The sequence below is a fragment of the Argopecten irradians genome, chromosome 5, assembly GCF_041381155.1.
Source record: "Argopecten irradians isolate NY chromosome 5, Ai_NY, whole genome shotgun sequence".
NCBI classification, from domain to species: domain Eukaryota; kingdom Metazoa; phylum Mollusca; class Bivalvia; order Pectinida; family Pectinidae; genus Argopecten; species Argopecten irradians.
This window is the reverse complement of record NC_091138.1, coordinates 43973985-44035642: the sequence shown is the minus strand read 5'-3', so window position 1 is coordinate 44035642 and position 61658 is coordinate 43973985. Positions and strand designations below refer to the sequence as shown.

General features: G+C 34.9%; 1 protein-coding gene across 2 annotated transcripts; it reads left to right on the top strand.

Annotated features, from left to right (window-relative positions):
• Positions 1–6128: 6128 nt before the first annotated feature.
• LOC138323970 (ras-related protein Rap-2c-like) lies at positions 6129–57972 on the top strand. 2 transcript variants are annotated; one of them, XM_069268933.1, is made up of 3 exons: positions 6129–7129; positions 30232–30269; positions 54268–57972. In XM_069268933.1, the coding sequence occupies exon 3, from the start codon at positions 54577–54579 to the stop codon at positions 55297–55299; it is 723 nt and encodes a 240-aa protein (XP_069125034.1). In that variant the 5' UTR covers positions 6129–7129; positions 30232–30269; positions 54268–54576; the 3' UTR covers positions 55300–57972. The 2 variants fall into 2 exon arrangements, with proteins under 2 accessions (XP_069125034.1, XP_069125033.1); XM_069268932.1 differs by having other exon boundaries at positions 30232–30277.
• The last annotated feature ends 3686 nt before the right edge of the window (positions 57973–61658 follow it).

The following is a 61658-nucleotide window of genomic DNA, read 5'->3' as shown; positions in this document are numbered from 1 at the left end:
ATTGTGGGAACGATGTAATGATTAACCCTCTTTGTGGCGAGACAGAAGAATCTAGACCCAAAAGGAAAGATTCTGAGATTGTCAGACAAAATGCCTATCACGTGCACCACATTGTGGCTCTGATAATGACGTGTCAGCTATGATGACGTATAGTCTGAGTGAATTTCGTCATACCCGTTGCTCTGATGTCATTGTATTGTTATGTGGTATCATAATGTTTTGTCTGGACATTGAATATATACCTGTAAGATGAAAAAGGTAAGATTGCTGAACAACTATTTATGTTCATAAACATATTGCTTTATTTTTTAAAATCAATGTTTTAATGGTAAACTCTTACCGTGTTTGCATTTTCACCGACATTTAAACTAAATTGATTATTCGTTTTTTCAACGTTAGTTAACTTAAATAGTTAATTAAAATGTATTGTTTTTTTTATTATTAATTAATTCGAATAGTAAACTCGCGTTTGCTTTAAGCCGTTAGTAAACTCAAACTGTATTGTACAAAAATATACAGACATAAAATCAGTAATTATATATACAGATGACTGTTTTCTTTTCCACGTGACTTGTGTTTCTGGTAAATGATTCTAGATATGTGTCTATTGATATATCTAAAACCAAACTTTCTTCCCGAAGCCTCTAGCGATCCATTTGACAAGCATGATAGTTTACGATCACTACAGAGGCACAAACTAACATCAAGATAATTGTTTATCGACGTAGGATCATGTAGTAAATGATTGTTTGTGACCAATGACCATGAGCTTAGGACAAAGTGCATACGCCACTGGGGTTACAAGGTTGAGGAGCCAAAGGGTTAAGACGGACGTGGTAATATCGAGGTCGACTAAACGGCATCTATAGCTAATGATGAAAGCATTGCCTGGTTACTTCTAGGCCAAGAAATTCACCTAGGGCGACTGAACTAGCTCTGATCGTATTATGGTGTCATCACGTAGGAGCGATTTTCTGTAAATCAAAGAGAAATTACATTCTCCAATACTTTTACCGTCTAACACGTTCCATGGAAGACCAACGTCAACTTTCTTCGGAATGATAGAGCATAGAACTAACATAAAATAGAGTCGACGTTGGTAAAGAGATATTATTCAAATACGCTGTTTATTATCCCATAAACAATGAAAAAAGATTTTAGTATCAAAGAAGTTTGAATTTGTTTATTACGAAGTAAGTTTTAAAATAAAACATTATTAATTCTACTATTTAAGAGACAGAAAAGATTAAAGGGACAAATATGTAATGTCTTTATCATATGGTCATACTGTGCTAGGCATGACGATGTCTCCATTTTTGCAATATTATTCATGCCGCTATTTATTACTTATTAGAATATATGTGGAACATCAGAATGATTCCTATTTTGATATTTTTGTTATCTCAGTGAAAACACAGCATTAAGCAAGTTCCAATTTTCAGTCATAACTTTGATCATACATGCATAAAACATTTAAAAATTCTATTGTGCCGCGATGTTAAACAAAATAAAAAGAAACAAAGAAAAAATCAAATCAACTCAAAAATCCAGTAACAGAATTACCAAAATATTCAGAATTCAATCATATGGTGGTTATGAAAGCATGGCAGCCATGGATATTTTAAATATGATAAATAATCAGCACCAATATGGGGCTATTTAACAAGTATAGTTTTCCTCTCTGAGAAACGCTAATACAAAGTAAGAACTTTTGTTTTGACAGGTCTTTATTGCTATTAAATGGACATGTTTTGAGTCAAAAATCGCCAAAAACTTGAACCCTCAAAAATACTGATTATACAGTAACTATATCAAACAATATCAACCTATTATATGTTTTCTTTCTCGTTAAATTTGTTGAAAGATCAATTAAATAAAGCCAAAGCGAAAACAGTATCACAATGAAATAAAAGAAAAATATCACGTGCCTATTCACTAGACATATATAAGATTGTCGTTTCCAAGATTTTAAGGTGTGAGATTTGTAAATTCGTGGTGTTGCTATTGATATATATGAGATATGAAGATGTCAGTCTGAACCCTTAACATTGTCGGTACAGTGGCTGATAGGATCACTACATGTCTTATAAAGCCTTTTAATAGGATAACAGGAAACATCAGGAGATGATCAATACCAAAGAGTAAGAGAGTCATTATTGATACCTTGGTATTTGGGTCAAAGTGGTGTGGAAGCCGGCATTAGATACCCATTGAACTATTAATATTTGTAGAAAGGAACATCTGCGTGCCTGATAGAGTACACAGATGAAATTCTCTAACCTAAAATTGACCAGAAATTGACCTTCTGGTTTCTTGTCAATTTCAGGTCAAGATTATTTCAGGTCAAGACATTTTGATCTGAAATTGACATGAAATTGAAATTCGAGTCAATTTCAGGTGAATTTCCGGTTAAGATTTCTAAAATTCAGGTTAGGAAATATTTTCTGTGTGTAACACGGTTATAATGAAGCTAGGGAACAACAAAACCGAATTCATTATAAGCATAGTTCGTTATACACTTCATTCAGGTATCTTATAATAAATATGACGAGAATGAAAATTACGATGTTATATTCTCGAATGCGTTGTTAGCGTGGATGTAATAAATATGTTTGACTGTACTGCTGCATATGCATTCGCTAAACTCTCTATTGTTTCCATAAGCGGCCATACATCTTGTAAACAGTTGTGAGTAATGTACAAAGCGTGTCACCACAAACCGGTCTCCGTATGTGCTTTATATAGAAAAAAACTGTTGGTTTAATGTTGATATTTTGATTTTGAAGTCAAATAAAAAAAACAGTTGCAGTACGTGATAATGTGATAATGTTTTCAAAATCTGTTTAAATATATGTACTCATTAAAGCAGACCAAACAGCAGATGTTTCGTTGGTCGATCATGCTCAGGATGATATATAGTTGTTAGCATGGGACAAGTACAATCACAGAAAAACCTCATACTGGAAGTAGTAGAGTATGTATGTAATACACCTTTGATATATTATTTCCATTTCGTTTGAATTCATGAACAGTTAACGAATTTCAAATCTAGTTTTATGAAGAAACAGATAATATTTCAGCTCAGCTTATAGAGACTATCCTTCGAAACCTTGTAAGACAATACCATATTCAAACTACTATACTGCTGGTTAGTTTCGCGTTTACGCTTTTCTGCGGGCATCGTCATGGTCGCAAAAATTTGATCCGTGAAATATTCAGAAATGGCTTAATCATATATACCTTGGAAGCCAAATTGCAAAATTTTGATTCATCAGTTTAAGGTCCAAATCGCTGAACCTTTTTATCCAAAAATATAACCGGTCATATAGTATCTACGTCAATTTTCTGTGGATTTCTATGAAACAAAAGACACCAAAACGTCTCTGTATGCTATGTTTGAAATATTTTGTGTTTTCAACCAACAAGCACCATATCGGCATCCATCTTCGGGTAATATAATAAAGTTTCGTGGGGTCAAACATTTCGCGGTATGTTTAACCTCGACGATGTCTTTTTTTAACGGAACTTATTTTACAGACCCTTTTATGCCCACAAAATCACAGAAACAATATCCCCACAAAAATAACCGGATATACAGTATGACAATGCCTGGGATGAGGGGATAAATTATATGATGTCTAAATTTGATTGTATTCCCTGAACTCCAATTCAATCATGTTGGTAGTTTGTAGTAAAATCTTAAACATTCGTTTATGCTCCGTCTTTGGCAGACAAATGGTTGTCATTTTGAAATATTCCACCATCACACCTAGCTAAACTACCTGTAACTCTAGCCCCTGCCATCACTAGATCGCCACCGGCGTTACCAGCGCACGTGATCAATTACTATGTATCACTATCCAGGAAACATCCTTTATGTTTTCCAGTGAATAGTATAATGAGCAACAGCTGTTGGCGGTTAAATATTCACACTCCCGTATAACGTTCTCATGTATTCTGTCTAAATATGGATTTATAATCAGTGTTTTTGAACAATACAAAATTACATATTTCAGTGGTTGTCTTATTTCAACACATATCGCTTTGAAAACGTTCTGTGTTATCGAATTTAATTAAGCTTCACAGATAAACGTGTAAGACAACTTCCATTTGTGAATCATTATATTCGCTCGCTAGTATTTTTATTAATATATTTGAGGAGTTGGGAGATAAAATTTGGGTACGCTTTTTAGGTAGAGCGTACTCTCGCCCTATTGTTTTCCTTGTCGGGTGTGGAGTTTGTGTACATCCGCTATGCGCAGGTTCCAACTGCGCACTTGATACCGGAAGTCACTGTCGTATACCGTTTAATAGATTTCGACGTGATTTAGAGACACCAAACTTTCAAAAATAAGATAAACCTATCGGCGATGTTCTTCTATAAATTAACAGCTAAATAAACAGTGCTAAACACATTCGTTTTGTGTAAACTTCAAGCGGCGTATCATACACACTTTTGCATCGGTCACGATATTCTATAAGCATCTGATCGAATTTGGAAACCTCCGGAGCAATACAATACTATTCAGGTTTATGGAGTCAATAAAAGAAAGTGACGAAACGGATAACCTTTAGTACCGGCCAAAGACATTTACAGTGTTACTAAACAGATTATATTTAATTTATTTCACATCATCCTTGGTCCTAGGTATACATATACGTTGTACTATCGCTTACTAACGCCAGTGACCATAGACCGTGGTTGCTACGGTTCTAATAAATATTTATAAAATCACTTAGCCTTGCGTAAGAAAAACAGAATAGAAAAAACAAACATTATACAATATTAGTCAAGGTGCCTGAGCTCTAGATCGATGTAGTACCCAGAAAGACATTCAAGCATGACGCAGGTAAGTCACCACGTGCACAGAGACTGGACAGTGCTGTAGCGGACGACATTTTGAACACCGAAACAAGTCTATCGTATCAATATCAATAAGATAACAAATAAACTTCTATGTAACAAAAGAACACAATTAGCAAAGTTCAGAGTAATTTCACATTTATAGTTCTGATGACGTAATTTAAAGGAAATTATTTATTACAATACATTAAGGACATTAACCATCTCCCAAGGATAATGAGCGTACATAGTGCTACGTATGTACACCTGTTGCCGAGGATGATTTCATATAGACTTATAAGTATATATGTATATAAATTAGGGGTTACAGTTTTGTACGTGCAAAATATCTCACCGCAGAAGCCTTATACATGAAGATGCATATCGTTCTGGAAATTAAGGTTTTTGGAAGTAGTTAGCGAGCACTTAATGTATATCAGATATATTTCTAGTTTTTCTTTCTTTTTAGTATTTCATTTCACCTAATTGTATTTTTCAATTAACTTTATTCCATCTTCTCTCTTCTCTTAAAGTCTTTATTCTTCTTTACTTTCGTTCATATATGCCAGCCGGTTACCTTTTTCTAGTGCGTCATTGGTCAATCACCTATGCATTGAAAGTAGCTATGGATTTCTTTTGTTTTTTATTGTGTGATCATTTCTTTGAAATAATTGAAATCGGCACAATGTGCATTTCACACACTAACATCAAACCGTTACTTTATTTGTTTAATATGTACATGTTTTGCATGCTGTAGAGATACTAACTGGCTAAGAGAATTGCTCGCATCTTGACAATCTCTGATAGTAATACACTATTCAGCTTATCTTTCTTGTCACTCGTTTTACTAGCTTTGCGGATATTCAATTTCGTGGAAACTTTATCGCACATATACCGCAAATAAATCCTCCCTCCGCGAAAATAGGCAACTAATGTAAACCAACTTTCTTTTGCGTGTGATTTATTTTCGCGAATTTCACGATCAAGTCAAATTCGCGAAATTCATCTCCGTCAAAGAAACATTCAATTCAAACCTCTCTCCATTCAATTTTAAAATCCGCGAAACTTAATCTCATCGAAAATATGCTGATACGGAAATCGCGGAAATAAGTAGCCGCGAAAGAAAGTTGCTTTACAGTATTTATTTCAATAGCCTATGATTGAAATCTAAATCAATGCCACTGTATGTGCGTGTCGATATCCGATCTATTAGATCACTCGTGCTCTCTCTAATCGCAACAGCCAGTCACCACCAGGGCCTTGTCCTAACACTGTGTATCATTACTGCCCATCGTCTGTGATATCTCATCAGTTGGTCAGTTGGATTATTACGCAAAGTTACTTCACCGAGAAGAAAATCGAAACCTGGAAGACGACAAAGCAACTGCAAAGAGGATAATCAATACTTTTATCGCTGTTAGACTTTCTTTGCATACAGATGAAGTATAAAATGGGCGTGTCTGTCTTAAATTGTCATCAGATCTATCTCAACTCATAGCAACAGCGATCTGTTCGTCAAAAGGTGATACGCAGCTACTCAAAGCCTCCGCGTTTGAAGTTGTCATGGGGATGCGCCGGCTCCCACTAGTGGACAGCTGGCGGTGTTTGTCCAGTCGTATCGATAAGTATGTGTTGTGCAGGTTGTAGTGTGCCTCTAGTTGGGTATCGCTGGTGATTAATTTCACGCTAGAAACATAGACACAGTCGTCTAATGGATCAATGACTACACAAGGACAATTCTGTTCCGTCCCGACCGACTCTGTTTCTAAACTTAGTCACTACGGTACCGGGTGCTTGGCCTAGCACTTCCATCAAGTTACACTCATTCGTATAGTGCTTAAAGGGAAATCTGTATCGAAGTAGCACGGTAACAGTTGTATGATCTAACTATTAATATTATACCAACTTCTTAACCTTTTTACGCCTATTTATGATTTAATTGTGAGGAAATATTAACACAGAACTAGTACAGTGATTTAAAGGAAGCAGAGTCTAGTATTCAGCCGCACTAACGGGATATATATAATATCTCTAGTAGGTTTACGTGGATAGACACAGGATATGAGATATCACAACGCTCTAATAGCCAGCCTATTGCACAGCTAATAGTGAGACATTAAGAGAGTATATGTCTTCTAAAGAGACAGTTGCATCCCCTTCTCGTTGTAAATACACTATATATGGACCTAGCTTTAATTCGTTAATATAATTTTCGGTGATAAGAAGCATCTTAAGATCTCTTAATGAACCATTCATTGGATCTTCAGCTACCTACAACAAATTAAGGTAAGACATTGTTATTCTCCATTCGTTTCCAACGTACGTTCACCTTGCAATTTGCTATTACATGTTCATACCGAATATATTATTTTTCAGATATATTGATATTTAATTTATTTTTAATTCGCAACATTTTATCGCCATTATGCATTTCAACGGCATGAAGCTTGGTTACCAGTGTACTACATCTGTATAAATAATTCAAACAGGTTATTTTATCACACTGATACACGTTATAGTCGGTATCAGATGTTGCAGGAAGTAATTCGAATATTACAGCACGAAAACGATACTTAACATTAAAATGAACTGTATCTTATAACTAACATGTTATGAATATATTTCATAACAAAAGGATTCCCAACGGAAATACATTATGTCATAGGCACTATTGCAACCGAGGAAATTTTAAACCACTATTCCACGAAAACTACCATATACTGCAAAAGTATCATTATTTAGTGACCTAAATACATATGGCGTAGGTATTACGTAACTGGGGAACTAAGCACACGACCATTTATCCTAAACAAACTAGCACTAAATGACCTGTTCATTAATTTTGTTAACTTACAACAGTGGTTGGCATACAAAGGTTTGCGGGAAAATGGACACTGTTTATAAGATTAAGTTCAAATCGATATTTGACTAATTCTGAGCCGGTCAATAGAATCCTGCGTAGAAAGGTCATGATCAGTGAAGTGACTAAATGGTTGTGTTGGCTGCAACATGATTCTGCACTTAGTCGACAAGTTTAAGATATACAAATATACACAATGAATGATTAACATTAGTTCTTAGCTTTTCCCTGCGTGCACCAGTTACGTCTTCAAGAACTGTTTTATGGGCACTTTTTTCTACACAAAATTGGTAGTCCATCATCCCAATATGCTTGGAACTATTTGCCCTAAAAATATCTAGTTTTTAATAGTTCGTGTTATTTTTTGTCTTTCAGATCCCTCCGACCCAAATATTACTTGTTCAAATGTTATTTTCTGTCTTTTAGAACCCCTCCAACTCTAGACAATGCAATAAGTTATTTACCAACAGTGTGCGTCACTAGCTATTGTTCTCTCCAACCATATGTAAATTGTTAAAGCTATTTGATTAAGACAGAAGTGGAACACTAGTTCTGTTGCTTCTTTATAAACAAGCAGGGTTTTATCCAAATTTGTAGCGCCGATGAAGGCAGTACAGAGTATAAAAATTGCTTTTATAGCATTTTAAATCTTTAAATTTTTAAACTTGGTGAAACGAATCAATTACAATAAGCCTCCCACTTCACATACAACATTTCAGGATTTCGCCTATAAAATACTTTGAAAATGCTTTCGGGATTTTCGGTCAAGATAGCATTTGAGTTGTTTTAGTTTCAAATAATTTACAGACAAATACTGTCGATTAAATTTACAATTAATTTAAAATGTGATACAGTGGATTTGCAGTGCGTAAAGACCGACATTGATCTTGGGTTGGTATTTTCCCAGCATTCCGTGTATCTCTCGCCATTAAAGCCAGCATTCTGTAAAATATCAAAGCTGTAATTTAGACTCCTGTTTACAATTATTACACACCGTAGCAAAAGCAGTAATGTTTAATGCACTATACAACAACCTTCAATTCTCTTAGATTTTCAGATAGACTGGAGTTGTTAAATTAATTAATTGATAAATAATTGACTCTTACATCTAAACATACTAATTACTTACATTAGCTTCCTCGACAATATCTAAGTACGAATCTGAAGAAAGCAAAAGTTAGTAAATTGTACCGGGTAAATCAGAGAAAATGTTAAATAAACAGTTAACCAGACGATTGCAGAAGAATTTTCACTTTGTAGTTTTTAAATTCTTTTGATCACGTTAACGAGTTTAATTAAGTAATTTAACGATAGCTAATTATCGCGGAGTCAAATCAGTGAGTTAATTGTTAATTAATCTGCTGTAAAGGGATTGGAAGTTAATACCAACTGATTCTAAAGGGTCCTATTTGTGCCTGGGAGATCCATCTATCAAGCAGTGGCAGTTGAAGGTCTTCTCGCTCCAATTTTCTCATATCGAGTCGACACTCCACTGATGAATATGAAAGAGAATATTGAATTTCCTAGGTTGTATGGTTTACGAGTGATATATGGGCCTAACACGTCTGTTCTGTAATTTTAGTGATTTTGAGCTCCTGATATGATTAATCAATTTAAATATACAGCTGTCTTCAGCTCTGCGTAAAAGGCTTCCTTTGAAAGTAGTGTCGACAGATTTTGCTTTGCCTACCAAGACGTGCTTTCATCAGGACTACACATTTTATTATTAAAGATACCGATATTTATTTTAATAGTTATTATAATTACATGGGTTAATTAGTAAAGGTTTTAATATTTAAAAAAAAACAATTCTTGATATCAGCCGTTTTCAGAAATACCTTTGGTCTTGAATTTCCAAAAGTAGTATGTCCGATAATTCATAATAGAAAATACCTTTCTAAAATTGCATTCAAAAACTCCAAATGGTTTTATTTTTACTATGGATATCTGCTTTTAATGTGAACAAAATGTTGATAAACTGTTCATAATCTTGAATAAGAAGGAGTAAATAAAAAAAATGCTTATCAATTTTATAATAGTGTATGTGGAAAGCTAACATAGTCATATCGTTTTTGTTGTTTTCGAGTCTTCATACAAATGGTTGGTTGGTTACTGATTGTCTACTCCCTTACATCTCCCTGCCCTAATCATGAATACTTAGTAGTCTATATAAGTGGTAGATTCTGATCCTGCTTAACGTTCAGCCTTAAGGGATTGGATGGCTGATGTACGTCCTCGTGGTCGGTATATTGTGACCGGGTGTGCTGTTCGGTATCTCTGGTGGTGTGTTTCAATGCGATTGCACTTTGGTTGCGACCTATTTATGAGTATCAGATATGAATAAAAGAAAACAAACACCAAGATTACAACACAAACGCATATACATTGTACACCACACAGCTGTTTATAGGACATAAATTAACCAATACACCACCCTACTTTAGGCACTGGGTGAAACATCTGCCACCATAATCAGACTTTCCATTTTATTTTATCTTAAAATAAGTCCTTATGACAGTTTTTTTTATTTTTTTATTTTTCAAACATTATTTGTGATTGCTACTGATCCTTGCAGTATTCCCAGGTGACCATGTGCAACTGTAACGCACTCCGTCTAATACTACTGTTGTATGCGCTTTAAGCGCCCCTCCGAGGCTCCTTTCAAACGTATGTTTGAAACAGTTTTGTTTGTCAAGCGTATGATTGATAATTTTTTGTTTATCAAGCGTATGTTTGATAGAGATTCGTTTGTAAAGCGTATGTTTGAAATAGTTTTGTTTGCCAAGCGTTTGTTTGATGTAGTTTTGTTTGCAAAGCGTACATATGTTTGATATAGTTTTGATTGTCAAGCGTATGTTTGATTTTTTTTCCAAGCTTATGTTTGATATACAATGTAGTTTTGTTTTCAAGCAAATGTTGATAAAGGTTTGTCAAGCTTATCCTTGATATAGTTCTTTCATTGGTTTGTTTAAAATGAAAAGTGGCAGTAAATTATCGGATGTTATAAAACACGGTCTAAGAATCCTTACGAAGAGCGAGAACTCCTGGAGTACTAAAGTATAATTAAAGAGAAGTTATAATTAGGAAAAAGCATTTTAACGACAATGGTTTTTCTGTCGAGTCTCAGTTGATCCAATATCTAAGTTGTAAGTTGTAAAGTATGTCGTTGTTGTCACATCTGGAAAACAACAACATACTTTACAACTTACAATACGGCTTCAGATTATCCAGATCATGCGAGACACAATTTGCTACATTCATACACGACATCGCAAGCAATAACAACAAACAGACAGACATCATAATCATGGACTTTGCCAAAGCCTTTGACAAAGTCCCACACAGACGCCTACAATACAAATAAAAATACTACGGCATAACAGGCAACACTCACAAATGGATCACAGACTTTCTCTCACAACGCACCCAAACAGTAGTACTTGAGGGAAAACAATAAAATAAAATACAAGTAACTTCAGGAGTCCCTCAAGGAACATGTTTGGGCCCAATTCTGTTTCTCATATACATTAACGATTTCCATCAATACATGCAGCACTGCATACTAAGATTATTCACAGACGACAGAATAATATACAAAACAATAAACAACAAAGACGACACAATAAAACTACAGAAAGATCTGGACGCAGCCGCACAATGGGAAACACACTGGCTAATGAAATTTCACCCAGATAAATGCAACATCATCAGTGTTACACCAAAACGCAACAAAATACATCACAACTACACACTCCACAATCACACACTCGAGCAAGTAAACTCAAGCAAATATTTAGGACTAACACTACAAAAAACCTAAAATGGGACATGCACATAAATAACATTACCGCAAATGCAAACAGATCACTAGGGTTTTTTAAGCGCAACTTAAAAATTAATCCACCACATATAAAATCACACGCATACAAAGCACTAGTCCGACCCAAACTGGAATACTGCTCTTCCATATGGGATCCCCACAACACACACCAAATTCAACAGATAGAAAAATACAACGCATAGCAGCAAGATATGTTCACAACAAATATCACGACATCAGTTCAGTTACAAACATGATACATCAACTCAACTGGCCAACATTACAGACACGACGGCTGCACACAAGATTGATCCTTTTCTACAAAATAATACACAATATAGTTGCCGTCGAACACCAGACCATACTCATACAAATAGACCACAGAACCAGACACTCCAATCCACACTCCTTCAAACAAATCTCTGCTACAAAGGACACATACAAATATTCATTTTTCCCACAAACAATAACACAATGGAATCTCCTCCCTGTAGCAGCAGTACAATGCACTACACTCGAGGACTTCAAGGCACATATTTCCAACGTAGCCCTTGAAGCCCTCACGCATTTGTTCTGCACACACCTTTTATCTATATACTAAAAAAAAATCAAAAATCACACATTTAATCCCTTCACACCCTTGCACCCCTACAGATCACCGTGACATATTTTGACGGCGTCATGTAAATAGAAGAAGAAGAAGATTTATTGAGATAATCCAGCTATTGATGATAATATCCTTGTTGTGTCAATGAAGACAATATTGAAATATAGATTCATGAAATATCTAATTCATTTCATAGATTATTATGGAATAGTCACATTGTTAATTCTTGGAAACTCTACATTTGTACGTGGTATTGTTGTGCTCGTTATTCAGCTTCGGGCAACAAATCCCTAGATCTTCCTTACAAACCCTGGTCAATGATTGACTGTTCCCTCAATTCATAGGATGTTGTTTTATTATTACTATAAAAAAACTCATCATTGGATTAGGGTTTTAATATTCTAATATAGTCAAAAATGGAACAAAAATCGTTTTAATGAGATATACAACAGTATGATTTCTGACATTCTATAGGTTATTTTGCAACCTCCATGAATTTCCTTTACAATCGCTATTGAATCAAATCTGACAGTTGTGCTAACGAAACATAAGGCGCATGCTCGTTTGAAGTCCATAGTCTAATTATATTCAAAAGAGCTTTCATAATAACCAATATTCCTGCTTTAATTTTGTACAGGTTTGAAAGATTTTAACTTTGGTGGGGACACTTAATTCTATTATTTCAGTATTTTGAATAACTATCGACTATCATTAGGTGTTTGTTGTTCATATTCTAATGCGTCTGTATTTCAAATAGCTATTTCAAATGCAACAATTACAGGACTTGTAAAACCACAATTTCGTAATTTACTCCAACCGTGCACTGTGTTATGGCAGATCTTTGTCTAGTCCCCGTAGAGCCGCAAAGCTTCGTGAGACTTGTTCAGATTTACAAATAGGATAATTCTGGATGATTTAAACGTTTGATTTGAATGTAAAGCGTCTTTATAACCATGATTAATTCTAATTCTAAGCCAGACATCATCGATCCTAAATCAACGGCGTATTCGGCGATTAGGGAAACTGCTCCATTTGAAATCAACCAGGACATCTGTGTTTTACAACAGCGGTCGTTAACAGGAATGTGCCTGATTTACAATCGCAGTATCGGTGTTTAGATGATCATAGAGATGAAGATGTAACGTCATATTGTCTCCAAAGTTCATAGAAAAATGCGACTTTATATGTCTCATGTACTTTAGGTTAGATAAATATGACGAATTCAAGATCCTGTATGTTATCAATATGATCAATAGATAATGCTAAGTAACAGCTTTTTAAAGACGAAAAGATGTAAATAAATAAATTTAGTCTAATCTGTATATGCTTAAAACTATCAACAATCACATCGTTATCAACCCTATGGTATACAATATGCACTTCGAGCGTGTCTCGAGCATTGTTTCAATAGTAAATAAACAGTGAAGTTAATCATACCTGTTTTGCCATAAAATTCGAAGTATCTGTCAAAATGCCGTTCATACACCACCGAATAATTAAAGATAGCAATAAGTTTTAATCAAGATTATTGTCTAATATAAAGCGAACATGTTACATAGAATTGCATTATAATAATTTCTTCAGAAAATGCGAACGCCGAGATGTTAAAAGGAACAAATATTAATTCATTTTCTTCTTTTTGCTTTGTTTGCGTTTAAGAAGTGTTTCATACGGTTATGATTGAAATCCTAGGCTTTAAGAAAATGTATTAAATCTGCCAGCCTTCTACCATTTTATACCCGCTGAACTTTTTATCTGTTATAATGGAAATTGGATAGAACAAAGAATGACGCTCGTCTGAAAATGATAGATAATTATTACCCCCGCGTCTTAGCCATGCAGGAAGCAAAGAAAAATGGGGGTATAACAATGATTTGTAATGACATTAAATCTACAAAAGAGACTTATCTGTATAGATGTAACCCTACAATTGCATTCTGATTTCTATACAGTTGCAAAGGTATCCAATCGTTTGATCTTATCGACTTGTCATGAGGGATTAGCAATTACAAATTATACATACAGAGCTTACAAAATGAAATATGTTCAGGCAACAATTGTCCGTGTGGTCAACATGACAGTGACATAGGTGTAAAGATCATCTGTGGTTCATTTCAAAGCATCCAAGCCATAATCTTCCTACATACATAAAGGGTTTATTACAATTCACGTGTAAGCTTTTTATAGTACACAATAAACAAAACCAAATAAGTCGTTCATCATATCTTAAATATCGCGTGTAGGCGGTTAATGAAGAAATCGTTTGGAAGGTTCGTTCCAGATACGGGGGTTATTAGATTGTGAATTATCATTTGATAGAGTTGATGGTTCTATGTTTTGGTCGAGACTCACCAAAAAAACAACATCAATATTTGACTTTTCTGATTGCAGATGAAATGCTTAACATAATCTTAAATGCTTACCCTGGCATATAGAGTATCCTATCAATGATGGTATGGTATTAAGAAACGGCAAACACGCTACTAAAATCTACTTTTGTAAACCTATATTTTTTTCTTGTTTACTTGTCAATACACTCAGAATGTTTATGCATTGATGTGTACATGTACGTCATCAGATGGTATCTTCGAATATAAAACATCATCTTTGGTGGCCGGGAAAGATAAGTAGATAAAGCTACGTTACATACATGTTGTATTCCTTATTCATGTGTCGTGAAGCGAATAATTGCAATATGTAAATCTAATTTCGTGTATCCTTGATGTTGACGAGACTCTCGGAGAGTACAATGGCAACCACAAGGACACTTAGTTCATTGAGCGGAATAGCCAGCGGTCAATGGTCAATGATCAGTGAACCAGGTATGGTAGAATCGTTAAGATATATTGCGTTATAAGTACACTGTACCTCTAGATCTAGTCTAACATTTTATGCATTTGTATTTCAACATCATATTCTTCATTTGCGATACTTTATCAAATAAAGCAAAATGTTAGATATGCTCTGATTTTCAACTATTCTCATTGGCTAATACATGGTCATGTGACGTTTAATATATAGTACAATTTACATTGACTCGGTGTTATATTTTTAGAAACATCGAGTCCATATACCTTCAGTTACGTCATTGCCCAAATGTTGAGTTCTTCATGGTGATATCGCTCGAATAATTCTTTTGAAATTTGTCAAAGGAACTACACATCTAACATAGAACTTGAGGACTTTTGATTCAGTTCAAATGGTGTTATAACGCCCTGGTAGAATCTAAAACAATGACCTCTGACCTCGGTCATTATTCAATTCTACCAAGACGTCATAACACCATATGGACAGTAACATAGGTCCATAATTGATAAATGTTACTTTTACTGTTTTCATTATATGTTACATGGTTATTATAGCATATAATATTATAGCATATACTGTCAATCATTTATTTCACATTTTATATATACTTTACATAGCATACGAAACATACTATTTGACTTTTATCATGGATATCGCGCTCCTTTAACGATTCCATATTTGGAATCATACTGATACGATACGCTGTGACTTAATCCGTCCTAATACTCAGTTGATGAGATGAGTGGCACTGGATATCGAGTGCCACTGGATATCGAGTGGCACTGGGTATCCGCTTTCATTGTGTACATCTGTTGTATCGTCTGCTCCGTGGTCATGGCGGGATCTGTACAGGTTTGCTCAGGGCCGTAGAATATCTCCAAACTGTGTTGACACAATCTGATACTGGTATCAGATAGGTTGCTATTTCTGTATCTAATTGGATCACATTGTTGACATTGTTATCAAACGCCATTCAGTGTTGATTATTGTTCTTATTTTGTGATACGACTCTTTAAGAATTAGCTGAACATTGTGTGAATATTTTTCTATGGCAGTACTATGTATTATTCACAATATATGAATGATGAAATGGAAGGAAATTGATTCATAAATAAATTGATATATCATGTTTTTTGATGTAATTATAAGTGTAATTATATTGTAAAGTAACCTTGATAAAGGGGTAATTTAAGTTTAGCAATATATCAACTTAGTGTAATAAATGCTGTGACTATCACTGTGTATGAATAAGAAATTAACATGTTAAAGTTTGATAGCGGTCCTTAACAGTAGCAAACCTTTTATAAGACAATATAAAATGCAAATATAACCTAAATATTTTTGGCAACGGAAATGAATGTAATAAATGAAATTAAAGTACGTGTATATATAAAAAACCGTATATTTTATTATTTTCTAGTTCTAATATGAAATACGTTAAACACACGTAACATTTCATTTTTATTTTGCAAGCAATCTAGAATTAAAAATTAAAACTCCATTTAAAGTAGTACATTTTTATATTGTTTCACGACTGAATCTGATGCGCTAGACTGTTGTGGTCGTATGGTTTAGCAAGGGGTCAATCCACTGTTGTTATAACAAACCCCTCCCTCTAGTCAATTTCAAAGGCTTCTCTAAATATCCTCATTCATCATTCATCAAATAACCTGAAACATCGTTTAATGATTCTAAATATTAATAGGGCCTTGATAAAATCCAAAACTACATTGTTTTCATGAAGTTACACCCACACTTTCGGTGTCACTGGTTTTTTGTTCCAAATAAATAACTTGTTATCTTGTCCATCTTTTGAGCTATGAGTATTCTTTCTTTAAAGTGCAAAAAGGCATGCTTTTTACTTCCGGGTTTTTAGTCTGATTGTAAAGTTGATCCCGTCTTTACGTCAGAAAGTGCTAGCAAATTATTGTTTATGCTTCATTAGCATTGTTGTGAACCTAGATTCAAAATATACTAATCAAAAGATCGGAAGAGTTCTGTTTCAAATAATATCCTGTTTCAAATAATATGCGTTGAATTTTGTAATTTTCTTTCTGAACTTTCGTTGACCTTTACGTACGTATCATTACATTATCTACTTCCTGGATTCCCGTGTTACGGAGTTATCGATACTATTCAGTGAATCACGCGATACAAATCGCCATGGTGATCTCTATGTGAACGAGATTTACGCAGGTATGTTATATATTTAGTTCTGTCGAGTAACCAGATCCTAACATTTTGCCGCATCATCCGGGATAAGTTATGATAGGACAAAATGTCCATCCATAACATCGCCTTCGGCAAGAGATGAGTAATTATGCCATTAAAATGATAATTATTCTTATTTTGAGATAAAACCGGTATTAAATTTAGTGGTTAATTACAGCAGCATGATTGTTGTAAATCGATATCAGTATCATCTAACTCCCTGATAAATAACCACTTGACAAGAGATGTCGCCTACGGCTGTCAAACTTCATATCAAAACATTGTGGAAACGCTGCAGACTTTTATATCATCTTAAAATATTGTTTGTTTTGTGGGGTCGTTTCGCATTCATTTATATGAAATTTAACCGGAATATCAACATTTTAATTATGCATCTGTTTTCTCCCGATGGATATGTTTGCCTCGTTTTGTTGCGTATGATGTAACAAACACATTGATGTTTTATACGATTGTTGACTGACCGTTGAGTAACATTAAAGCAACATTACTTCTTTTTTTATTTTTTCGGCTCCTGATCGCGGTTTGGGTGCAACAACACGCGATGTTAACTTTAAAAATGAATATTTCAATAATGTATTAGATCAATTACCCCTGTGCGGGCTTTGAATGCAACACTTTTAGCTAATACCTCGGAGAAAACATTTAGAATAATTCATCACAAGAGACCAACTCGATGTCGGTGAAGGTAGCTCTGAATGATGCATTAAGTTTCTGGCTTTATCTTATTAACAAAAACACTTAACTATTGAAAAACGAAGATTATTTTTTCCTTTTTGGTTCTGTTGGCTTTTTTTTTTGCTTTTTTTTCTTTTCTTTTTTTAAAATTTTATTATCATATGGTTTTTTTTTAGCAAATTTTTAAATTTACCATATACATGTATTATGCATTGGAAAATATGCAAAACATGTGAATGCAGTTTTGAACTTGTAGAATGTGAAAACAACAATTAAACAAACAAAAAATAAAAAGGTAAAGATGACAAAGCAAACTGTTACGCGTACATCGTTTTTGATGAGAACGTTCTTTACACAGGTATGAATATAATGAAGCATAAACAACAATTTGAAATCGGAATCGCTCATCCACACGGGATAAAACTAAAGGGAAATATTACATTACTTCAGATATGGTTATATAATGTACAGCAGTATGCCGATTAGTATACCATGTAATATGATGTAGGGATTACGATTGATTCAGAGCGAACAAAACGATATATTATGACCGACTGTGGAATGTTCTTGTTGATATGTGAAAAAATCAGCGGATTATTAGGCCAAATCGCTCTGATAAATAGCGCTACCAAACAACTGTGTATTGATTAAACTGTAGTCTAATGTCGTTTGGTCACCAATACGCGATGTCGGCAATCACCTAGAAAAGGTGGTTGTCCTTATTCTTTTTGTATATCGCGTTCTACGGTAATACATGTGCTAGATGGTCCATTATTCTCGCCATTTCCAGATTAACACACCAACTGGTGTATTGTTTATGTCTTTATATATCTCTTTTCGTGCACTTTCTCGCATGGATCAGACGAATACTTACGATATGACCAAAAAATAGGATTAGCAGGCAACTACACAGTTCTGAAAGGAACTAATGTAATACTGTGTAAACTGAGATTTTTTCTGTGTAGAAATTAACATTGTTTTTGTTGTTGACATGAAACCACGAAAATAATAACAATGAATGACATCTTGTGCATCATAAGTATCATTTTTACATTGGCTAAACACAAATATTTATGGATTAAGAAGCACCTTACCACTCAATGAAAGCGACATACGAATAATTCGTGATATTATATATTTATCCTCTATGAACCAAATCCAATATTGGTAATATTTTTATGATTTTGAATTGAAACTGGATTTAAATCTTAATTCTTAATTACTAAGTAAGCGCCCTAAACTATTGTAAATTCTAGTGGTATTATATGTTCTTTGCCTCTTAAAGTAATGAGTAGATTTTGAGGGCTTATATTTTCATGAAGTATGCGCTTAAGATACCATACGCATCGCACATGCGTACTCCATGATTGCCACATGAAAATTACAACCTTTGATGTGATTTTGGTCATTGATAGCACTAAGATCTAAATGTGACTTCTGATACTCTGCATATTTAATGTAACATTCTCCAACTCTCGGTCAATACTGTAATATCAGAAGCGAGACCTATATTACAGTATTTGATCAACGTCTAGAAACTGAAACTGACGATACGATATATATCGCAATATCGTTAAACTTTTCAGATTTTGCATTATATAGAAATTCCATTCTAAATGCCAATTATTATATTGTTAACAAAATTTCTTTCGTTTGCGATGTAAATTGGCGAAAGTGTATCTCCGCGAACTGATAACTTTCCCAAGTCTTGCACATTTAAGTCCAAAGATATATCTCCATTCACTTTTAAATCGCGAAACTCAATCTCCACGAAACTGTCTTGAAACAGAAATCGCGAGATGAAGAAGCCACGAAAAAAGGTGATTAACAGTAATTTTTGATTGTTTTGGAAAAAACTTTTATTTAGTCTCTTGACCGATCCTGCGTGTTATTTAAAAAAGGGTTTTATTTACGGCGTGATGCAATTTACAAAACAAAACCAAATTGCCATAAAACTGTACCATTTTGTGCATTTTGTAACAGAAATAAACTTTTATTTATTTTATATCTATTAAGCCAGTTCTAATGTGATTGTATAACAGCAAACCCATGTTAGAAAATAGTCTGCTTTGTATAGTGGTGTTGCCTTGGTAGGTCTTGTCCATGATGCCAAACCCTAACGTGTCGATAATTGCATGATAAACCAAGTAAGGTATCCTATACAAATACATTTTGTTTTTTAAGTGATAGTTTTCTATTTTAACAACCGTTCAATAAATAAAACTGTGTTAAGAGGAAGGTAAAAGAGGACTCCACCATTGTTTTTGTAGAAACTCATCGATTCCGAAAGTTCGCTCTGACTCAGAGATATAGGCAGGCATCCATTGGTTTTGTGATAGAAAATTCTGTCGTAATATTTGGCCCGTCAGCAGTTTTGCGTTTTTAGTATGTGTTGTATATCACCCTCATGCGAGAAAGGAAATCAGCATCGTCGATTTCACGTCAAATAAAGCCTGGCGAGGCCACGCCATCGCTTGTCAGCACGAGACCTCCGTTCTACAAGTACTGTTGGCAATGTTATAAAACAGACTACTGTTACTTTAGTAACGGTTTGGCTCCGACATCAAAGTCGTGTGTCTTCTTGATCTCGTTAAAGGCAGAACAACACGAGAGGGTGTGCTGTTATCAAAAGATTTAGCTCTTGTGGGAATTTTCTTAGTCGTTGCGAACGTTCGTGTTAAATTCGTGCAAAAGGGAAAACTTTTAAACTATTCCACTGAAAATTTAAAAATAAATTCTCAATCTCGTCTAAATTATATCCGCCTTCTTTTGATCTTCTTTCGGATTATTTGATTTAGAAATATTTGCTGAGCAATTTTCACGCATCCATTTTCAAAACGTGAATATTAGATATGCTATGCTTTTCCAATATTCTCTTGGGCTAATGTATACATGGTCACGCGAGTTTCGATATATAGCATTTCGACTTTTTTTTTTTTATAACATTAAGTTTATATTCCTTTATTGACATCACAATCCAGTTGCCTTTGCGCTTATGAACTCTATTGTTCAAACGTCGACTTCGTAAGGGTGTCGATCTATGGCCATTGTTCTTCTTGTAGTTCACATGCTAAATAATTCTTAAACATGGTCACGCGAGTTTCGATACAATAGCATTTCGACTTTTTTTATAACATTAAGTTTATATTCCTTTATTGACATCACAATCCAGTTGCCTTTGCGCTTATGAACTCTATTGTTCAAACGTCGACTTCGTAAGGGTGTCGATCTATGGCCATTGTTTTCTTGTAGTTCACATGCTAAATAATTCTTAAACACTTGTCAAAAGAAAATATATATTTAGTATAAAATTATTGATTTGGTCCATATAGTGTTATACGACCGTGCTATATAATGTGACCATATGAACCTCAATAAAGGTCCTTTTATAATATTTATATTCATGGTATATTAAACGAGCTACTATATACATGAACAAACCTACATATGGAAGGTTTCACATCATGTAGTTATCATTAGCTTTTTGCTCTACTCGTAATTTATGAAAAAGCCAAAAAAATTGCACCTTGTATCTACTTAACGCCTAAGTGAATTTAAAAGACGATTTCTTTTCTTTTTTCTGAACAACTTTCTTCTTCTAATTATTTCTGTTGCCATCGACTTTTTATATTTATTAGAACATCCGCCCCTGTTGAACCGCTCTGATTTTTGTCCCCAGGTACAGACAAACGATACCTGGTAGTTGTCTTAATGCCCAGGTGTAACATGCAAATCGTTCTCTGTAAGATGTATGCCATGCTGGAGCTAAAATTACGTAGCTCTAGAAATGATTAAGAAAAGTTTGGAACTATTAGGTTTATTTCGATGTACTTCCTATCAATGGTCATGCCAATTTATCGAGGTGACAAGATACAATGTAAATAAATTGAGATATCCGCCCGAATTACATACATATGTAGAAGTTAGTGTATAACAACTGTCAACGACTACTCAGAAATAAAGATATAATCCTGACACCTTAACCACGCGTCAACTAAAATATAAAAAATATGAGTATGAAATTTAAAATATATATGTCATCATACGAAGACATCGTATGAAAATGAATAGATTAAACTTGGATATATGTATTTCGATATTTCAAAAAAAAAACATATAATTTGTATGGCAAAGATTTTCGAGAGAAAGCGTCTCTGTATTAAATTGTCAAACAATCGTCCTCTAAAGCGAAGAAAGAAAATATCTAATAAAAATAACTTATATTTAAATAGAACAAATGTCTCTTTTACAAATTGTCGGTACCTGAGGATGGCCAAGAGACTGGCAGTTCGTAGAAGAAGAGACTTTTGAGATGTTTAAATAGTTTATTAGCTTATTAATTATTTATTCAGTACAAACATAAAACCTTAGTAATACCTAAAACAATTTGTGCCACTCGAACTGTATTACTGAAATTTCAACTAATGGGTTAAGAGGTTGTTCGACTCATTCATTTCTACAATAATCTAGCAAATGTCGATCAGTAAAAGATATTCCATACATTGAGAACAAATTGGCGTTTGTCTGTTAGAAACCTCGTGTCCCTACACGTGACGAACTCACAAACTTTTCGCGCCTATTCCTGAAATCCAATAAGATCTCTCCAAAGGAAATGCTGACAAAATACCGAGATGCCGACATTACGTCGTGTGAAGAATGGAATCAATTTCCATACAAAAGTACAATAAATATGAAAACATTGGAATCAGTTTAAACCTATCACCATGGCGACCTTGCTTTCCAAATCTAATTACAATTTCTCTGATTAGCTGTCTTAGCGTAGTCGTGCCCAACCCTGCTGACGCCATGCTACGATGTATTGACCTAAGCTGTTTAAGTACATTTTGAAGAATGATACAGCGGATTTTGTTGCACAAATATGTGTTAAAATGAGTTATGACGCCTTTTTATTTCCATACAACCATAAATGGCGCTGTGGAATGTGTGAGGTAGATTTATATGATCATGGTAATTAAAATTAATGACGACGACACTACCGCTAATTACATCTGCGCGTGATATTTTTTCGTCGCGTAGTCCAGTACATTGGTTGGCATGATAACATGTTGGTTTTGATTTGATTGACAGTTGGTGTCTGTATGAGTAACATTCCATGTCGTTAATGAGTATACAGATCCTGACTGATTTATATCATCTGTACATGTTGATCCATGGCTTCTTCTTAATAACAGTATGATGTGAATATGCCTTGTAATGTATAACTCGCGTGTTTCATCTCTGACAAAATTCGACTCGTTACTTGTTTATTAATTACCCGCTGTTTCCCGTTTTCAGAGCATAAACCTTCCGTTGTAAATTTTTTCATAACATTTTCATCAGATTTGTCACACGTTTGACTAATCAGTACACAATGGCATATTTCTAATAGTGACATCTTGTTTATCGTTCTAACCGTAGTTACCAGCGCCAGTTAAAATCTATACCGACTTCATTGGCGCCAAAGCAATGAATTTGCTATTACATAATATAAGCTGTGCAATTGCAATCAGAATGCTTGTAGTAAAACCATTGACACTAATGTTGTTTCATCTTGCGAATTAATTATCCGCTAATTGTTTGTTTAATTAAAACAATAATAGCTATCTCCCGAAACAGCAGTAAATTGAATCAATGTAAAATCTTTTGGCTTTCTATATTTGATGTAGAGTAATACACAAACAAAACCAATCTTATCTGATCCTCACTTGTGCCATTTGGTCTTCACCTCTACCTGATGTTTTGTTGATGGAACATTCAACAGTCATCGAACAGTTACAAATACAACGTACATTGTACTGTAAATGTTTTTATTTCAGGGGGATTTTAATTTTAACACCTTTTCGCACTGTCTTTTAGATGCTAGTTCATGTTCAACTCTAATTTTTATTGAACAAATGACAAATTCGCATGTAAACAAAACGTTTATAGTCGTAATGGTAAACCGTTAACTGATACGGAAGGTTTTGCAACTTCTTCAAAAGGGGACAAATATTACAAACACAAATGATGTTATACCCTTTCACACTTATGAGACCGCCCTGCAGACGAAAGGCCATGGTACATGACAGCTTATTTATATAATGATTATTAACGCATTTTAACTAATACTGTTCAAAATGAAAAAAAAAATAATCCAAGCGTGTAAATTATATACTTAAAGCAATATTATTTTGCTTGATTTTGATTTTAAACAATTTGACCTTTTAACATTTGAAAACCTTTACAATACGTACATTTGACTAACGGTCATATAACTGATAAAAAACACTTTCATCTTTGAATGATAACATAGGCGTCATCGTTAATCATACATTTTATTATTACATTCATAATGGAATCAATAAAATATACTTTATCAGCATATAAATGTGTGTAAATAAAGTGCCGTTTGTAACGTCACATTTGATTGGTTGGTACAACGGCGTAGTGATTTCTTACGAAAAGAGTTCCTTAATATTAGCATATAATTTTGAAATAGATAATATACATGTCCGGTAGATTGAATTCTATGTGATGTTTTTAATCTATTTTTATGTTATGGATATAAATATATTTAACACAAAATTCCGAGTTTACTCAGATTTTTTTCAATAGTATCTCGATAACATTCAAAAATCAACCCTATTAATTAAAAAAAAAAGTATGCGTGGGCTGGCCTGGCATGTATCAATATTAAAAACAGTTTCATATGTCTAATATATTGTTAATCGATTCTTGTTTTTTTTAATTATTGGTTGGAAACCTAAGAAAATTTTGTGAATACTTCAGCCCCAGGGTCATAGTGTTTTAAGATTGCAAGGTTTATGTCAGCACGACTATGTTTCTAGGCCCATATATCAAGTATATGACTCCTCGGAGAGAGGTAAAACACTAATTCAAAGTCGGTTTTCTGCGTGTATTAAAGCTTCAATTGATTTATGTCTGAAATCGAAATAACTTGAATTCTTTTCCCCTTGTGACAATATAATTTTGTAGCACAATAAACTGGTAACGTACAGGTTATAGCATCATGGTGGAAATAAAACAGGAATAAGGAAGATCAAAATAAGCAAAATAAGTTATTATTATCAGTCATATTAAAAAGTCAAATTTTAGAATTGATGTGAAACAGCTCATCCTCAATATTCCAGGGGTTTCAATCACTGTCGTTATATCCACCCCTGAACGATGCCATAGCAAAACTGAAGACTATGTGTGCGACAGCAAAGGAGACAGGTAATTTGGTCCTTTCATGAACATCAAACGAATCATATAACAGTACATTGTATGACTTTGAAGTTTCAGGTCGATCTCTGCAAATTCCCAAAAAGTGAATCTGCTGGCATGTGATTGGTCAGTTGTTTTCTCCTGAAATGCCTTTAAATTCTATTGTGAAGGTTTGACAGCCTAAACGGAAGGTTGTTGTCTCAATAAATGCAAAATGTCAAGAACATGACCGGGGCGTCTAAGAGAGTTATATCATCTCATAGACATCGCCTTCTGTTTAAATGTTAAGCGGTTATAAAAGACATAGTGCTATGTACTCTCTTAAGACTCCGTATCGTGTTCCCGTAATGAAATCATGATGCCGACTGTAAAAGAAATAACTGACTCATGAAGGTTTTATTTGGTTCAAATCCTCTGTGGTAAATACAGTGCTCATGAACTGATAAAAGCTATTTCATTGTCAATAATGATAACGTCATTGCCACGATTTAGCCATGCTGCCTTGTTTACGCTAGGGGAGATCACTCGAATGTGAGAGGACAGTGGACAATCCAAACGCAAAGAACTAAAATCATTGCAATGAATTATTTTACGTTGCCAAATAAGTGGTTTGTATATAAATGCTAAGCTGACAGTAGGAAGTAACCATTCGTATTGTTTAGAATTAATGCCCAATAGATATTGATGTCGTTAGGTTTCGATAATCATAAGCCACAATGTTTGCTTTTCAAAATGTCGATCTTAACACTAACGTAAGAGAATTACAGGGTCTTGACGGGATCATGTCTTTCTTCTTAATTGTAACTTCGGTCGTCTGTACTTTAAAACCTGCCAATTAGGCTTAACATTGTTGCAAATCGATAAAATACTAAATGGTCTATAACGCTTTTCTTCTTTTTCATTATACGTACATGTATGTACCGTAGTTTTGTTGTTCCCTTGTTTACCTATTTTGTTAGGGTTTTTTTTCTATAAAGAGGGTATTACAATATTTATCGTTGGTAGCATACGGGTTTTATGAGATTTTGAACTGATCTGAACGTTTTTTCCCATCCCATTGCTTATTGCTCTACATTCACATTGTACATTAACCCCATTCGTTGATGGATATGGAAGATGTTATCAGCCATATACGTATTTTGATGCCATATATTTTCTACAGTAAAACGTTTCCTCCTTCAGTGTAATCGTTGCTATACACTAACAGAAAGTACACACCCAAATCGTTGATTTGGTCGACGATCTCCTATTTCGTTGTTTTATGTCTATCCTCTTACAGCCAGATCGCTGATGAACGTCTCTCTTTTCTGCCAGTTTCAAACCGCTGCCAACATTATTGGAACTATACTAATGACACTCGGTCGCATTCCGTAGTGCGGGTCTGGTAGACAAGATTTATGTCCATAATGGGGCTTTCTAAAGTGCGAACTAAACAAGCAGTGGTAAACAAAAACGGGAGGAAATTGAAATTTACTCCTGTGTTTTCAAACTTCTTGTCGTGTGAAGTCAGCATTTGGTGGCACGACCTCCGAGGGGTACATAGCCTAATTAGATTTAATGCCAGTCCCCGACACTGTGAACACGTACAGTGGCTGATGGAATTCTAGTGTCTCCGTGACGCCAGACCTTTTCAACAGTGTCACTTTCCGTATAATCTCTAGATTTACGGTCAGGTAAAAGCACATTTGAGCAATTTCCCATGAGATAAGGATGTATACGGATCAACATAGACTTCAAAACGAAAATATTAACGCCAAAATTCCTTTAACTTTAATGTTTCGTATTTCATATATTTTACGTTTTGAAGTAAATATACTCATTACTTGGACTTATCTTTTAGCAGAAAATGATGAATTAATATATGTTGTCACAGTAACGCGTCTTTTACTATCAGTAACTTTCATAGCGAAATATACTCTGGTAACTATGACAACTGGTATTTACCTCAGCCAATTCATTCACCCCTGAAACCGCATTAAGGCTCTTCTAAATCAAAGACAAGACCAATCCATTATGAAATTCATGTGGTAAATGAGCTAAGCATAGCAAGAATGTATATTGCATACATTTAAAAAGCAGGAAAGTAAAAACCAGACATCTACTTGACGTATGAAAAACGTGAGTTGAATTTGCATAACAAGCAGTAAACAACTGCACTCCGATATCATTGATCAAAGAATTGTATTTACATTAATAGAACAAGACTTCCTATTTCGTTTCTATATAAAACAAGCAAATACGACTCGGATGGCTACTGTTCCGTCATATACTGATATAATTACACTTTATGTTGCCGTAATAATGTTCTTGCGCGTGTCATGCTATTATGACAGCTGACCCCAGTTATGTTATAAAGATTATTGCCTTATGCCCTGTCACTAACCCCAGGTTAGAAGCACCCATCTGGTACATAGCCTTATCGACATCTGATGACGCTAATCTTCAAGCCTTACGTGCACCTTGTATTAATCAGATTAGGTGCTTCAATGTAATAGATCAGAACTAAAATATAAAGTACACTGTATATTCCCAAAGGATTTCGATTTCCTAAAATCCCTCAAACATGTTTAATGTGTATCTCACCTCACGTTATATGATTTTGAAGGATTTAGGAAAAATTTGTCCGTTTAGGATGTAACATAACCAGAATTTCCAAGTATGGCACTTATATTAATGTAAAGGTACAATAATTTGAAGCAGTCTAATATTTTAATATAACACAATGTGTATTTTTACAGTATTAACAGCCGTACTTGATAATTAAAACGTGGAAAAGAAATTCTGTGACGAACCCATATTTGCGGAATTTTAATTTCGCATTTAATATCAAGCAATCTTTGAACGACAATTTATTTCCTCGATACAGTCGGATCAATTTCCCGACAAAAGGAGCGAAAGTTAGTGGCACGCAAAAATAAAATGGAAATTGACAAATGACTGTTGCAGTTGAAATCATTAGGCAAAAAAAGAATACCAATTGTGATAAAATAATTACGATCATGGCGCATATCAGGATTTTCAAAACGAGCAAACGTTTTGTTTTTACGTTTTAAAGATTGTTTTAACTTAGTTTGGTTTAAACAGTATTTTATCATATATTGATATATAAATAAACATACAATATATAGACTATTTGGGAATAGGAAAACAAGCTTAAAGATTATATACATTCCCCGTTTTAAAAATCAATTTCAACTTCGTTGGTTTGACAATGGTTGATGCCCAAACACTAGTTCGCATAAACACCTATTATCATTGGCAACAACATGTTGTTGTAAAATTCCTATTTCACTTAAGTGTGTTAGGGTTTAACAAGTTCCAGACATATGTATCTCTCTCACGAGACATTATCGTTTATATCACAACTCCGACAAGGGTCTCGGTCTTTTTGTGTCTGATATTAGTCTCAGAGTCTTCCTTCCGACCGCCCTACTACCCATGCTCATACTGCCAGCTTCCCATTGTCTTTGCAGTTCTATGCGAACGACCGTGTACTGCTTGACAGCGAGACAATATGATGGAATGATGCCAAAATCCACACGTAGATCGTGCTTTCCAATATTCCGTCAGTTTTAGCAACCGATAAAAAATGTGAGACATCCTCTAATATATGATACATTTTATCTGTTTTTATTTTAAAAATGAAGCAGAAGTACCGCGTTACATGGACATATATATATTTTTTTATTATTCTCTGAGAGCATGTTGTGTTAGTTTTGACTCATAAGTTTTCTTTTAAAGGCTCCATCAGAACATCCATCATAAAATATTAGCTATCTCTAGACGTAAAATCGCTAGGAAAAGAAACTTTGATAAAATCTATAATGTTGCATCATAGTTAGTAATATATCTTAGTCTATCCGTTGCCATCACGGCATCACTGCGTCCCTGCTAGTCGTTAAATATATAAGTAGAAGTTATTACGTCTGTAGTGTAAAATATAACAACAAAACCTCCTATCCTATTTTGTATATTATGTAATCGCTATTGCTGTCGAATATACCACTGCATCGCGTACCAATGGACATGCTACAAAATATAAGCTTTAAGGATTTGGTAGCTTCGCTTTCCATCTTGACTTTACACAGAAATTTGTAATACTCACTATTTGCCCATAGTCCACACATTATCTTTCAGTAATAAATATATAAAGCTATCTTGTTGAACATTAAAACAGTGCAGTTTTTCAGCAAGGTAAAACAATTAATGTCATCCTTGAAATACTTTCTAATATTTAAGCAGCTGATTAATATACTCTGTTAAATGATCCATTTGTATCTATAAATAATTAAGTCATCCTTTTTAAGTCATCAGTAAACATATAAACATCAAAATGTGAAAGGCTTGTTCAATCTTCCTGAATTGACAAACCAGAAGTCATTTGATTTTTTTTTATATACAAATCGCTTTTTCGTACTTATTAATAAGTCCAAGTCAATTCACAAGTACCCCGAATTTGAATTAAAGGAGGTAAGAAATGCCTCTGTTTGCTTTTATCTGCTAGAAAATCATGTTGTTGAAATAGATTGAACTTAGAGTTTTGTTTTTATACATTCTATACATTGAAGAAGGTAAGAAATAGTTCATGTTGCATATATCTTTTCTTTTGTTACTCAGTTTCAACTATGGGCTTTTTACACTAGTTTTGCTTACATATATCCTCGATTTATTTATTATGAGTTAGACTATTTCTAGTCATTTAAATGAAAACTAAATGTGAATTACGCAAATAGTGGTAAACAAGCTCATCAACACAAATGAAATAAATTACAAACAACCCATGCTTCAACTAAAATCAACTAGAAGAATGTTATACTTGAAATTGAAAAGCGAGTGGGACGACTAGTTCCCCGTTGTCAGTATTAGTGACCGTATAGAGTACACTTGATATGTGTGTATGTCTAGCAGCATGCTTCGGTGATATAGCACTATAATACGGGCAAGATTTCCGCATACTGTAGTCCCCCAAAATACGCACCACACACTTCATACACGCAACACACCGCATACACTGGAGGCCGTCGTTAAGTAAATCTAGTTGTTCATATAATTAAACAATCAACCAACTAATTAATAAAACGCTATCAAGATTTATATGCTGCTAATTTTAACATTGAATAGCATAATGACTTAGCTTCATTATTGTTTTTTTATTATCATATTTTTTTTCATCTTTGCAGTTTGGCATGGATAGATGTGTCTACTACAATCAAGCAAGGTAAGATCGTGAGTATGTTTTTTTCATCACAAAACATCTAAATTTTCCGACCACATTGGTTGCCAAAAGTTACTTAATACTGGTTTCTTAATACTTTGCGTTAATTGAATACGAATATTTTTAATCCCATATCTTTAGGCAGAATACGTGACATTCATACTCTGTAGATGTAAACATTCATTGTGTGTTTATTTGTTCGGGCGGTTGTTTGCTATGATCATCAAATATATCCCCTTGGTATTTAACAGTCGATACGTTCACACATCTTACGTGTTTGTATTGCGCATAAAGCGGAAATTGTTACTATTTACTTCCTGTCACGATACACCCTCAAAGGAAACTGACGACATTAAAAAATGAAATACTAACAATTATTTCGATGGCTTTGGTGGTGAAATCACTGCTGTAAAGTCTTTGTTGTATTGAACTTTATAACACAAAAGACAAGACAAATCCAAAATAAATGCAATTTCCACGGTGGAAAATGTCAAAGCAGAATATTCCCTTTGAGCGTTTGTGACATAAGACATCTACCGGATCTGCATCCGACTTTCTCTTATAGCCATAACATCCATCACGATCTTTAACAGGTTCTTGGATAAGGCTGATAAAGTGAATTTTAGTGTAATGTATTGCTTCGCATTAGGCAGTTTCTACCAAGTGCTGGCCTTGTCCGAGCGGGACTATCTTGTTACGACGGAGATCGAGACGGTGAACAGTCACGCATAGAAATGGCGGGCCAGTGATCTTGCTATTGTTAGATTTTACTTTCGTTATAAATGGTATAGAGTCTGCATCAGACAAATGGGGGAAATCGCCGACAAATTTCCATTTTACTAGATCTAGGGGCGTTTAAGAATTGCTTGTATCCTTTTAACCTTTCGAAGGAGAAGTCACAGTCCTTGGGTAAAACTGTTTTATACGGATAGAGGAGTAAGGCCGAATAATAAAAAAAACATTCCCATTATAAAATTATAAGTAGCAGACTAGTTTTTTTTTCTATAAGTTCTGTGTAAATGCGGTCGTTATCTGAAAACAATAGACTTTAAAGGTTAATTAGCCATAATCCCATATCAAGCATCCTCTTAGATATAATGGATAATTCCCGTCTGGGAAGAAAAGACATTTGCTAGGCTGACTTTGTGAAGGAAATGCAATTAAGATGTATTGTTGATCAAATTTGTCGACCGTCGTGTTTAATGCGATGCGTTGGTGGTATTCTTGTATTGGTATCATAAGTTTCTTTCATGAGCTTTCGACGCCAAGAAATAAACGTTTTGTTCTCTTAGATGTCAAAAAGGACGTATTCATATGCACTCGGATAAACATGTTTAAGAACAATAGAAACGTATTTGGTTACTGTATATCATACGCTTCACTAACTGGTTTATTCAACGAATCGAAAATGAGTTGAAATCAAATTTAAAAAAACTTGATAAAGATTATATAAAAATCAAGACAAATATCAATACCTTATCATATCATGCTTGTATTTCTAGTGTTTCTTAATATTCGTCAGATCTGATGAAACGACACCTAGATTTTAACAAAAAAAAATATTGTGATAATGTTTGTTGACAACATGAAGAGGAATATTAATACAGATGTTCCATCTGATCAATGTAAGTTTGCAATATTTTGTCAAAACTTTTCAAACCTCGGAAGAAAGAAAAATAGAATTACAATAGTATTTGTTCATTTATATTACAAAGTTCTTAAAGAACTCCTCATGAATGTTTTTTTATATATATATTTTCCACACTACTAAGAAAGCAATCGATCCATCACTTAGTATATGGCATTTGGTTAATATTTCTTTGTTGGATTAGACAAATGTTTTTTTTGTGTCATTTGACGAACATTCCATCGGCTTGAAAATATATATGATCATCTAACAATGTAAAATATGACGTCGTCGTTTGTAACATTGCCTCTGATTGGCTGATAGAACTGCGTAATGATTTAATGGAGAAAATAGTCCCACGAGAAACGAGGATTTTTATGTGATAGAATTATCAGGAGTAGAGTCTGATTTGTGCGTTAAATCTGCAAAACATTCTATTCAAGTTAATCCTTTAATGGGAATGCTTTTAACAAAAAGAGGGATATAATCTCAATGATTTCTCTTAAAACTTAAAATTGATATTTAAAAGCAATTTGACAAGTTAATAGGAAACTCTGCATTAAATGAGAAAAAAGAGGTCCCCTTATGTATTTACAGTACAAAGTCGAATTTCTTAACATGATTCTTCTTCGATTCAAAGCATATTTATTTTCACCTAGAATCATCATATAACATATTTAGTAATTTCAGACTTTTTAAATATTTTGTAAAATATCAAAATCATATCTTAAAAAAACAACAAACAAACCTAACAAAATTATGCAGTTGAAATTATCAAAATATCAAATTATGCTATTAACTTTAACGCAACTTTCAAATTTGTCTGTACTTAGCATGTGTACGAAAGATAATTTTATGGTAACAAAAACTTAAATTAGCTACAAATTAGTACTTATTTTTGCGAATGATTAGAAAACTAACCGCAACGAACAGAAGTGTTAATGTGTGACTGTAAGTTTGTTTGTTTGTTTGATTATTTTAACGTCCTATTAACAGCCAGGGTCATGTAAGGACGGCCTTCCATGTATGCAGTGTGTAGTGCGAGGTGTGTGTTTTGGGAGACTGCTGTATGTTCATTTTGTGTCTTCTTGTATTGTGGAACTGTTGCTCTTTTTATAGTGCTATATCACTGAAGCATGCCGCCGAAGACACCAAGTAACACATCCCACCCGGTCACATTATACTGACAACGGGCGAACCAGTCGTCCCACTCCCGTTATGCTGAGCGCTAAGCAGGAGCAGAAACTACCGCTTTTATAGACTTTGGTGTGTCTCGGCCAGGGGACAGAACCCAGAGCCTACCTCGCAGGGGCGAACGCTCAACTCAAGGCCAAAAGTGAGGCGGTGCCAAGGGAATCATTAGGAAAGATAGAAGAGAAAAAATAATATCCTAAATTTCGTCGATCATGTAATAGGGACAGCAGGTACAATTCTAACGCCCGACCTGCAGGGCCAGGTTGTAAGACGAAAAATAAAAATCGTCGTGAAAAAAAATAAAGGTCATAAAAAAGGCGAAGTTATGTTGTTGTGAAAAGTAACGTTCCCACGCACAATTTAAAGATGCTGCACCGTTAACGAATGGTACTTTTTCTTTATCAAAAACAGGAACAGACGAATTACTATTTTTTTCTTCACTTACAAAAGTTATTTTCTTTACATTATTGCAACCATTAAAAAATTTGAGGAACTTATCTTACTTTAAGAAAAAACAATTCCGAAAAATGCAATGGCACTATGCCCTATATGGAATAAAATACTGATTGGGTACGTACCAAAAGCAAACTAAATTATTTTATATGCATTTTAGTGTTATTTAGACCCATAGTTACGCGATTAATTATCACTTATTGTTCAAATGATGAGAAACCATTATGCTCTGTCGGCGGTGGAGCATTTCTTTAATTTGAACTTTTATGTTGAAAAGAAAAAAAAAGAAGAAAAAAATGGCGCCGATTTGAAAAATTACTCTCGGCTTCACTCCTGTAAATCAATGACCATGGCACTATAATATTACCATATTTCCATCCCATATTTCGTTGGATCACCATTTTTCAAGAGGTTTGCAATGATTCACTCGGTTATAGAGTTACGTAATAGATTGGTATCACTTTTAATCACTCAAGCCATCATGCGCTGTGATGAAAGTGAGTCATGAATAATGATATCTTCTTCACCAATTTAACTAATATTTCGTTTAAAAACAATAGCCATTAATCTTCTGATGGAATAATATCATTTGTACCATTTTATTTTTATTGGTCAGACGATCCGTTGTGTCGTGTTAGTGACTAGAAGCCAATGCGATCGCTGCACGTGGATTCTCTTTCATCTTGATATACCCATGGTATCTGTTTTCTCCATCTTTCTATTATTGTTCAGCCTGTCAAGCCCTTTTCTGTAGTCGCCTATCGCGCTATCACCTTCGTTAAATGCGGTCCATCGAGGATGATACAAATCTAACTGATCGTTTTCGCAATCGTCCTATTTCGGTCGATATCGGGTCTGATGTTCCGAGCACAAATAGATCCCTTGATGTATCTGATGTCACGACACCAATCGCCCTTATGACTTCTCAATCCACAGCCACGGTATGCCTGCATCCATACTTAAAGTGTCCTTCCCCATTCTGTGAAGTCTCTGATACCATAAGCGTCACACTGACAGAGATATCACAACGGCGCTTTGAACTGACCTCTCTCAGCGAGACGCTTTAAACGAAAATAGGGCGATGTGGATTTACCGCCTGAAGTCAAACGCACGACTAACTACTGTAATTACTGAGGCCGGTAGGGCGTTATTAGGGCCTCTGTGATACATGACGCAGCCCGCTTGTTCATTTTACTGTTGACATGCGAGGTAATCAGAAATGGCAGACGAAAGGTCATCAGTCGAGGCATGAGTGAGGTCGACTGAAATACCGGTGGTTCGTACATGTACCAAAAGGTTAAAAGTCTACCGGCAAATTTATAACGATCAATTTAATATTAAAAAACACACGCATCACATTTATTCGCATAGTCAACGTTGGTAAGATGTTGAAAATATAAAATGAGATATGGATTCTCCAACTTAAATATTGTATAAACATATAAGTCGAATTACTACACAGCAATAATTTATTGAATCGTTAATCAAATTAATTCTGCTGTCCATTTAAATAGTTACATATATAACAAAAATTTTCTCGTTTCAGACGAGAATTGTTACCTATAAAAACACTGCTTATATTTGGGTTAAAATTCCCATTGGAACGAGAACCCAATTATATTCTTTCAAATAGGACTAAAACTAACTAGCGGCGTTGAGAGGTTGTGAGTCGATATGTTTAATTGACATTTTAGCTTAGTCAGTGGTAGGGTCACTAATACGTATGAATTATGTATTTGTGCCGGAGAAACTGCAAGAAGAGTAATGACCCTTTCGTGACTCGAAGATCAAGGTCGTTTAGTTCAAATCCTGATTGCCTCTTGGCATGGTGTATAATTGTACAAATGGTTGTCAAACTAGTTTGAACACAAGCTTGAGCTGCAAATTGGATTTGGTTCTGATGAGATAATGCAATTATGGATAGACAATATTGAATGGTTGTACCTGTGTCTTATTTGGGTCACGCTTTTCATCTTTGGTCTTTTTTTGTGTGTGTGTGGGGTGTTTTTTTGTAATAAGCAGAATTCCTCTATTGTGTAACTTACTCTTCCCGTCTCAATCACAATTGTCTTTCATTGTCTTTCTCATATTCAAGTTACGGTTATTCAATTGACTTGATGGAGTGGGTAAGGGATTATACTGTAAATTAAAAATCAATTTTGAGAAGCTTAACTTAAGTAATATGTGACGTAACTGGACGAAAATTTTAGTATGCTATTTTTTCAATAATCTATTGAAAACCATAAGGTTTGATGAATTAAGCTGTGAAAATCATACTAATGGCTTCATGTGTCTTATAAATGGTATTTACATCACAGCAATTTTGTACTGCAATATTGTTGTTTTTCATGCTTTTGAATTTTCATTTAGATGGAAACATACAAACAAAAATCAAATTACAATTACTAATTTCACTGTAAAAGATATTAATTGAAATTGTAGACCACAATTTGACTTCATGGTCTGGCTTATGTACTCATTTCACTGCGATGTAGATGTAAATATAATGGGTTTTTTATTATTTGTACTTGTAAAATTAAAACTTATACATTGAAAGTACTGTTATATCCAGAACGTTGGAGTTTTTAGGCGTTGAATTGCATATCAAAATATCTTCCTAGTTCTTGCGTATGAAAAATACGAGACATATAACTTTAATGAGCGGAATTCGAAAAGCGCTTAAATAAGTTCACCGGTAAAATACAGACGGTTCAAGTAGTTTCCGAGGAAAAAGCATCGACAAACTGACAAACTATGACTTTAAGATCGTGAGCTTTAAATCGTTTGCTTATAGTAGAAATTTAAACAGATTTTAATTTCGGTTATTTAGATTATGCATTTTATAATGACAATGTGTTTGCTATCTTCAGCTTTATCAACCATTTCAATCCCAGTTGTCGATAGGAATTAATTACCCTAATGAAGAACGTAATGATCTAAATTTAGTTCCCTGACCTTTCTAAATGATACAACAGCAACACACGAGGACTGGGAAATATGCAGTATACACAGACATTATGGAAGTGAAGTTATATACAAAAAATTTCGAAACATTTCCAATGCGTCTCCATCATAGTAACGTCGCAATGTGTCAAAATAAATGACGCTGCCGCATGTAATGATGACGTCATGTCATTGTCTAGCGTGTGTGAGTTGTCTTTTCCATAGCCCTGTAAAAAACATTTTTTTCTAGCAACCGCGCGATAACATTGTAAAGTATGGGAGAAAACCCTGTTAAGCATGGGAGAAGGCTTCTTCACACATGAGTGGCCTAGTCATTTCGTTACCATATATTACATTGAAATAATGTCTAATATCGATACGAATTATACAGCTATACCTGCTTTAGTGTACACCTCTGAATAACGAGCACCTGCTTAGAACGACAACTTTGCCTTCAATAAAGAAAACAAAAACATTTTTTTCTGTTGTGCAACTTATCAATCTGAGCTAAACATGGACCAATGAATAATATGTGTAGACACTTTCTTTGTTTTCTGGACTATTATTGAATTGTGACACTGAGGTTCCAAAATCCATCCATGAATTCCCAAAACTCACTATATAATTTGACCGCTCATACCCATGAAACAAAATACCCTCGGAGGTCTCGTGTTATATTACATTGCTACGTATAGTACGTTGCCATTGTTGACCACATTGGTCAGTGATATTTTCTTCTCCAAGAAGATATAAACACGGCCAATGGTCACTGGATAATCCCGACACACATGCTGGCGTAATTGATAAATGATGTTGTATATTTCTGTTTCAACAACAAGCCATTCTAGAAGTAAATGGCGAATTGAATCGATGGTCAGTGACATTGATGGAAGCCTAGCCTAAAATGCATCGTCATGTATATTAGGGCAGGTTGCTGTCCTTTCAAAGGAGACAATTTTGTCTAAGTGTGTGTTTGTATCGGAAATTAACCGGCTCTGAAAGTTGAAGAATTTGGTATCACTGTACATTATGGTAATTTTGTAATGCTCGCTCTCCGCAATAGACATCCGTCTTGTAGCCTAAACCAGAATATGCATCAATGGAGGAAAGCAATTTTCGTCTAGTCGAAAACTACTCAAATACATTAGTGTATCTTCTATTCACGTTATTGTCTGAAAGGACCTTACTCTAATCAAAGATAACTCCCAGGTGACATCACAAAGTACCTCCCAAAAGATACAGACATTCACACACGTAACGCATTGCATACATGGTAGCATTGCATACATGGGGGCATTGCATACATGGGAGATGGTCCTTAACTTATCTTAACTGTTAGACCCAATCAGCCAACCAACCAACTAGCTCTCCCAATCTGAGATTTGCAAGCTAAGCTAGATGGCCAGGTTGGCGTTTTGCCAGGCCCTGATCGGTATACCGTGTATTTCGTGAGGGACCTGTGTTTTTCTCTATGATTGTATAGTTCGTGAGGAACCCTAGTTTTTCTCCCGGACCGTGTATTTGGTAAGAAACCAGTATTTCCCTACAAGACCATGCATTTCGTGAGAAAACCGTGTTTCCTGTACTACCTTGTATTTCATGAGAAACACATGTTTTCTTCACAATATTTGTGTCCTAAGATCGCCGTAGGACGTAAACAATTAGTGAGGAGGCTGTCTGACAGTTAAACTATATAGAAGACCGACTGGTCGTGTATCTTTTTTTACTGTAGCTGTTATCTGTTTTCCCATAAAGATCTTATGATTTTATCTACAAACAAAAACAAATTACAAGTATTGACCGTCGACATTGATTCGGCTGGCTGTCTGGGCAACTGATATATAGGTATACTATTGGATGAACTAAGTAAGCAAAGCGCATTTATATATCGCTAATATAACAAGATGCTCGGCCAATTAATTATGTGATGTAATTCTAAGAAGTAACCGTATATCATTGTCGGCCTAAACAGTAATCGTATAGCTATATTTCACGTACTGCATGCTATAATGTATCAAAATTAAGCATCGGCCGAATGCGTTTCTATATTGACCCACGTAGACAGACTAGACGAGATCATGTCAGGTTATAACGGGGATCGATGCTAAGGATAGGTAAAGATAGGTATGTTTACAAATCGATAATCATTACGACTATTTCCTATTGATTCCGAGCACTAGTCGTGGCTTCTAATGCGATTTACAGTGTATATTGGCTATTTATTAGCTAATGAACGCTGTAAAATGCATAGAGTATAGATACTGATTCGTATCCAACGTTTAATCATTTATACAGTGATTATGGTTTGATTAATTTTTGTGTACCAAGAGAGGAGTAAATGTAGCGGCAAGACCGGGATTTGAACCCGGGACCCTCCGAACACTAGCCGAGTGCTCTCCCGACTGAGCTATCTGGTCACCGATGATCGACCCTGACCAAGTTTAGTCAAGTCTTCTATATTTTTACTTCAAACTAATTGCAAAAGAACTCGTTTTCGTTTTTATTTCTGTAAGCGTTTGATATATTCATCAACAGATAAGAAGTTTACAAAAAATTCAAATTTTTTCCAAGCGATTTTTCAGCTCTTGAAAAAAATATGGGGTGGAATTTGCTTTACTGATTTTAAAGTCAATTATCAATCTACATTATAACATTGGAGAAGAAATATAATTCACATTTGTAGGTACAACACCGAATTTTGAAATAGTAAGCTTGAACCACAAAAAGAACATTATGACTATTGGCCATTTAAACTTATTTGAGCAGCTAGGTTTTTTAGGGACATGACAGGGTTTTAATGTGGAGGAAGTCAACAACTCGGTAGCCTCGCTTTGGAATAAACTGATTTGCATATTCAGCACGTGCCATAGGAGCGTAAAGCACGTGGATATGTCTGTATATACTACCTGCCGTTACTGTACAAATGAACTTGTCTTATTCAATAGAAACCCAATTGCCAGTCACATATCAAACTGCAATGAAAGATATTTCAATTAAGCCTGTTGATTTGCAAAGGGCATGCCATTCACTTTTGCCTTCGCTCACAAACACCGCTTATTAAGAAAGACGGAAGCCTGGGTAGTTCTATAATCATTTTGCAAATATAATAATTGAACTGTGTTGATCCACATACTCCGTACAAAATCCCATCAATTCACCATTCCGAGGAAATCTACTAGAATATATACAACAGTGTTATTACATATTATCTACATCAAACCATTAACTACTGGTTTTAATTCCTTGCTGTTATTTACTGGAAAAATAAAAAGGTGATTTTCACATCATTAATCTATAGCTATTGAAATACTTATTTTCAACGCGCACGTTAACTGTTCGGTTGCTGACACTGAAATGTTGTGAAAAGCAGTTACAGGTAGGATATATTGAGTTCATATCATACAATATTTAATAATTTCTTTGGATATTGTAATTGACGTCAGCAATCAATATATTATCACGATACTGAATTTATCGTTTAGAATGAATTTGAAATTGGTTGCCGATAAGATTACACGGCGTAAATAAATGTCTAGAGTGGAGGTATTAAACAAGGATATAAAGACAAAGAATTTGGTCACGGAATGAAAAATTTGTTTGAAAAGTTGTCTAAAAATGAAATAAGGTTTCAAAATATCGGTTGGGGTATTAACGACTTAAACGACTTAAGAAGTTTCATTATAAGGGGGTTTGTCAAAATGTAGTTTCCGAGGCCTAGTTGCACTGTTTTACAAAGATATAGAGGATATATCATTGACTCGCATTAGTTACAAGAATTTCAACATTAAAGTTACTTCCAAGTCTAAATAAATGAAGTTGGCATGTTTATGGCTATGTCCTGACCAGAAACACTAACAGATAAAAATAACTCAAAAAATATCATCTTACTCAAAACACCCTATCAGACTTTCCAATCAATGAGGGTATTCTTTACGTACTAAAGGGTACAACAGTCCCACTCTTACAAGGAGTAGCAACATGAACATACCACAGTCTCCAAATAGACGCGCACACGTCACATATTCGACACACCGCATACATAGGAGGCTGTCCTTCAATGATCATGCCTTTTAATAGGACGTTAAACTAATCGACTAACATACTAACTAAGATTTCAAGGAAACAATGAAAATTGTTTTCCATTGTTTTCTTGTACATTTCTTATTTGCATGCAAATAAGGATGCAATAGTAAAAATACGAATACATGCTTTTCCAGAGGCAGCAGTGATCCAAAGCTTAACGGGAGTATTTAATTTTTAATCCTTGTTGGTATCTGTTTTCAAAACCACATGCAGAGAAGTAAGAATATAACAGAAATTCAGTCTGCAAGGGATAGCTGATGACATACTGCAATTATTTAATTTGTCATTGAAGGGGAAAAGGAAAATTACATTCTCTTGCAGCCTGCTTTTATTAACATTGTTCCAACCGCCATGTCTTGAGACTGTGAAAATTCTCACTTTTCAGGTCAGGCATCAAACTAAAATTGTAATGTCGTTTCCTTGCTTCTGCGGCGGTTTAAGATTTGCGATACTAAGTTCTAGATAACTCTTTCTAAGGTTTACAAGTCAAAGATTATAAGCACTTTGAAGGAATAATGAAATTCTCTGTTCCGGACATTTGTGCATCACTGTAATTGGGGATCGTTACTGGATACCTTCTTCTGACATTTTGGCCTGACAATCAATACGATTGAGTAGGCATTTGTAGTGATTTGTCCCGATCTGTTCAAACACTTGAATGACTTAATGAAGCTTTTTGGTGACGTTGATTGATTAAGCCTTTTGAAGGGTTTAGTCATGGACAGAGTACCTGTTAAGTGGGTGTTTGTGTGACGGATGTATGTTATAGGATTACAAGTTGCATTTTTGTATGGAGAGAAAAAGCTACGCAGCCGTATAGAGAAATCACTATTAGACTGCTCTAACGCATTTTCTTAAAATGACCTGCATATAGTGAAATTTCACTCAATGCAGAGATCCACACGCTTTATTTACTGTTCATCTCGTATGATCAGATATAATGCTTTGTAAGAATGTATTAATTGGAAACACGACTGAATTGTGCCGTATTTGTTGTTTCGGTACAGGGTTCACTTTTGTGTAAGAATCCCTTTCGTGCGCATTGTCTGTTAGACATACATTTTCATTGATCTCGCCTATCGAATATTTACGAAAGAATCTGTTTGTCGTGTTGATCCGGAAATATGTTTCTCACTAGTACGCTTTCATGAGGCTTAAACGAATATGTGTTTGTATCCGTGTAAAGATATACACCATCACAAGTATAAGTACATAAAAGACGTTTCTAAGACGATGTTTTTTCTTGTCGTTTCCTTCTACAGTAGACAACATTAGTGTATTTTCTGCTGTGACTGGACTGATAATTGTTAGTTATTGTTTTTTTGTGTGTGTTTCATTTCATTATTTTAATATTGGGTAGCATTGTATTCCTTGTTTTAATGCCATACACCAGGGCCAGTAATTCCACCGACAATGTTACCATCGGTGTACAGCTGGCAATCGGAGGATTCTCTGATAAGTACATTGTAAATGGAGGCAACTTACATGTACCCACATATGTCTCTTTGTTATGTCAATATGTCAAGGTGGTTCCCCTTTCAATCTCCATGAACCTTTAAGTGATCAATGTGTTCCGTACGGTTTTCATTTCTCCCTAAACGGAAGAGCAGTTACCAGATCAGACATTCTGTAAACAGCTTTGGCCGTTCATGAACGGTCCCCGTATACTATTTGTTGACTGCGGTGTGGTAAGTGTGTGTTTGTGTTTTTCAAAAGACTCTGGTATGTTCATGTTATGTGTTATTTTAGTTGTGGAACTCTTGTCCATTTTCAAGGTGCCGCTGTCTCGACATATGACCACAAGCCCTCCACCTCTGGGTGCGACGTCGAATCCCAAGTGGGGCCGTCGCCAGTTACTGACCTCTTTTTGGTGGTTTTTCTCCAGATACTCCGACTTTCCTCCACCAACTAACCTTACATGACCCTAACTGTTAATATGACATTCAACTTACTAAACCCGAAAACCAATCGTTCATTTCATAGTGATCACCAACTAAAGCATGTTGTCAAATATATCACATTGGAATGACATTGGATATGCATAAATAACTCCCAATAACATTAGCAGAATATTTCTCTACCTGATACCTCTACCTGATACCAAAATCACAAACTCAATAAGATTTTATATATATGACTATTGTGAGGGCAAGCTTATTGGACCAAATGCATGTACAAAAATATGCGGAGTCTTGTTATGATTGAAATTTTGCGATATTAAAAATAATGGAAATGAAAATATGAATTTTCAAGCCAAAAAACAATGAACACACAAGACTTCATTTGGTTCTATGTGATGATGTTCGAGACTATGATATCAATAATTTTGCAGATTTAATTTCGTTTGACATCTATAAATGTCAGAAAAATCGACCACCGTTTTAATTCAGTTTTAGATCGCCTTCCCACGTGCGATTAGAAAGCCCTAAACACAATTTTTAATCATATCATGTATCCTATGTTATGTCATGAGTGTTTCAACCAGTACCAATCATATAAAAAGTACATTTGTGTTTCGTATTAAAAAAACAAATAAATGAACTACATGTATTCATATAGGTTACTAGACAGCGTTTTCGTATTTCAGATGCATCCCCCAACCATTACTATCAATATTTTGTTTTGTATTTCAAAATTTAGAATTTAAAAATCGTCGTTTCTATCGGGAATATTAACACATTTTAAATTATTTGCTTCAAAATTTTTGGCCATTAGAATCATTTTACGACAAATCTTTGCAATTTGTACAATGCAATTTGTCATTTTAAAATTGATAATTTTCTTAGATGTCTTCCTTGCAACTATACACTTTAATGTACTTTAATGAGACGTAACATCAAATACCACTGGATGACGTAAATTTCCTTTCTTATCTCCCTATTCAACTACACATTTGATAATTCATATAGAATATTTGATTATTTGAAGAAAGAAATATTGTGGCTGATGAATGTATGATGTTTTTATCATTCCATATTTCCATATTACAGAGTTATCTTCACTTTCGGGTAAATATTGGTTGTGACGTCATGTGTTAACGAGAACAACGTCACTTGTTACAGAAAACGAAGTGAATTTTCCTCAAAGTAATGACGTCACAATCAATATTCGCAGACAAGGACATAGTAATATGGAAAAAAAACGCAATAAAAGCAGGTAAATTCAAAACTCATACCAGCTTTGAGTATATTACCTTGTAACTTTAAAATTATTCCTTTGATCTATTTCTGACAAAAAGTTTAGCAGATAGCATCTTGTTTTATTAAATTTGAATACTACAATAAAATTATAATGCAGTGTTTTATACGATAAAGGTGAATACGTGTAATACACAGGTGATAACTATCAGAGGTATGCTGCAGCATAAGGATAGTTATCCTGCAACTGTCCCACATACTGACCGATTACTACTGCCGGATAAACTTGTGCTTTATCCGTCAATACGAAGTCCTTTATCCGTTAATACGATAACGTGAATTTGTTCTATATCTGACGGAACTTTTTCTAACTTGACCCTAAACTTGAACCTTCTGGTGAATGAAACGTCATGCAATGCCGCTAAAACGTGACGTCTCATTCACCGGAATTACGTCACTTTTACGATATCGAAAATCTGGTATGGTGATGTCGTCTTTTTCTTGGCTCGTGGCAAGGGTATGTATTGTAAAGTAATTCCTTAAAGGGTGTTTATTGTTTTTTGAGTATTTTCATTTTGTTTCAGTGATATTACACGCTGAATAGAATTGCGGATACTGTTTGCGAATGCGCTTATTTAATTCCCACGGCAGTAAAAAGCAGTACACTCATTCGGTTTAGTGAATGAATCTTTACCTCCGAATCAAAGAAGCGCCAGCTTCGAGCGAAACTAAATAAATAACTGGCAATTTGCTTTCGTTTTTAATGTCATAATGGTTGCAGGATAAACAGAATACACGGTTAGTATCTTCGATACAAGGTTTATTCTGGTGCTCAATACGGAAAGCCGAGATGCCTCGGCAAAGTCTTGTCATCTCGGCTTTCCTAAGTCTCAATCCGGCAGTAGTTATCTGTCAGTATGTGGGACAGTTGCATGATAAATACATTTACTATGTTGTAACTTATGTTTATAAGGCATCATGCATGTTTGTCTGTTCATTTAATTGATTTTCACTGCTTAATACATCAAAACCTGATGGTTTTTCAATAAATTACTGAAGAAAAAAAATTCGTTAATTTGCTTAAACAATTATGTTATCATTTCACAATATACAAATTATATGTAATTATATATCGCTTATGTCAGGATGATGTAACCGCGTAGCGATATTTCATAGAAAAAAAATTAGTCCGTGCTTTGTTTTGTGATTTTCAGGGGTTGTTATGTTGGAAGAAAAAAGAAACACACTGTAAAGAATTGATGTTATCCTCCAAACGAATTTTGTTTGCAAATTGTTCCTGTTTCTAGATCATTGAACTGCTATCTGGTTTTCTGTAATGGATTTAAATATGAATCCTGCAAGTAGAGTGTTCGCTCCACTTTACCACAGGATATTGCTCCTGATGTTCGTCATTCCTACTTATAACGATACACGTTCATTGAACCTGTAGTGGAAGTAGTCTCATCATTCCAGGAAAACGAAAATGTTCATTAACGCTAAATGGAAAAGTGTAAATGACCTTTTCAAAGTGCTAATGTTCTTACTACTGCTATTTTTTGTTTTAGAATTTCAAGGCTCTGTCGTCATTTTCTTCTTTCCTTCCTCTCTTTAGTTTGACTATGACATTTGCAATTAAAGATAATAACTTACTTTCGACATACTTTCTTCGCGAATCATTATTTTCGCTACATCAGCTTCATTAACATCTGACTTCATTCACAGCCTTCAAACAATTCGTGGTGTGGCGATTTTTGCACTGTGTATTTACTATCTCGTGCCGAAAATTGTACTTCAAGATATATTCGCGCGAAGCCTTGGGGTTGGTATTAAACCATATATTATTTAGTTTCCTTATAACCTGTTAACTTTGCAAGATACATATATTGGTATTTTGGCTGAAAACGAAACAAACAGTCAAATTTTATATCCATTTATCTATTACTTACTTACTCACGGTCTCAAATGTTCACAGAAATCGTGAAAAATTATACGCCCGCAAAACTTATTCACTATACCGTATGTTGATGAAGTAAAGTGTAGATAGATTGCATGCATACGTTGTAACTTATGATAACGCCATCGCGGTCTGTTCGTGTGGCCTTTCTGATAAGTCATTAACAGAAATAAAAGCTACCTAGGGGGTACAAATAAGTAGAATTCCCCAGTCAATACATTTCCCAGGTGACTTTAAATGTACGAGTCGGTGATGTTCATTATCTCATGATTTTACATTTCTGTGACAGCAAATAATCGTTCAATGGAACGACTGGTTTGTGGGTCTATACAATGGTATCGTGTCGAGTGTGCTGATCGGTGTCTTAAATTTAGACCAGAGTTCTTTCATCTCAATGAAATAGAAAAAATCATACAATTTAAAACATAAATAATGTAGCATTTATTAACATTTAGAAGCTCAGTTGTTCATATGGCACAAAAAACCAGACACATACAATCTCCGTCAACAAGAATGGATATTTAACTTTAACCGCTATTACAAAATAATATAAATCAGATAATAACATAGATACACTGTATATGGTTAAGACTAGATCATTAGCAACCTGTGGTTCACCAGGTCATTTACCATGAACCGGCAGTAAACATTTTGCATACATGTGTATGTTAAACCAGTGAGCGATGCCTGATATTCCCTTGTATGTTGATGATAGACGCCCTTATATGCATGAAGCCGATTTTGTATCCCTGTGGTTCTGATTCTTGACGTGGAAATAGAGATATCTAATATTCTGACAACTTGATATCTCAATGCAGGTGTAGATTGTTCCCAATTTATCAATGTGACCGGTTCAGGTTTAATCTGTTCAATGTCTTCAAGAGGCGCGTCAGTTATTTAACACAAAAACATCAACATCAAATTCACATTACCATAAGCAGTAATGCAGGCAGATACCATTGCCTACGAAAAAAACACGGTTGTCACATACATAAAGAGATTAAATTTACAGATTAGATTTAATCTGTACCAGATGTCCATTATTTGGAGGCTACATACTTGATGAGGACTGATTATTTCTTTCAATATGATAAAATTATGATATATTCGAAAATTATCTATTAAAACCCAATCTCTAAGTGTCAGAAATCCCTAACAAATAGTTAAGTTACTAACCTCTCTCGTCCAAGACTCGTAATTAAAGCCAATACACCAAAATATAAGAATCCCTAACAGTTAAGTTACTAACCTCTCTCGTCAGGACTCGTAATTAAGGCCAATACACCAAAATATAAGAATCCCTAGCAAACAGTTAAGTTGCTAACCTCTCTCGTCCAAGACTCGTAATTAAGGCCAATACACCAAAATATAAGAATCCCTAACAGTTAAGTTACTAACCTCTCTCGTCAGGACTCGTAATTAAGGCCAATACACCAAAATATAAGAATCCCTAGCAAACAGTTAAGTTACTAACCTCTCTCGTCAGGACTCGTAATTAAGGCCAATACACCAAAATATAAGAATCCCTAGCAAACAGTTAAGTTACTAACCTCTCTCGTCCAAGACTCGTAATTAAGGCCAATACACCAAAATATAAGAATCCCTAACAGTTAAGTTACTAACCTCTCTCGTCTAGGACTCGGAATTAAGGCCAATACACCAAAATATAAGACTAGATAACTAGTTAGGTCTGACTCGGAATTAAGGCCAATACACCAAAATATAAGAATCCCTAGCAAACAGTTAAGTTACTAACCTCTCTCGTCTAGGACTCGGAATTAAGGCCAATACACCAAAATATAAGAATCCCTAGCAAACAGTTAAGTTACTAACCTCTCTCGTCTAGGACTCGTGATTAAGGCCAATACAGGAATGGTGATGTACTTCTCTCATAAAAACGTACTTATCGCTAATCAAAAGGCATTACCCTACAAAAACCTAATAAAGGTTCCCTGCCCAGCCAACTGACCAGTCCTGCTAAAATAGACTCTTACACACTCTCCAAAAATAGCATGGCGCACAATTTTGGTTCCGATTTCCCATTCGGTTTCACAATTTCATATAAACCATGGAATCAGAATTTGATGGGTAAGCTGTGTGTTTGATTCCATTTAACATGGTACTGGGAAGTCACTGAACTTATTAATTTATCGTTTGTATAAAAAATCGATGTCGTTTTTTTGTAAACTCCGTTGTTGATATCACTGACTTAATCAAAGAATGTCACGTTTTGTATGCAGATAGAGACTTGAAATATCAGACACGAGTGCAAACATTTTAGAGGTTGCTTACTATCAGACGATTTTAACCGACAAATTTTTATGTTATGGAGATATAACACAAAAATCTGAATGTACACTCATCATAAACCGATTCACGATTAACTTAGAGTACATGTTTATTTATAGTAATCCTTAAACAGTTTTAATTTCAATGATATTATACATCGTAAAATTGATATACCTTATATGTATTCAAATATTCTTATCATTTGTGATGATAGAAAAAGCAAACTGAACAATGCTGAAATCTGTAAATATAAATGTGGAAGTCACTACGCTCAACAAAACTCCTTTTCTATTTGCTTTGTTCGTTATATCGTGAAAATGGAATATATATAGATTATGGTGTAGTCTTAATTAGGTCAGTAACGATTTGTTTTGGTTAAGTGGCGTTATTGATACCGAATTCTACTAATCTTTGTCGTCACATGCTTCATTGCAGTGTAATCAGGATTATCATGCTGAAAAATAAATATATAAATGAATTAAAAAACATCTGGACTGCCATAAAAACAATTGTTAGGAGATATTGACAATATTAATTTCTAATTAAGAGATAGCAATTGTATTGGAAGTAGCTTCCAGATAGCTTTGTGACGTCAACAATTTCGTTTTTGCTCTAAAACCATTGAGGTATCAGAGAAAAACAATAGCTTCTTACAGTTTCCCCATAAAAAAGTTATAATGAAATATTTTATCATCCTTTGATAAGTTTGATGCTCATGTGTTTTGTTAAAGACTTACCTCTCAAAGATATCATTCTTTTTATGATTAAAATCTGTCACGTATTCTACAAGCGAATATATATTCAGGTCATCTATTTGATTAGGTTTAGAAGAATATATATTACAAAACATCTTCGATCGAAACTCTAAGGGTTTCTCTTAATAGGTTCACGTCGTTCGAACGGCATTTAGGAGAACTGATATTACTGGTATCGTTGATATAAGGATGTGGTGAGATTGGATGTGGTGAGATTGGATGTAAGCTAGACTGTGTAATTGTAAATGACGAGGTTCTACTTCCGTAGGAAGGCAGCTTTTAATCGCGATTATAATGCTAGATTCTGCTCATCTCGGAAAGCTCAGAACGACATTTCTCCTTGGCTTGGAGTAATGTGTACGTATACCACTATACGTATCCGGAAGTGTCGAAAACAAGCCTATCTGACTGAATTATTAACATGCATAAGGATTATGGCAGGTTCTATGCAAATGGTACCGTAAAATGTATTCAGTAGCGTTATTTATTATTTATTCACTTTGGTGTGGTATTAGGTCTCATATTTGAAACATATTTTTTAATCACATTGTTTTGTTATATATGATTTTAGATTAATATTTTTTCTTTCGCGATAACATGATGTGTTCAACTTTTTTTCTTCTGTCTTTGACCATTTATTATATCTCTCGAAGAAGAAATAATGAATGAATGAATGAATGAATGAATGAATGAATAAAACACAAAGACTCCTCTAAAACATTTTTTTTTCAAATATAAAACAATTAAGAGTTTCAAATATTATTACATGAGCAAAATAAACATAAAAATAAATTAATACATCAAAATATTCAATCGTTCAATAATTTATATTCCGTATGCAAACAGTATTAAGGATTACAAGAAGCATACATGTGACAACATATTACATTCGTGCAAGATGGCGGAGAACACTTTCTCTCAAAACACTGTCATACTCGCCATATCATTTCTATTTCGTCTTTGCATATTACAGAGTTATCTGCCCTTGCGTATAGGTATTGATTGTGACGTCATATTTTTGTGAGCGAAATCCACGTCGTTTTCTCCGAAAAGTATGACGTTACGCTCGCAAACACATGACGTCATAATCAACACCTACCCGCAAAGGCAGATAACTCTGTAATATGCAAATACGGACTAGACAGTACACATCATCATTAAATGACATCCGCGGTTCATAGACCGTTCAATAAAACAAAACAAACGGAACGATATCGCTTCTCCCCTTGAAAGATATCTTTTAAGATTTTTTCTTAGCTCACGACTAAATGGCATAAAAATTTAGCTGCATCGTCATTTTCGTGTTGGCTGATACCAACAAAAGACTAACATAACCCATTATCGTTCATTATCAAACAACAAAGAAAAAACACAAAGGCTTTCAAAGAGAATGTGTCTTTGCTGGAAAGTTGGTTGATTATAGGCGTATAGCTATATAAGCCACTGTTTCATAGCGAGACGACAACGTCGTTTCTTTTATCGCTAATGTTCTGTATACAAGACATAAAAAACAAAGTAATGGTAGCTTTTGTTTATCTCTGTTAAGTGTGACATGCATTAGCATTTTCAGTAGATCTTTTCTCTTCTGTCACAATTGTGTAAGGTGTCTTTTAATCTATTTCGTCGTTAATGCACAAGCAATGTTGGGCAAAATACATATATATATAGAGGGAGATGTTGAGTTTTCAAAGGAATCGTGCGTCGGAGAGTCTGTTCGCAACTGACACTAAGTTGACGATAAGGGAAATGGTTGCTGTTTTCTATTGTTTTACGCCATGTAAAGCTTTGTCTTTTTTTATCTTTTTTTAGTGTATCACATCTTCCAGAAATAACCGGTGTTTTATCAATTTGCTTAAAAAAGAAATTTCTGCAGATTATCGCATAAATGTGATATATTGAGCTACAATTACTTTGTTAATAACAGAAAGCCGAAGGTTCTTGGATTCTCAAGTAATACAGAGGTCAAGGTTTTGCAGATCCTGATTCATATTACATTCTGACAGTTTTATGACTGGTTATCAATCCGAATATCCATTTTACATAGCTTAAAAAGAACCTACTGGAGAACTGTTGGGATTATGCTTCAACTTCGTTAAAAAATAATCCCAATTTATATTATATTCATACAGTTTTTCAGCAATGGCTTAGAGGGCTCTGTAACATTTTATAATTGAAAATCCATCAAGTAAAATTTTTTGACAACATACATTGAGCGTATAAAATGCAAACGTGTACATTCATTTATATAATTTGAAGTTGACGAATTAATGTATCGCAATTATTGCAAATGAATACATTGTAATTGACAACTGGCAATTAAACAGTTGACAGTTGGAGATAGGAAACGAAATGTCAGACTTTTGCCAGTGGACAAAATTTTTAAGAATATTGAACTAACTCTGGTCAATTGAAAACATTGTGTAAAAACAGGATATATGTCGTAATGAAATTGGCAAAATACTTGCTCTAAAAGTGATGGTATATAGCATCACCCTGTATGACACATTACATATGAAATGAAATGGAAAATACAAAATCTAAATTAGGGGGGGGGGGGGCAGGTTTCCAACAGGGTGCACTTTTAGACCCTATCTGATTTGTAACATTAATGTCTACTTGTTTTGAATGATAAAAACTTATACTGTCTGGGGAAATATTTGTCTTATTACATGTAGTTGCAGATAGTAGGCAGGTATCATATTACCAGTCTATAAACTAAATAACGAATTTGGGATACTGAAAACCTAACAAGCTTTTGAAATGTAACGAGTGGAAACAAATCATCAGTTGTAACACAGGTGATTCACGGTCATTGGAAGCCTTATTTTATTTGATTTCTTGGACAATTACAGAATGGATATCTTTTATATACATTGTACGCATGTGGATTCCAATCGTAACATCTCGGAGAAATTTTCGACAATCTTCGAAAAATACATGTATATCACATTTCCGAAAATTTCTGCCTGTGGCATGTAAGATCAAAATCAGTGATATATCTTTTTTTAATATTTTTTATATATGTATATACTTTTTTTGCATTTTGTAATATACTCTTATTTCTTTGTATTTAAATTGGATATTCGAAGGTAAAATGTGATGGTAGTATAATTTAGGTTATCGTGAAACAAAGACATAGATCTATACTTGTTTATTATTTACAGCCAGATTAATGAACGTTTATTATTTACAGCCAGGGTCATGTAAGGACGGCCTCCCATGTATGTGGTGTGCTGCGTGTATGATATGCGAGATGCGTGTTTTTTAGACTGCGTTATATTCATGTTGTGTCTTGTATATTGGAACTGTTGCCCTTTCTATGGTGCTATATCACTGAAGCATGCCGCCGAAGACACCAAGCAACACACCCTACTCGGTCACATTATATTGACAACGGGCGAACCAGTCGTCCCTCTCCCTGTTTGCTGAGCGCTAAGCAGGAGCAGAAACTACCACTTTTATCGACTTTGGTGTGTCTCGGCCAGGGGACAGAACCCAGAGCCTTCCTCACAGGGGCAAACGCTCAACTCAAGGCCAAAAGTGAGGCGGTGCCAAGGGAGGCATTAGGAAAGATAAAGTCAGTTAGGAAGAAGAGAAAAGATAAGATCCTAAATTTAGTCGCCTTTTACGATCATGCAATAGGGGCAGCAGGTACAATTCTAACGCCCTACCTGCAGGGCCAACATAGATCTATACATCCATGCATGACGTGGATAAAGCTACATGTAGCTATATGTATATAGATATTTTGTGCGCTTGTCTAGGAGTGTGTTTAACTTTTCTGATACTAGCATCAAATTTAATAAAGATAAAAACAAAGCCGACGCTGATCTCGGCTACTGGTTAATAGGTGTGAAGATGGCGAGAATTTACAAGATCATTGGTGCCAGTTCCTACCACCGGTCTACAATAACACCGCGATATCATCGATCCTCGACGTACTGAAACATTCTGTATGACATTTGTCGACACGTGAGCCGTACGAGAATTGACGAAACTTGACGGACGTGATATTCTGCCAGATCCACTCCCGCTACGTTCGCAAAGTAGCATTGCCACATTCTCTGTATGCCAACGATGGCATGTGTGAAAAATGGTAGCATAGCTCCTTCCGTAATCCGTGTATCAATTTCCGTCCGCGGCTCCTGGAAATAGACACAACACGCACGTGTTATGTTCAGTCTAGGAAAATGTCGACAAAGATGTTCAATGAATAAATGATTGTTTGATGGATGGATATGCATATTAAAACTGAATATTTATATTATATCAGGATTCTTTCACTCTGTCGATCTTCGAAAGTCTCTCTCCGTCACCATAGCGGAGCTCACTCCTCACCGAAGCCAATTCTGGCGGGCAACGCTCAGTATTTCAACGCCAAGTACATGTATATAGGGTCACGACTCTGATATAGGGCCAACGCAATTAATGTTAATTCAGAGTGCATGCATATTTGTTATTTATAATTACGTTACATTTTTGTGACTAAAACAAGTTCATCGACAAAACAAAACAAAAATAAATAAATAAAATGTCAAAAAAATGATGTGATCACTGATCATTTAACAAAACCTAAACTTTTTTACACAAAACTATACGTTAAACAAGGTACATTATAATGTATATACCGGTATATAAGAGACCGCTCGGATACGTAAAACTCGAAAAAAATATCGAAAGCCAATTTTGAAATGCCGATAATGTCATATATTAAATTGTTTTGCTTTTAAATCAAAATACCACACGCTGTTGTTTCTATTTATATGACCATAAGTTAATCTTACCTTAAAGTACGATAATCACGGAAAATTTACTTTAATAATGGAAGCCTGCAGTTCCGACTGAAAGCTAGTTATTACATCCAATGTTTTAGAGCGCGGTAAATATGTATTATTAGAGAGAGCAGCAGGTCGTGATTACCCCCTCTATCCCAACAATATATGTAGACGGTGTATGAAATTGAATTAGCCGTTACTACTGATATGGAATGGAAAAAGGGGTATTTAGAGGGCCCCTATTTTTGCTGAATAATTGCCGTTGTAAGTTTGAAAGTCAAATACCGCAGAGACCGTTGAATATTTTTATTCTCTAGATCTGCTGCTGTACTATATTTTCTCTCTGCTAAATATGGATGATAATTCTAGTAATTTAGACAATACAACTTTCTTTTGTGGCATCATTAAACTGGTACAAACACGAACATTTAAGTTTATATATACAATCTGAAGTCTCCTGCAAGATAAAATCAATACAGTCCGCCAAATCCTTTTATTAATATGTTTCAGCTTACTATACACGTCTCGCAGTATTGTGACATATTAATTTAAAGCGTGATAATTTTGCTGAAATATAATATCATCTGTCTCTGCAGAGTTGCTTTTATCGATTTTTAGAACCATCCACATCTAAAATGTACGTATACTCGCCAATCATTTTGACATTATTCAAATTAGCCATCCATATGTGAGTTTGACGTTTTATATATGTGCATCTGCTGTCTGACTAGTTCTGTCAACGACGATGCGTCACCTGTGCATTAAACTAACCCGCTGTTTCTTTTTTCCAGGTGTGAATAATACCGTGACACAGGGATTAAGAAAAGGTGTGGTGAGTGCCACGCCCACCACAGCGTTACAGTTTCGTGTCGACGTGTATTCGCTCGTTTGTGATCAATAATTTCAAATTTTACGGTTTGTGAAATTCCGTAATGAAGTCACAACAACCTGGGTATTCATATATATTCCTATAAACCCTGAAACTGAAATTCATTTCTGATGGACTATAGTAATTTTTGATGTGATTGTATTCCGGAATATGTGAGATATTTAATTTCCTTACACGGAGATTTTATTGCAGGACTGAAAAAACCAGCATCATGGCGGATATGGATCAAAGAAATAGGATTGTGTTTCTTGGAGCAGGAAGAGTTGGAAAGAGCTCAATTTTAAAACGCTTTCTGCACGGTACATTCTCTAGTGAATATAAAGAAACAGTGGAAGACTTGTATAGTCGTGAATATGACGTGCAAGGAAATCATTTAAAGGTGGACTTCCTCGACACAGCAGGAAATATAGCTTTCCCGGCCATGCGCCGATTATCCATAGCCAACGCGCATGCGTTTGTTTTAGTTTACTCTTTAACTAATGAAGCGACTTTTATTGAAGTAAAACAATTATGGGAAAATATCAAAGAAGTGCGCGAAAATTATCAAGAAATTCCATGTGCAATTGTAGGCAACTGTATCGACATGGAAAATAACAGGCAAGTGGAAAAGTTTGACGCGCTCAACTGGGCCTATAACGATAATTTAGGAGGCGCCTTCGTGGAGGTTTCGGCTAAAGACGACGAATGTATAACCGATATATTTAAGATTCTGTTTGAACAACTTAAAGTTCCTCGTTCCAGACTCCCGGAAAAATTCAGCCTCCTGACTCGACGGTTAAGTTCCCATTCGCTGGAACAATCGGATCAAGAAGCTGAACCAAAGACTCCGCCGGAGGAAAAGAAGTTTTTCAGGAGTCGGAGTCTGATCCGAAGAGGAAGCAAGCCAAAAGTTAAAAGATCCTCTAGGAATAAAAACGATTGTGAAGTCTCGTAGTGCCTGCCAAATCTCGCGGTGCTATTCGATACCAAGTCACGTGATGCTTCTGTCACACGCTGTGGAGAATGGTCCTACAAGGGGAACACTGTACCGGAAGTAAATGTCAGTCGAGCGTGAAGTCGCAAATATAAGGGTCAATGTGCGAATGTGGATGATTTGGGAACGTCTAGATTGTGTTGTTCGAGTGTTCCTAAGGTTTGGATACGTTTTGTTTCACGCGGTGTTAGCCTACGTGGGAATATAAAGTCCCGTAAAGGTCTAAATTGTACATAGATTCTATATAGAACACGTTTTAAATGACTTCTTGCCTTCAGTTCCTGTAAGAAACTGACATGTGACAATTTATATAATTATAAAAAGTATTAATCGCTGTTTAAACATTTGCAAAACTACTTTTCATCTCTTTGTCTGCACTTCTTGTATAAATTGCACTCTGTAGCACCTTTTTCTTCTTGGATATACCGAATGACGATTGTCCTTCCGGAGCCTTTGTTCCCATGAAATGACCTGTTATAATGTTTGGTTGTATTAAGTTCGTACAAATGGGATACATCCTTCTTAAATATTTTGCACGTACGATTGTTCGGACTTACGAGGTTCATGTGTACTCCATGGTAACGTTATTAATAGGCTATTGCTTAGAGTAGTATTATTGTAACCGGGAGAGACGTGCTAATCGCTTAATATTGAGTAATGGCGCAATACTACCTTTTGCCGCAGATCCGATTTTTTTAATTAAAGGATAATCGATTTTTACCATAAACATGACAGATACGAAAATACACCCGAACAGATATGTCGTTGGAATATTGTGTTTCTTTTTTTATGTAATCATTACGTATAAACATGTCTATTATTTTTTTTCATATTTTTTTTACATAATTCCAATTTATTGCTAGCAGATTTTTTTTCTCTGACCTTGAAAGAACAAAGAATTGTAACAGATCAAGAGTGTTTTTTTTTATTAGTTTATACCTGACAACCTTCTATGGAACTGTTTAAGTCTGGTGTTAGGGTCAGAGGAAATTCGGGCTATCTACATGTATAAATACACTCATTGCTATTTCAATAATTCATACACATAATAATGTAGATAATTATATCTCAGTATGTAGATAGTTATATATCAGTATGTAATCATCATGAAATATATAGTCCTGGGCCCAGTTGTTCAATAGGTGATTGGAATTTTCAAATCAAGATCAAATAGTTTCTGATAATACTATCACGTTATAGCATGTGATTAGCTAATTATCGTTTGAACAATTAACCGGTTTCTGTATTTGATTTTTATGAAATCACGATTTATTGCTCAATGTCTTTACCATTTTGAAAATTATTGTTTGTCTACATGCTATTGACCCCAACATAATCCAATATCATTGAACTTGGTAAATATGAGTTTCTTCCCTTTGAAGCCATGAGATCAATCGTAACATTTTGGAGAAATCTCGGAAATTACCGTAGATTGCCGGAACATTCTCCGAGATGTTGCGATTTCTTATGAGGCTAGTATACTGTATACAGGAAGTAAACAATATATCAGTCGATACCATCTTTACTTGTTTTATTAATATTTTGGTATCGTCTGTAAATGAGTTTCTTTTGTGCTTCATTTTCTGCCGTATTCAAAAATACCCCAGATCATATCACACACCGCCCTTCTCCTCCTCACCGTTGGGATTTATCAGAGTTACTTCCCTTTGTTTCGCTCCGTCAGTACTGATGGAGTAAAACGATGGGAAATTCTGATAGATCAGAATGCCTCCCCACCTGAACCCCCCACCCCACCCCAGCCCCAGCCCCAATCGGAAATTCTAGATATCACTAAATCATGTTGTTTAGAGTAGATTGTTGGTTTATTTTATCATTCCAAAGAAGTTTTTCACATAAAATGTGGACACAAACCAATATGATATGTTTTTGTTTTATTTAAAAAAAAATGGGTAAATATTTTTCCCCAACAGGAATTTGCTCTGCTTTTTATGAGCGATTTATGAGAGTATATGTTTAAATCATTAATGTTTTTGCAGCTTTTTACGAGTTTTTTTACATATAAGTCGCACTATAACGTGTCTGACCCCATTTTAGTCTGTCTAGGTCTGCGTAGCCTTTCGTGTTGTACTTTAAAAGGTACATGTACGTTCTCAGAAGCTCTCGTGGCTTCTGCGCATGCCTGCAGTGTAATTTATGATGTACATTCTTCTCTTGGCAATTTCGTTATCTTTTAACGATAATATCAATGTTTCTAACTCATTTTGTTAACAGGTATAGATATTTTATTTGTATGTGATATAATTTCTTAAACTTATCTGGAATATTTACAGTTGTTTTTCTGACGTCATAGACGCCATATTGCTTTAGAGTATTTTCTATGCATTTTAAGAAATATAATATTGTTCAGTGAAATATTGCGTATTTTAAATACAAAGATGATATACAATACCACACACTCAAATGGTTTTCATCAAACATGATACAACTTTATAGGGTACATTACCACAATGTACATGCGGATCTATAAGAGGTACTTCCCTTTGTTTCACTCCGTAGGTGAAATGAAGGGAAATAACTCCGTTAGTTGAGAATGTTATGTTGCTAAGGGTTGTATTGTTGGAGGTAGGTTTCCGAGAGATATCGCTCAATTTTCATTCCACAAAAAAAATATCTCTCATTCCACAAAAAAAATATCTCTCATTTTGTATTTTCCCTGTGTTGCAGAAGTTATAGGCCGTGCACGAATACCAGATTTATCCAATTACCACGCAAATGCGTCAATCGTGTCATATTCTGACACTTCTTTACTGATTTCCATTTTCATTACAAAATTATTAATTATTTACTTTACAAACTAGAAATTAACACAAAACTCTTTAAACATACAAATCGCGTAAAATACATAATATGGTGCATATGTTTTTCAGAGAATGAAAATTGAGTGTAAACCACATGTACTTGTACCCGGAAAAACCCATCTCCAAATTTTGTCATGAATGAATTACAAAAACCGCACTGTGCCATTCTGAAAGGTTTTGAACATAGATTGTTTTCAATGTCATTTTTGGAATGGAAGGCGATTGTACGAAGCCAGCCGTTCGGAAGGTTTTGGTATTTATGCTGCTGTAGGTTAGGATAGAGATGCCCAGATGGCTTTTATGTACACAGGAAATGTAAACGCCAGAAGCTTGTACACAGATAACGCAAACGTCAGAAGCATGTACGCAGGAAACGCAAGCGTCATTTTATGACGTCAATTGTGATGTAAATCATAAAGCACTTGAATATATTGAACGGTATTTTTGTTCTTTGTTATATTGGATCCGATTGATTGGAAAATGCGGTTTTTTAACATTCCATGAAAATTAATATGTTATAAACTATATTTCATTTCGTTTCTTTTTCTATATACTGATTACAAAAGTAGTTTAAAATTTACAGAAAGAAATGGGATTTAGAATTAAGTTCAAAACATATATAAATCCATGTATCCATTTTTTTCTTATATATTTATTATTCTAAAATCAAAAGTATAGGCAAGTTGGCCGAACTGTCAACGGTTCCTAGTTTCGTCCAAAATCGATCAATAAAATTTTGATTTGATTTTGAAACCCATTGCATGAAGAAGAGGAAAGATATTAACCTAAATTAAGTCGCCTCTAACGATCATGCAAAAAGGACATCAGGCACAATTCTAACACTCCGTGGCTACCTACTAGGTCATACACGGAAGGACGTCCTTAAATGACCTTATCTATTAACAAATATGACGTTATACACCAATCTCAATATACCAACCTTTAACGAGTTTCACTAGATTAGGCCTCAAACATTTGTATACTCAATTTTCTTCACCACGCTATACCATAAAGGTACGTTCTCTTTATTTTAGTTAAATACTGATAACTCTAAAACCAGTAGAGATATTTCCACGAAACTTCATACACACATTAGTCTTATGGTCTAATAGTGCCTTTTGCTATTTTTAGGTTTTCATTTTTTGCATCTTTTCCGTAACCATGGAAACATTGCTGAAAATATCATATTTTTGTAGCAGGTTCATTTCCGGAGCATAACTCTAAAACCAGCAGAGATATTTCCACGAAACTTCATAGACACATTGGTCTTTATGGTCTAGTAGTGCCTTTTGCTATTTTTAGGTTTTCACTTTTTGTGCTTTTTTCTGTAACCATAGAAACATTGCTGAAAATATCATATTTTTGTAGCAGGTTCATTTCCGAAGCATAACACTATAACCAGCAGAAATATTTCCACGAAAGTTCATAGACACATTCTTTTTATGGTCTAGCAGTACCTTTTGCTATTTTTAGGTTTTCATTTTTTGCACTTTTTCCGTTACCATGGAAACGTTGCTGAAAATATCATGGTAAATGGTAAATGTTACTTTGCAAAACTCACCCATCTTTGTGTATATAGTCTAATATAAATGTCAAGGCTGTATACCTGATTCAACAATTGCAGCCCCGCTCTACTTGAATTATACTCCATCTTTCTTTAGCTCAACTTCCTTTTTCCTGTTTTTTTAGCCCACCATCTGATGATGGTGGGCTATTCAAAACGCTTTTTGTCCGTGGTCCGTCGTCCGTCCTTCCGTCCGTCCTTCCGTCCGTCCGTCCGTCCGTCCGTCCGTCCGTCCGTCCGTTAACAATTCTTGTTATCGCTATTTCTCAGAAAGTACTGAAGGGATCTTTCTCGTATTTCATATGTAGGTTCCCCTAGGGCCCTAGTTGTGCATATTGCATTTTGGGACCAATCGGTCAACAAGATGGCCGCCAGGCAGCCATCTTGGATTTTGATACTTAAAGTTTGTTATCGCTATTTCTCAGAAAGTACTGAAGGGATCTGTCTCAAATTTCATATGTAGGTTCCCCTAGGGCCCTAGTTGTGCATATTGCATTTTGGGACCAATCGGTCAACAAGATGGCCGCCAGGCAGCCATCTTGGATTTTGATAGTTAAAGTTTGTTATCGCTATTAATCAGAAAGTACTAACGGGATCTGTCTCAAATTTCATATATAGGTTTCCCTAGGGTCCTAGTTGTGCATGTTGTGTTTTGGGACCGATCGGTCAACAAGATGGCCGCCAGGCAGCCATCTTGGATTTTGATAGTTAAAGTTTGTTGTCGCTATTTCTCAGAAAGTACTGAAGGGATCTGTCTCAAATTTTTATATATATAGGTTCCCCTAGGGTCCTAGTTGTGCATGTTGCGTTTTGGGACCGATCGGTCAACAGGATGGCCGCCAGGCAGCCATCTTGGATTTTGATAGTTAAAGATTGTTATCGCTATATCTCACAAAGTACTGAAGGGATCTTTCTCAAATTTCATATGTAGGTGCCCCTAGGGCTCTAGTTGTACATAATGCGTTTTTGGATCGATCGGTCAACAAAATGGCCGCCAGGCTGCCATCTTGGATTTTGATAGTTAAGATTGTTATCGCTATTTCTCAGAAAGTATTGAATGAATCTGTCTCAAAATTTCATATATAGGTTCCCCTAGGGCCCTAGTTGTGCATATTTCGATTTGGGACCGATCAATCATCAAGATGGCCGCCAAGGAGCCATCTTGGATTTTGATAGTTGAAGTTTGTTACTGCTGTTTCTCAGGAAGTACTGAAGCGATCTGTCTCAAATTTTATATATAGTATGTTTGCAAAAGTTTGAAAAGCAGAGAAAAGATCCCTCTTTCCATTGTCAGACATAGATCATTCTTTGGTGGGCGCCAAGATCCCTCTGGGATCTCTTGTTTCATACACATATTAGTCTCCACAATCAAACTTACTTCAGCATTGATATCTCCATTGGCGGGGGATCTGAATGACTATGTCCTTGTTTAAATACTGAGGAATTCCAATCTGCAATAAATCAAGTGAATTTTAATCCCAATCGGAACCTTTGTCACTTTCCTTAAACGAGGAAAATACTGGCAGCCATCTTTGTTTTACAAAAGTAGACTTAGACTAACGGAAAGTTTCTTAATCCAACGAATTGAGTCGACTACCCTCCACTGTAATGTCTATCCCCGCAGCCTTAACTAGAACTCTAAATCCGATTTTTAAAACATTTGTGAGGGTTTGGAACGATATACTGATTGACAGTCTGTGAACATATACATCAGTGGTTGTTACGGACTGACAAATGCCAAGTACGCCTAGTGTCATTCCCCATGATAACATTTTGATGTATCATACAAGACATATAGCTATGAGTGTGACATCTTTCCTCTACTCCAGCTTCTATTTCTTTGTGATGAATTCCCTGCCGCTATTTTTCCTGCTGTATTTTGGTTAAAACTGAGACGTTAGGAAAAGGAGAAAAAGATAATATCCCTATTAAGTCGA

Coding starts and splice junctions, on each gene's coding strand:
- LOC138323970 (XM_069268933.1), top strand. CDS start 54,577: ATGGCGGATATGGATCAAAGAAATAGGATTGTGTTTCTTGGAGCAGGA.